This window comes from Rattus norvegicus, chromosome 6 (assembly GCF_036323735.1).
Source record: "Rattus norvegicus strain BN/NHsdMcwi chromosome 6, GRCr8, whole genome shotgun sequence".
Lineage (NCBI taxonomy): Eukaryota > Metazoa > Chordata > Mammalia > Rodentia > Muridae > Rattus > Rattus norvegicus.
The window spans coordinates 10,599,016-10,671,104 of NC_086024.1; the positions used below are offsets into that span (position 1 = coordinate 10,599,016).

The following is a 72,089-nucleotide window of genomic DNA, read 5'->3' on the forward strand; positions in this document are numbered from 1 at the left end:
TTCAACTGGAGGTCAGCATGTAGAAGAATGCAAATTGATCCATTCTTATCTCCTTTTACAAAGCTCAAGTCCAAGTGGATTAAGGATCTCCACATAAAACCAGATACACTGAAACTAATAGACGAGAAAGTATGAAGACCCTTGAACACCTGGAGACAGGGGAAAATCTTCTGAAAAGAATACTAGTGGCTTAGGCTCTAAGATCAACAGTTGACAAATTGCATAAAATTGCAAAGCTTCTTGTAATGCAAAGGACACTGTCAATAGGACCAAACAGCAATCCATAAGTTAGGAAAAGATCTTTACCAATCATACTTCCTATAGAGGGCTAATATCCAAAATATACAAAGAATTCAAAAAGATAGACTTCAGAGAACCAAATAACACTATTAATAAATGGGATACATAACTAGACAGTATTCTCAACTTTGGAATACTAAATGGCTGAGAAGCACCTAAAATATGTTAGTCATCAGGGAAATGCAAATCAAAACAACCCTGAGATTCCACCGAAAATCAGTCAGAATAGCTAAGATCAAAAAGTCAGGTAACAGCAGATGCTGGCGAGGATGTGGAGAAAGAGGAACGCCTCTCCATTGTTGGTGGAATTGCAAGATGGTACAACCACTCTGGAAATCAGTTTGGTGATTCCTCACAAAATTGGACATAGTACTACCTAAGGACCCAGCTATACCACTCCTGGACATATACCCAAAAGACACCCTAACATATAACAAGGACACATACCCCACTGTGTTCCTAACAGCTGTATTTATAATAGCTAGAAGCTAGAATGAACCCAGATGTCCTTCAACAGAGGAATGGGTACAGAAAATTTGATATATTTACACAGCGGAATAGTGCTGTTACTAAAAACAATAACTTCATGAAATTCCTAGACAAATGGATGGAATTAGAAAATATCATTCTGTGTGAGGTAACCTCGTCACAGAAGAACACACATCGTATGCACTCACTGATAATTTGATAATAGCCCCAAAGCTCAGAATACCCAAGATAGAACTCACAGACTGCATGAAGCTCAAGAAGAAGGAAGACGTAAGTGTGGATGCTTCAGTCCTTCTTAGAAGGGGGAACAAAGCACTCAAGGAAGGAGATACAAAGATTAAAGTGTGGAGCAAAAAACGAAGAAAAGGCCATCAGAGACTGCCCTATCTTGGGATCCATCCTATATACAGACGCCAAACCCAGACACTATTTTGGATGCCAAGAAGTGCTTGCTGACAGGAGCCTGACACAGTTGTCTCCTGAGAGGCTCTGCCAGAGCCTGACAAATACAGAGGTGGAAGCTTGCAGGCAATTATTGGACTGCACAAAGGGTCCTGAAATTTTTCCTTTAAGGTAAATTGAAAAAAAAAAACTAAAGTTCTTTGGAAATACAATTCCTTAAGTAATTAGTGGGTTTCTAGCAAATTATTTTTGCAAATAACCATAAACAAACATTCTACCAAAATGTAAGTTTTCATAAGTAAGTACTTTTTCCTTAAGTCATTTAAATTATCATTCACACTTATTTTATCTTTAGTGGACTGAGAATGACATATGACTTTTACACTAAGGTTATTTTCATTGACTGAAAACACCAAATGAGATTTGAAGAGGACAGAGTTAATGCCACATATTATCAATTGTATGGCTACCTCTCCAGAAGAGCCCTTTTTAATAGGTTCTATTGATGTGCCATCACTTGGATTATAAAAGAAGACACCAACTGACACAAAGCAAATTCCTAAGGTTTTCTGACCAACTCTCATAGAATTATATAGGCTGCAATTCAGTTCTGCCTCCCACATTATTTTGGAAAATAATGCCATGGAATACATGTCTGCACAATTGAGATCTACAACTGGTTGCAACGGCCTTTCATTGCTGACTTCCAGCAGTCATAAAGCATGGTAAAATATTTCCAATTATGTTAGAATTTCTCTTGTAGCTGTTATATGTATTACTCAAGTGGTTAAATATTATTAATAATGTAAATCAAAGCATATATATGTATATAGGCAAGCAACCATAGATATAAAAGAAGATTTAAAGTCTAAAAAGAATCTAAGGAAAAAGTAAAATGTCAGAAAGATTAAAAGGAATGTTCACAAAAAAGGTAAGATAGCAAAGACAATGTCAGTAAAGAAGACGCCAAATCACATACAATTCTCTATACAATGGGACAGTTCTTTACTAGTGAAAATTAAATCAATAAAATGTCCTTGAATATTTATTAATGTATATAAAGAAGTTATGTAGTTTATAAAATAATGGGCTCCATTATGACATTTCTGATATACAAAGTATACAAGTATGTACATCGATTACCCTCACACAGGCACGCACACACACAGGCACTCACACACCATTATTCTCTCTTATTTTCTCTCCTGCTGGGTACCATTCTCTTTCCCAAATACTCACCCTCTTCCTTCCCTGTCCTTTTCCCCCTAGGTTTTGCATATGAAAGAAAAGATGTCAGACCTGTCTTTTTGAGAAAGGCTTATTTCATTCACTGGGTCATCTCTAGACTAAGAAAGCACAGTGACAGAAAATCTATTTAGCAATGGACATGTGGGATGGTCTCATTTAAGTCAGAGTCTGAGAAATAAATTACTCAATGGCTTCCTTGTACATACACTTTGCAGGTATTATATTAAGGATTAGTAAAGTAAGGCTTGATCTGGCTTGCTACCTGTTTAAAAATAGTGTTTGGAACACATGTACATTAAGTGGCTTAGTTATGACACAGATTTAGTGAAGCACAGAACATATGATGTCTTACTCAGAGAGATTTTGAATCTTATGATAGACACATGGACATATTACCAAAACAGCATCACCTTGAGTTGAATATTATATTCCTTATCAAACTCATGTTGTACAAAGGCCTCTAATGTATTTCCTATATTTTTGCCAATATGGCAGTCAGTAAAATGACATCAATTCAGTAGAGAAGTGAGATACTCTTCTAGGTGTAGCAACAGTGCCTTTGACAATGATTGCCACAGAGAGTGTCAGAGTACATTACTCTGGGATAAAACAACACATGCTTGCTTCTACTTTTGTAACTCTAATGTGGAGCACTTCAGGTTGATTCCCTTATTGTTTTTATAGAGGAAAGATGCATTTGTAGATGAGCAGAAAAATTTCCGTTGCTCCTACTTGTTAACTTGTAACATTCTGTTCCTATTCTTTAGGATTCATTTTCTTTTATACCTAACAAAAGTGGAGCGTATTTGATAAAGATGTTTTCAGACCATTGCCATGTACAAAGTTTTGAATGCTAATGTAGGGATTTTTAAGGTTTGATGTAGACAAATGTGATAAAATGGGTTACTCCAAGGGGATAAAACATGAAAAGTGGGAAGCTCAAGACTCTCTTTTTCATATTAGCTCAGCTTCAATAACGGATCAATTTCCCTTTGAGTAATCCAGCAACTTTTGAAACATGTCTCGTGCACTGTGCAATCATGAAAACAGCCGCATACAGTTGGTAGAAAAACTAGACTTCCTGTTCATGATGGCTATGAGGAAACTCTTGCTTCCTGGGTCCTTCCTGTACAGAGTTTAAGTATAAGACTAGAAGAACTTGCTTTATTGTGGAGCATAATAGTACCTTTCCACCAAAATATGATTGATGTTGCTTTTATAGATCATGAAGATTATACATGTTAATTCTATATTTTATAATGTTAAATTAATCATCCTTGAGACTCAACTCAGTCATAAATTATACATCTTTTTCTTGTTAGTTTAATTAGAATTATTTTTATCTATGCTCATGAGTGAAATTACCATTCTATTTTAGGTAATCAAATATTTCATCATGTTTGGTACCAAAGTAGTCCCTGCTTAATTATATTTGTTGAGTAACCTCCCTCTTTAGTTTATAGAAACTATGTAGATTAGATGTTTCCATGAAATAAGTAACCGGATTCCTGGGCTTCCTAGAGCGTGGCTTTACTTTGAGAAACTGAAAGCTTCTTTCTTCATTGACTGTTGCTACATAAGTACAACCTGCTTAATCTGAATGTTACTTGGAGGTATAGCTTCAAGGTGAATCATTTGATACTGGGTAAGCTATTAACTTGCTTTCTCCGGAGATCACTGTAAGATCCAGAGGAACAAATAGCTTGCTGTAAGGTTGTGTCAGAAGCCACCCCTGTAAAGTCTCACCAACATGACTGCCTAAAAACAAACTGAACCAAAACAGCAATAGCTGTATTAAACTGGACAGAAGAAGTACAGCTAGCCTTAACTTTATACAAAGAACTACAGTGAACTAAGGAACTCTGAGAGAGAGCCATTTAGTTTTGAAAAGTTCTCATAGTACAGCAGATATTCAAGAACTGCGACATGTCAGTAGCCTGAGATTGATAATATTCAGATATGCTATTTGAATCCCTTAACTGTTTCTCTGTTCCCTACACCCATATAGCATTTCCTAACTTACACAGATGAGGTTTATGTGTGAAGATACATCTGACCCAAATATACTCGTTTATTGCTTTCTGCCTGCAACATCCTTCATATAGAGACGGAATGCAGTAGTGAATAGTCCTAGAAATTGTGGTGAGTGATTCTGTGACGTGAGGCCATTAGTTCCGACTTTAGAGAATGATGTGTGAAGGCATCTTGAAGCTTTTGAGTGGTTCATAGGACACAGAGAAACATCTGCTTTATTGAAAGCACTTTCCAGCTCCCTTCAGGATCTTGGGTTGTCACACAGCACAGCCTGAGTGTAGACAGGCTTAAAAACCTCCTAGCTTGAAGCCAAAAGTGAGTTCTGCCAGTCCTTCTAGCTGTAGAGAGTCCTGTCAATAAATGAGAAATGATAATTATTATTGCCCTGTTCTGAAGTAGTCTTAATCTATAACCGAATAACTCTTAGGATGAGAGAAAGTCACCATATTTTTTGAAAAGTAAGTAAGGAAAATCTTTCCTGTTTGGTTTTTTACTGTAAACTTCTTGGATTTTTCTGAATGAAAGGGCAACTGAATTAACATCCCTGGGGTTTACAATCACAAACTGTGGTTTGAGATACAAAGAAATGAAGACAGAGCATAAGCAACAGTCCCATAACTAAGTCTCATCCTTGTCCACGTGTTCTCACAGCACAATTCCAGGAATGATTAAATTCCTCACCAGTTTCAGTTTCTGGGCATTTTTTCAGGTAACACCCATTGTATATTGCCAAGTTGTATAATAGTTGACATGTCCTGTAATAAGTGGTATTTTCCTTAATCATTTTTAAAACTATCTTCATGTAGACAAGTGTTGAGAGTTGATATTCTAAGCTTTAGGGTCGTATTTGGACTAAATGTAATATACATTAAATTTGCTTTCTAGTCAGAACATCTCTGTTCTTTATAAAACAATTTAAGACTATCAAATATATTTTATAAAGGTTTGATTTATTAAAAGTAGGCCATGTAAGTGATTCTCCTGAGCATTAGAATGTAGGTGCATATTCTGTGTATATTTCATTGTAGAATCTCATTGTAAATCTCAATCTTGATCTAAAGAAGATTGCTTGCTCAATCACGGTTAAGTGTTTCCTAATTGCATTATTTAAAATAGCCACTATGACTTGATGACATTGTGTTTATTAAATATAGTGTCATAGCTCTCATCATATATATCCATTATCCATATATTATTTCATAATATCTCTCTCAAGCTTTTTCTACCTTCCTAATTGTTGTGGCCATGGAAAATGGTGTGATTTTTTTCTATTTTCATAGTCTTTTGTGTGTGTCAGTTTCTCAAGTTAGGTCACTTCTATAATGATTTTATTTATATAATTATTAACATGTAAATATATTTGTAGAACCTTCACTTATCATCACCATATTTTATTTCTAAATGGAAGATTAAATGGTAGATTGACTGATCAGAAAGCTTTTGATAAACTAAAACTAAGACATATACAGTTACAAAAAGTTTAAAAAATAGACACTTGTAACTAAATCGCTAAATCAAACCAGACTACCAGAAAATAATTATGAGAAAAGATTAAGGCTAGATTATTGCTGTTATCTGGCAATAATTCTAATTGGTGAAAGGATCCATAATTAACAGTTAATAAATTTTTTATTTTCATCCACTTCATATTTTTACCTCACAGTATACATATAATAATGCCATTTTTTCTCCAAATAAAAACTACATTAAAATTCACTATCTATTGATATGATGGATTATAAAAGAAATCAATATATCACCATTCATAAACATTTATTAAGCAGTTTGATACAGATACAATAACACACAGTTCTGCAATACAATGAAATGTTCCCTTGGGCTTCTTAGAAGCCATAAGCTTCAAACACTACAAATATCTACTAATAATTTAATGTTCTCTGTGATCACATTATTTTTAGTAATCCTCTCCCACACAGAAAAGAGTAACACATATTATAGCACTGTTTAAAGTCATGTTTTCCCTCAAAATGATTATTTTAGAATTGGATAAAGACTGAAAACAGTGAATGGAATCTTCAACTAAGGACACAGAGAACTGACCATGGATCGAGTGATTTCAGGATACCACATCCCAGACAAGGATGGCTTTGCTTAGTCTGGTGAATCTCCTCTTAAGACCTGGAACTGTGTTGTCTTTGTCCGAGTAAGTCAGTTACTCAAGTAAGCCAAGTGTCAATATTCTGTGTACACAGTGGTCCTGCCCTATTTGGAGTTGCTGAAGTATGCTCTTAGCCAAGCTTCCCTCCTGCTGCTTATCAGCCTATCAACCAGCAGTTGTTTATCTATTCAGTAATTCCTCTGTATATCCTAGCAGAAATTCCTCTTCACTATGCATTGCACCAGATACTGGCTACCTTCCAGAATCTCACTGTGAGTTATCCCAACTCACCATTTAATTAAATAATACTTCCTATGCAGCTTCTTTGAAAACCATGTACAAAGAATTGCGCCAAATGAGTTCTTACCACCTAGTAAAATATGACAGATTTGCAGACATTCCTCTTCATTCAAAGTTTGAGGCAAACTAGCTAGGCATCCCATTTCTGGTTCATCAAAAGACACTGTATCCCATAAGCCCTTTCACTAGATAACATCCACACAGCCATGAGACACCAGTTTGTGTCAGACAGGTGATTTGATTGGGACGCACAATAAACATAATTAAAATCCGTACATCGAGATATATATCATCTTGTAATTAGTGTAAATGTTCTAATGGCAGTTTTTAAAATATATTTCCGAAGTATAGAAGATAAAAGAATTCCTATCACACAGCACAGTGGGAAAGTTAAAACAAAGATGAAACAAATATTAGAAGGTAGGCAGAGTGAAAGTTGTCCATTTCTACCAGAAATGAGTCATACACTCTAAAAGTCAGCAGAGGTACCTGGTGAAAATCCAAAATAAATTAACACATGTGGTTTAGCTTCTCCCACTCTGGTCAATGTTTTCAGTGCAATACCATACATACCCAGTAACAAATATGCCCCGGGACACTGTTAATGACTTCTCTAGTACACCCAATGACTTAGAAATGTCTCCGGGTCTAGTCTAATTGCACATCTGGCTGAAGTATGAAATACTCCACTGTGCAATGTTCTAACCATTGTAGTTCCCCACTACACATCAGCAGAGAGATTTCTAATGGTGGATTTTCACATAGCAGCACTGAGCTGCTGCGATAGCTAAGTTTTCTAGTGTGGAGGGAATTCAGAAAAGTAATAAAGCCTACATTTCTTTAAGAAGGATCATCCATTTACATACTAAATAAAAAAATAAACCTCAGATTTTATTGTAGCATCTAAGCTCCTCCGTTGACAGGTCTCTGAACATTCAAGTTTTGCTTGGTTCTCTTAATATAATTTCATCTTTTAATCCATGTATCAACCTGTATGACCTGCAGACATGCTTTTGTACACACGTATACCTCTATTCCCTCAAAATTGCTTTTGGCCCAGTCATTTTTTAATAATTTTATTTTTCTTGGATATTTCATGAATTTACGTTTCAAATATTATCTCCTTTTCCCCCTGCTTCTATGAAGATGCTCCCATCTCCATCCACCCACTCCAACCTCAACGCCTCGGCCCAACTTTTAAAACTTAGAAGGGCCTTTAAACCATACTTCTAGCCTAATTTCTCTGCACACACACATGGGTCTCCTTCATCTCAGACACATCCCCTGCTTTAAAGATCTCTAAACACATAATCACTTTTGGCTGCTAATGTATTGACCTGATACTATCTAAGCTGATTTTCTCTTGTACTGGTTCTCATACCATTCCCCTCCAAGCGATTTCCGTTTGTTCTTTAAATTCAACTCTAGGCCTGTTGTCTCAGAGCAACTTGCCATATTCAGAAACGTTAACTCATTACCTAGCAATATCTGGGGCTGTGCTCTCTACAATGTACCATTCTAGAGCTCCCACAATCCTTGCAGCAAAGGTTATTTTCTATATTTTATTTATTCAGCTTCCTGGATAGAGTCAGGTGTACATTTGAATAAATATATAATTTTAAGGAACAGCAAAAGAAATTTACTTGAGATAAATGTTAGACATGTTTTACTTGAGATAAATGTTAGACATTCAAATAGAAATATAAAACGTGAGCTTGATACTTAGAGGGAAGTTGTGGGGAGCAGATCTGTAACACTGAAGATTACAGAGAAAGTCTGTGAGGAAGAACAATCTCTGAGGACACAATGACCTTGCTCATAACAGAAAACTTGGAAAAGGGAATTCAAATGAGCGGACTTTCAGTTCATAGCCGCTCAATCGTGCTTTGTTTTCTGCTAGCTGGACTAGCACCCCTCACTAATGAGCTACAAGGCAAACTGGACAGCAGCTTAGCATCCCAATGAAAGACAACCGGACACCAAAGAGAAACAGAGTGTGAGCATGTTAAAATAGCAGTGTTCATATATCCAGTGATCAAATGAAAGCAGAACTTTGAGGGAGTGCTTGTTTGCAGTAGCAGGAGAACGGCTTGAAGGAACACTGTTAAAGAAAACTTCACAGAAGAGAAGATGTTGTAAGTGAAAACTGTAATGTAATTAGGGACATAGTAGTTAAGAAAAGCGAGAGCAAAGGATTTTGAAAAGAACGACAGAGAAGGAAACGCAGGTCAGTGTTCCTCCAGCAGAGCCTCCCAAGCTGGGAATGGCTGGGATGACCTTCTCAAGGTCTCAGAATGTGGGCAAGGATCATTTCCTGGGGTGCAATGCTGAGAAGGTACAGTAGGCAGACAAAAGTGGCCCGGGCCAGTGGAACTAACAAAGTCCCATGTGCAGCTTACACTTAACCTCCTACAAGAGTGATGCACATGCCCTTGGGGACAGCAAGACTCAGTTGAGGCAGCAGGACACAGCTGGGGCAGCAAGACACAGCTTGGACAGAGACCCGAGGTAGAAGAGTTGGGGTTAGACAGAAGGAAACAAGGAGGAGAAACTGTGTGCTGAAAATATTAGGAAATAAAACCTGCTTAGGTAAGAGTCTAATTTGAACAGGTTTATTTTATTAGGAGAAAACATTTCAAATACAGTAATTAAAGAGATAGCAAACACCAGTAGTAGGCCTGGAAACTGTTTGGGCAGGTGTTAGTCCTCAAGTACTTCCTGTAAATCAGTTACATAGGAACATCCCCACACAACCATATGGTGAGTTCACTCAGCAGTGACACCCTCTGGGGCCCTTAATTAGATGCATCGGACATGGTTTATTTCTTTTTTTTTTTTTTTTGTTTGTTTTAAATATATCTGACTTTTAATTTTGGCCCACACTGTCTTTAAGAGTCAGCGGTTAATCAGAAAGAATAGTTGTCTGGCCCCCTTTTACATAAAACATACATGCTAACAAGTGTACTTATTTCTGATTGGCTTTTTTTTTTTTTTTTGTATTGTTGGCTTGTGATACTTTTCTTTTTTTTTTTTTCTTTTTTTTTTTTTTTTTTTATTAACTTGAGTATTTCTTATATACATTTTGAGTGTTATTCCCTTTCCCGGTTTCCGGGCAAACATCCCCCTCCCCCCTCCCCTTCCTTATGGGTGTTCCCCTCCCAACCCTCCCACCATTGCCACCCTCCCCCCATAGACTAGTTCACTGGGGGTTCAGTCTTAGCAGGACCCAGGGCTTCCCCTTCCACTGGTGCTCTTACTAGGATATTCATTGCTACCTATGGGGTCAGAGTCCAGGGTCAGTCCATGTATAGTCTTTAGGTAGTGGCTTAGTCCCTGGAAGCTCTGGTTGCTTGGCATTGTTGTACTTTTGGGGTCTCGAGCCCCTTCAAGCTCTTCCAGTTCTTTCTCTGATTCCTTCAATAGGGGACCTATTCTCAGTTCAGTGGTTTGCTGCTGGCATTCGCCTCTGTATTTGCTGTATTCTGGCTGTGTCTCTCAGGAGCGATCTACATCCGGCTCCTGTCGGTCTGCACTTCTTTGCTTCATCCATCTAGTCCAATTGGGTGGCTGTATATGTATGGGCCAAATGTGGGACAGGCTCTGAATGGGTGTTCCTTCAGTCTCTGTTTTAATCTTTGCCTCTCCCTTCCCTGCCAAGGGTATTCTTTTTCCTCATTTAAAGAAGGAGTGAAGCATTCACATTTTGATCATCCGTCTTGAGTTTCGTTTGTTCTAGGGATCTAGGGTAATTCAAGCATTTGGGCTAATAGCCACTTATCAATGAGTGCATACCATGTATGTCTTTCTGTGATTGGGTTAGTTCACTCAGGATGATATTTTCCAGTTCCAACCATTTGCCTACGAATTTCATAAACTCGTTGTTTTTGATAGCTGAGTAGTATTCCATTGTGTAGATGTACCACATTTTCTGTATCCATTCCTCTGTTGAAGGGCATCTGGGTTCTTTCCATTTTCTGGCTATTATAAATAAGGCTGCGATGAACATAGTGGAGCACGTGTCTCTTTTATATGTTGAGGCATCTTTTGGGTATATGCCCAAGAGAGGTATAGCTGGATCCTCAGGCAGTTCAATGTCCAATTTTCTGAGGAACCTCCAGACTGATTTCCAGAATGGTTTTACCAGTCTGCAATCCCACCAACAATGGAGGAGTGTTCCTCTTTCTCCACAACCTCGCCAGCATCTGCTGTCACCTGAGTTTTTGATCTTAGCCAATCGCACTGGTGTGAGGTGAAATCTCAGGGTTGTTTTGATTTGCATTTCCCTTATGACTAAAGATGTTGAACATTTCTTTAGGTGTTTCTCAGCCATTCGGCATTCCTCAGCTGTGAATTCTTTGTTTAGCTCTGAACCCCATTTTTTAATAGGGTTATTTGTTTCCCTGCGGTCTAACTTCTTGAGTTCTTTGTATATTTTGGATATAAGGCCTCTATCTGTTGTAGGGTTGGTAAAGATCTTTTCCCAATCTGTTGGTTGCCGTTTTGTCCTAACCACAGTGTCCTTTGCCTTACAGAAGCTTTGCAGTTTTATGAGATCCCATTTGTCAATTCTTGATCTTAGAGCATAAGCCATTGGTGTTTTGTTCAGGAAATTTTTTCCAGTGCCCATGTGTTCCAGATGCTTCCCTAGTTTTTCTTCTATTAGTTTGAGTGTGTCTGGTTTGATGTGGAGGTCCTTGATCCACTTCGACTTAAGCTTTGTACAGGGTGATAAGCATGGATCGATCTGCATTCTTCTACATGTTGCCCTCCAGTTGAACCAGCACCATTTGCTGAAAATGCTATCTTTTTTCCATTGGATGGTTTTGGCTCCTTTGTCAAAAATCAAGTGACCATAGGTGTGTGGGTTCATTTCTGGGTCTTCAATTCTATTCCATTGGTCTATCTGTCTGTCTCTGTACCAATACCATGCAGTTTTTATCACTATTGCTCTGTAATACTGCTTGAGTTCAGGGATAGTGATTCCCCCTGAAGTCCTTTTATTGTTGAGGATAGCTTTAGCTATCCTGGGTTTTTTGTTATTCCAGATGAATTTGCAAATTGTTCTGTCTAACTCTTTGAAGAATTGGATTGGTATTTTGATGGGGATTGCATTGAATCTGTAGATTGCTTTTGGTAAAATGGCCATTTTTACTATATTAATCCTGCCAATCCATGAGCATGGGAGATCTTTCCATCTTCTGAGGTCTTCTTCAATTTCTTTCTTCAGTGTCTTGAAGTTCTTATTGTACAGATCTTTTACTTGCTTGGTTAAAGTCACACCGAGGTACTTTATATTATTTGGGTCTATTATGAAGGGTGTCGTTTCCCTAATTTCTTTCTCGGCTTGTTTCTCTTTTGTATAGAGGAAGGCAACTGATTTATTTGAGTTAATTTTATACCCAGCCACTTTGCTGAAGTTGTTTATCAGCTTTAGTAGTTCTCTGGTGGAACTTTTGGGATCACTTAAATATACTATCATATCATCTGCAAATAGTGATATTTTGACCTCTTCTTTTCCGATCTGTATCCCTTTGATCTCCTTTTGTTGTCTGATTGCTCTGGCTAGAACTTCAAGAACTATATTGAATAAGTAGGGAGAGAGTGGGCAGCCTTGTCTAGTCCCTGATTTTAGTGGGATTGCTTCAAGTTTCTCTCCATTTAGTTTAATGTTAGCAACTGGTTTGCTGTATATGGCTTTTACTATGTTTAGGTATGGGCCTTGAATTCCTATTCTTTCCAGGACTTTTATCATGAAGGGGTGTTGAATTTTGTCAAATGCTTTCTCAGCATCTAATGAAATGATCATGTGGTTCTGTTCTTTCAGTTTGTTTATATAATGGATCACGTTGATGGTTTTCCGTATATTAAACCATCCCTGCATGCCTGGGATGAAGCCTACTTGATCATGGTGGATGATTGTTTTGATGTGCTCTTGAATTCGGTTTGCCAGAATTTTATTAAGTATTTTTGCGTCGATATTCATAAGGGAAATTGGTCTGAAGTTCTCTTTCTTTATTGTGTCTTTGTGTGGTTTAGGTATAAGAGTAATTGTAGATTCGTAGAAGGAATTCGGTAGTGCTCCATCTGTTTCAATTTTGTGGAATAGTTTGGATAATATTGGTATGAGGTCTTCTATGAAGGTTTGATAGAATTCTGCACTAAACCCATCTGGACCTGGGCTCTTTTTGGTTGGGAGACCTTTAATGACTGCTCCTATTTCCTTAGGAGTTATGGGGTTGTTTAACTGGTTTATCTGTTCCTGATTTAACTTTGATACCTGGTATCTGTCTAGGAAATTGTCCATTTCCTGAAGATTTTCAAATTTTGTTGAATATAGGTTTTTATAGTAAGATCTGATGATTTTTTGAATTTCCTCTGAATCTGTAGTTATGTCTCCCTTTTCATTTCTGATTTTGTTAATTTGGACGCACTCTCTGTGTCCTCTCGTTAGTCTGGCTAAGGGTTTATCTATCTTGTTGATTTTCTCAAAGAACCAACTTTTGGTTCTGTTGATTCTTTCTATGGTCCTTTTTGTTTCTACTTGGTTGATTTCAGCTCTGAGTTTGATTATTTCCTGCCTTCTACTCCTCCTGGGTGTATTTGCTTCTTTTTGTTCTAGAGCTTTTAGGTGTGCTGTCAAGCTGCTGACATATGCTCTTTCCTGTTTCTTTCTGCAGGCACTCAGCGCTATGAGTTTTCCTCTTAGCACAGCTTTCATTGTGTCCCATAAGTTTGAGTATGTTGTATCTTCATTTTCATTAAATTCTAAAAAGTTTTTAATTTCTTTCTTTATTTCTTCCTTGACCAGGTTATCATTGAGTAGAGCATTGTTCAATTTCCACGTATATGTGGGCATTCTTCCCTTATTGTTATTGAAGACCAGTTTTAGGCCGTGGTGGTCCGATAGCAGGCATGGGATTATTTCTATCTTTCTGTACCTGTTGAGGCCCGTTTTTTGACCAATTATATGGTCAATTTTGGAGAAAGTACCATGAGGAGCTGAGAAGAAGGTATATCCTTTTGCTTTAGGATAGAATGTTCTATAAATATCCGTTAAGTCCATTTGGCTCATGACTTCTCTTAGTCTGTCGACATCACTGTTTAATTTCTGTTTCCATGATCTGTCCATTGATGAGAGTGGGGTGTTGAAATCTCCCACTATTATTGTGTGAGGTGCAATGTGTGTTTTGAGCTTTAGTAAGGTTTCTTTTACGTATGTAGGTGCCCTTGTATTTGGGGCATAGATATTTAGGATTGAGAGTTCATCTTTGTGGATTTTTCCTTTGATGAATATGAAGTGTCCTTCCTTATCTTTTTTGATGACTTTTAGTTGGAAATTGATTTTATTTGATATTAGAATGGCTACTCCAGCTTGCTTCTTCTGACCATTTGCTTGGAAAGTTGTTTTCCAGCCTTTCACTCTGAGGTAGTGTCTGTCTTTGTCTCTGAGGTGTGTTTCCTGTAGGCAGCAGAATGCAGGGTCCTCGTTGCGTATCCAGTTTGTTAATCTATGTCTTTTTATTGGGGAGTTGAGGCCATTGATATTGAGAGATATTAAGGAATAGTGATTATTGTTTCCCTTTATATTCATATTTGGATGTGAGGTTATGTTTGTGTGCTTTCATTCTCTTTGTTTTGTTGCCAAGACGATTAGTTTCTTGCTTCTTCTAGGGTATAGCTTGCCTCCTTATGTTGGGCTTTACCATTTATTATCCTTTGTAGTGCTGGATTTGTAGAAAGATATTGTGTAAATTTGGTTTTGTCATGGAATATCTTGGTTTCTCCATCAATGTTAATTGAGAGTTTTGCTGGATACAGTAACCTGGGCTGGCATTTGTGTTCTCTTAGGGTCTGTATGACATCAGTCCAGGATCTTCTGGCCTTCATAGTTTCTGGCGAGAAGTCTGGTGTGATTCTGATAGGTCTCCCTTTATATGTTACTTGACCTTTTTCCCTTACTGCTTTTAATATTCTTTCTTTATTTTGTGCGTTTGGTGTTTTGACAATTATGTGACGGGAGGTGTTTCTTTTCTGGTCCAATCTATTTGGAGTTCTGTAGGCTTCTTGTATGCCTATGGGTATCTCTTTTTTTAGGTTAGGGAAGTTTTCTTCTATGATTTTGTTGAAGATATTTACTGGTCCTTTGAGCTGGGAGTCTTCACTCTCTTCTATACCTATTATCCTTAGGTTTGATCTTCTCATTGAGTCCTGGATTTCCTGTATGTTTTGGACCAGTAGCTTTTTCCGCTTTACATTATCTTTGACAGTTGAGTCAATGATTTCTATGGAATCTTCTGCTCCTGAGATTCTCTCTTCCATCTCTTGTATTCTGTTGGTGAAGCTAGTATCTACAGCTCCTTGTCTCTTCTTTTGGTTTTCTATATCCAGGGTTGTTTCCATGTGTTCTTTCTTGATTGCTTCTATTTCCATTTTTAATTCCTTCATCTGTTTGATTGTGTTTTCCTGGAATTCTTTCAGGGATTTTTGCCATTCCTCTCTGTAGGCCTCTACTTGTTTATTAATGATTTCCTGTGTTTCCCTAAGTGTGTTCATGTCTTTCTTGAAGTCCTCCAGCATCATGATCAAATATGATTTTGAAACTAGATCTTGCTTTTCTGGTGTGTTTGGATATTCCATGTTTGTTTTGGCGGGAGAATTGGGCTCCGATGATGGCATGCAGTCTTGGTTTCTGTTGCTTGGGTTCCTGCGCTTGCCTCTCGCCATCAGATTATCTCTAGTGTTACTTTGTTCTGCTATTTCTGACAGTGGCTAGACTGACCTATAAGCCTGTGTGTCAGGAGTGCTGTAGACCTGTTTTCCTCTCTTTCAGTCAGTTATGGGGACAGTGTGTTCTGCTTTCCGGCGTGTAGTTTTTCCTCTCTACAGGTCTTCAGCTGTTCCTGTGGGCCTGTGTCTTGAGTTCACCAGGCAGCTTTCTTGCAGCAGAAAATTTGGTCTTACCTGTGGTCCCGAGGCTCAGGTTCGCTCGTGGGGTGCTGCCCAGGGGCTCTCTGCAGCGGCAGCAACCAGGAAGACCTGTGCCGCCCCTTCCGGGAGCTTCAGTGCACCAGGGTTCCAGATGGTCTTTGGCTTTTTCCTCTGGCGTCCGAGATGTGTGTGCAGGGAGCAGTCTCTTCTGGTTTCCCAGGCTTGTCTGCCTCTCTGAAGGTTTAGCTCTCCCTCCCACGGGATTTGGGTGCAGAGAACTGTTTATCCGGTCTGTTTCTTTCAGGTTCCGGAGGTGTCTCAGGCGCAGAAGTCCTGCCGCTCCTGGGCCCTCCCCCACGGGAGCCCAGAGGCCTCATACAGTTTCCTCTTGGGCCAGGGATGTGGGCAGGGGTGAGCAGTGTTGGTGGTCTCTTCCGCTCTGCAGCCTCAGGAGTGCCCACCTGACCAGGCGGTTGGGTCTCTCTCTCACCGGGTCTGGGAGCAGAGAGCTGCTGCGGGCCGGGATCCGCGGGTGTGGGACTTCCGGTAAACACAGACCGTGCCTCCTAGAGAAATTCTGCTTCCGTGTCCCAAGCTCACCAGGCAGCTTTCTTGCAGCAGAAAATTTGGTCTTACCTGTGGTCCCGAGGCTCAGGTTCGCTCGTGGGGTGCTGCCCAGGGGCTCTCTGCAGCGGCAGCAACCAGGGAGACCTGTGCCGCCCCTTCCGGGAGCTTCAGTGCACCAGGGTTCCAGATGGTCTTTGGCTTTTTCCTCTGGCGTCCGAGATGTGTGTGCAGGGAGCAGTCTCTTCTGGTTTCCCAGGCTTGTCTGCCTCTCTGAAGGTTTAGCTCTCCCTCCCACGGGATTTGGGTGCAGAGAACTGTTTATCCGGTCTGTTTCTTTCAGGTTCCGGCGGTGTCTCAGGCGCAGAAGTCCTCCATGGTTTATTTCTTAAACGATCAAGATTCCTTTTCTCTGCTAAATGGTCCTAGAGGATCGTATCAAAGCCACATTGGTTAAAGTACAGGGCAGTCTTGTGAATTCAAACATTTAAATGTGGAACAATTTCAGAACTCTAAATTACCTTTAAATATTAGGCATTTAAGATATAAAATGTTAAAATAAAATTCACAAAATGCAGATATCATTATTGAGCAAAAGAGTAGGAATTCGGTTGCAAAGGTGGTATTGCTTCAAACACTCTGAATACCATTAACCCACGGGCAAAACCTATAGCTGTTTCCTTTCTATGCTCACAGTTCTTTCTCTGCATTCACATTTAATAAACTTTAGAAGTTTATGTAAAACAATCTCTCAGATGCTAATGCCATACATTAATGATAATACATTTGTGAAATTAAGAAAGAATCATGGTGGCACTATTAAACTGTACACCTTTAGACCTTGTTTCTTCATGACTGTCCTTTTTCTGATGCTATCTACCATCAGGATCCCATGATGCATCACTACTTTCCTTGGATTTGGCCATTTTGAGTCTTAAACAAATATTTTCTAGAATGTTCCTTTACTTGGACTTGACTGATGCTTCTCTCATGGTTGGACTAGAGTTCTGAGTTTACAGGATGAAGACCACGGAGATGAAGTGCCCTGGCTTCTTTCCAGAAGCTGTGTAACAGTGTGTCTTAGCTCTACAAGTGTTAAGTGGGATTATTTGGTTAGGGGGATAGTTGCCACAATTGAACACTGTGAAGGGGCTTTTAAAAGTTGTAAATTCTGGGGTTGGGGATTTAGCTCAGTGGTAGAGCGCTTGCCTAGGAAGCACAAGACCCTGGGTTCGGTCCCCAGCTCCGAAAAAAAGAACAAAAAAAAAGTTGTAAATTCTTTGTTACTCCATGCTTTTGAATCACTGACTAATTTGAACCTCTACCCAGTGCGAGGGATGCTGTACTGAATGTCCTGAATGAGGAAATGTCTCTATCAGTTGGTCGGACTTAATCAGAGTGCGTTACACAAGTCTCTTCTCCCACCTAGTTAAACAAATATATCCAGAGAAGCTCACACATACTGTCTTTTGCCACCCAAAGTGATAAAACAAGATACGGTAAGCTGATTTAATTATAACCATGATAGTTTCTTTCTCACAGTTACACAGTTTAAGAATCCAAGAACGTAGTAATGGTACAGATAGACTCTGCATCCATAGAAGCCCAACCTCCAGTTCATAGACACACCCTATACTCATGTACTACAAAAAAGAAAGGAATCATCTGGGGCACTTTTTTCATTCATAAAACCTCCACCTACCTGACTTATTAATTTATCACAAAGACCTTATTTATCCCAGAAGCCTCATGTCTAATTCCAGGTGGGCTTACACAAACTTCCACTCCACAGTGGCTATTCATTTTACTCTGAATTACCATCCAACCACTTCATATGTATATGTGTATGTGCATGTGTATGCATACACACACATACGCGCGTGCGCGCATGCATGCGCACGCGTGCACACACACACACACACACACACACACACACACACACAATTTGTCCTTGATGTTGAAATTCCCTTAGGATGCTTCATTCTTGCTTTGACCTGCCATGTATTTGGTTTTAATTTTTTCTTACATTTTAACTGTATAAAATGACACTTGGAAGGCTGAAACAGGAGGGATATGAGTTCCAGGGCAACCTGGGCTACATAGTGAGACCCTCTATCACCCTGTCCTCAGATCTAGAATTTGTATTTCTCCAAGAAGTCTTTTAATTGGCGTTCAATATTTAACAACTAATGCCTGCATTTGTTTGCCATTGTGTATCTCATGAGTTTTGATCAGACCACAATGGCAAACATATTCTTGTTATTCTTCCACCTAAAATTAGTTTTATGACTTAAAAATGTTTTAAAAATAAAATTTCCTGGCTTCACCTGGCTTTGGGGACAATATCTCAGTGTGTCTCTAAGTGGGCAGTGTGTAGTGCTCTTAGTATTGATGTTGCTATGTCCTGGTGTAATTTAGCACAGAAAATAGTTCAGGAATTATTATACATGTAATCCATCACTTCCATTTCTCAGTGGTACAGAAGGAGGCCCAGAGTGTGTAGCTCATATCCAAAGTCACACAGCAAAGAAACAGCTGTTTTTTCCTCCAGGCCACCAGCTATTCAATTGGCACATTCTCTCGATGTGTGTTCACCCATGTGCTTTGTGTCAGTGGCTCAGTCCTGACCCTTGGGAGCTTTAAAGGGCGTATGCTCAGACTCTGTGCTCAGACCTGCTGATTTCAGTGGCAAGATTGTGAAGTCATGCAAAGAGATTAGTGAACAGCTTGCGTCAAGTGCTTTTTCAAACAAATAAGCCAGTCTTATCTGGGAAAGGTCCTGCACAATGAACTTTCTTTCTTCTTACATCTAGTAATGTTTTCTTTCTTTTTATATAACTTGAGTGAAGAGCTGCACAGAGTCCAGGAAATGCGTGTTGAAGGAATGAGACTGCTAACTTTATACTAATAATTTGTTGTCCGGCTGAGCAAGCAGAGCCTTACTTCCAAGATTTTATTACCATCCATGAACAATATTAACCAGAGCTGTAGCTTTTCAGGGAATCTAAAATTCTTATTATTTTCTCTGAAAAGCCCATTAGAATTGTATGTTAGCTAACATGGTTATCAGCCTAGGTCTTGATTAAGCTCCCTCAAGCAGGAGGCTAAACAAACCATGTTAACAATGATTTCGGCTGTAGGGAAACTTAGGTTATTTTTAGGCATCTTGAGTGAAAATTGCTTTGTCCCATCACTGGGCAACGCTTTTATTACTGTTTTTACTGCTGGTAAATTGGATTGCGTGTTGTAGAAATTATGCATAACTACCCTGTTTTTAATATTTGCTACTGTAATCATTTCTGTAATTATGATTCAGAAGCACTGCTGCAAGCTGTTCTGAGGAGGGATCCTTTACTGTGTTCTAATGATGGTATCTACAGAAAATTCTATTCTCAAAGGTCCTGCTAGCTACAGCCTCCCTGGTGATGTGAGGTAGATAAGCTTCATTGGATGCTGCTAATGAGTTTGATTTATGATGGTAGTGGTTCAGTATGACACATTATTTGGGGGTTTGGATATTTAGATTTCAGCCTTGAATATATCTTTCCCATCACTTGGGAAAAAAAGAATATGTTAGAATATGAAGCCAATAAGCTTTGTAAAGCAATACTCTTCACACCACATTTTTCTTGCAAAAACTCCTCGAGTACAAGGTTAAGCCATGAACTGCATACCAAGAACAAGCTAAGTGATTCTATGTGTTGAGTAAAAGATGATTATTAACCAAGTAGTGGCTGCCACATTAGCTCTGGGTAAAATGGGTTGATTCACAGTTTTCACAGAGTGAGGTGATGTCCCCATAGCTGTTGGTTCCTACCTGAGCTTCTGATGTCCTGGTTTCTCTTCTTCCTCATGCTTGTTGTTGTCAGTGGAGGGCAATGTTCACTGCATGTAAGCACAACACTTTTGGGGAATTATCCAAGTCGTGCACACTAGCAAAACCAACAGCCTGATCCATGGGTTTTCCGGGATTTTCTGTTTCCCAAGTTTGTCCTGTATCTGCTGCCTAAATATTATGGTATCTAGATTCTTCTATATGAGTTCTGGAGGGAAATTGGTTCTTTACTTGTTGATGTTATGAAATTCAGTTATCAATAAAACTAACATGGTAAATTCTCTTGGATTTATATAATTGTATTTCACAAAATGAATCATGTCACCTTGCCCAAAATAAAACATTTCACCTGTATATATTATGAGTTGTCTCAAGCTGCAGTCTGAGACTGAAAGGCTAGCAGGTATTACTAGGGGCTCAAGACTTGGATTTATATTTTACAATTAAATGATTTATTATGCTTCAGAGGAGAATTTTTTCCATTTTTCCTTTGAGCAGTAATTGGCAAATACTAATATATATTAGTATATATGCACTAATGATGTGTATTAATAATTTGAAATTATACACGCGAAATGCTTAGCATAATAAGTTGACAGACCATCATATTTGTGATGGTTAGGTCTATTGCCATCTTGACAAGAGCTGAAACTCAAGTGATCAAGTGATACGGCCCTCTGGGTATACCTGTGGAGAGGAATAACTGAAGTGGAAGCACAATCCTCAAGGTCACACCTTCTGATTTGTTGCTGAGTTAAAAAGCAGTTAGAAGAAAACAGTTGGCTTTCCTTCACTTCCAGCCTTCCAGAGCGCAGTGAACATTGATTCTCCAGGAGTCCTCCAGATCTTCAACACTGGATTGGAACTCTGAAAGACCCAAATTTGTGGACTGAGAATCACCAGGTTTCCTGCCTCTTCAGTAGGCATGTGCCTATTTTTGGACTATTCAGTATTGATGATGTAAGCTAATCTAGTACTTCCTTTTTTAATATATATATATATATATATATATATATATATATATATATATTGCACGCGTACACATTCTATTGGCTCTGTTCGTTGAGACAACGCTACCTAATGTAGTTACTTTGCGTGGGTGTGCTTTTGTGTATATTGCTAAGAACATTTAAGACTTATTCTCCATAAATTTAAATTATGTAATGTGGCATTTTGAACACTATGAGGCCAACAAAAGGCAAACATTTTCTAAGTCCTTTGCCTTACTAGAAAATAGATTTATTATGTTTCCAAACTCAACAATGTTCCCTTCAACTCCACATTATTGCATGAGAGAGTAAAATAGTCTAAAGTATAGGAGAGGACACCAGAATAAGAGGACAGAGTAAAGGAAGCCTGTGTAGAATCACTTTCCTACATTCCTGGAGGCGTAGAGCTTCTCTTCTGTGGGTGGTAATTTTCCCTTGGACACTGGAGCGTGGATAGTTAAGAGTCCTCATAGCTCAAAGCTGGTTTTATCCAAACAGATCAGAAAAACTTTGTGTCCCTTGGGAACAGTTTTACAATCTTAGCTATTTGGTAAGCCTAACAGGTGGCTTGCTCTATGTCTGTGACAACATCTAAAAGTCCTTAGATGAGCTGAAAGAGCAATGGCCACAGTGCAGTCACCTCCTGACAAGTCCCATTGAAGCTTGAACAACTTTTGAAACTCACATCTGTCCTCCTCTCTGTCTACTTTTCTCTTTGAGTCTCTTTCATCGTATTCTGAACAGTAACCTGTGACCTGCTTTCTGATAGTTTCTGATATACATTCACCTGCATTTTCTGTTTCTTTCCTCTCCATTTCCCTTTGTATATAGCTTTTTGCTTGAGCAAATTTTTGTTTCAAATCACAGAAAAAGATGAAAGTGCATAGCATTTTTTCTCCAACTGAAGAAATATTAAGGGAAACTAAATTTTAAGTGGGTTCCTGGGGAACACCTAAATGTCTTTATCTATGGCACCTGTTCTCTCTTCTTGTAGCTTTGGAAAATGATGAAAATATTGACTGAAATAGCACAACAATAATTGGTGAAATCCTTTTATAGGCATTCATCTTCGAATTTTACTTTGTAACTCCCCTATTATAAATTGTGGCATTCTTTTGTCTTTCTTGATTCTGTGTCACTGATCAGTTTTCTGTCTGCTTATCTGTAACTAAAACTAAAAATGTTCCACGAGGTAGGTCGATGACATCACTCACACATTATCACCTAGGTAATGGAATGATTACTATAGCAACAGAGCCTTTATCTTCCAGTGCCCACAACATTTTGACAGATGGGAAAGACTGAAGATTTAAAACAGGACTTAAAAGTATTATAACTTGGTGGCCATATCATGGTAATAGCTTACAAATTAATTTCATGAAGCTTAAATTGAATATGAGGTGTATATAATGCTATTTATCTGAGGTTAATTTGGCTTTTGTGCAAAAGGATATTCTCTTCTTTGAAAACCTTAAATGATTAACTGCAGAGGTATTAATAATAATAAATTTAAAATACTGTAAAACTTTATGGCAATATAAAGAAGGCTCTTGTAGACTTGTCCTAATAAACTAATCACTTAAGCTTCTCTGATCCTAGCAGGTATAACCCGTATCTCATGAGAAAATTAAAATTATTCTCCTTGACCTTTTTCCTACATGTGTGTATGTGTCTAGTGTTCATGTGTACATATGTTGGTAGGATTGCTCCTGTGTCCTCTGTGTTCTTGTGGAAGAAAAGCAGGGATTGTTGAGGGTGTCTTCCTCTGTTACTCTACCCTTTATATGTTAGGACAGGATCTCACCCAGAAACTGCACTTCTGATGTGCTAGAATGACTGCCCAGCATGCTCCAGGGACCTGTCTCTCCTCTATACAATTTTCCAGCACACCAACTCTATAGTTACAGATAAATGTTGATATGCCTGGATTTTATGTGAGTGATAGCAATCCAAACCTAGGTCCTAATGCTTGAATGGAAAGTACTTACATACTGAGCCATCTTCTCTGAGCCATCTTCCTCTTTCATTTATGCCTGTATATGAGATTTAAGTAACTTAAATCTTCATTGTGCTTATGTCGTTGTATTTTATGTATGTGTGTGTATGTTCATTTTCAGGGTACTTGTTGCCACATAAATTTATCTCAAAGTTAAAGAAAAAAGCCAAGATGTCACTTACATATGTTCTATGCTGCCACCCACACAATAAACAAAACCATGATAATCAATTTAATTTTTCACTCTTAGTTGTCTCATTTCTGAGGAAATTACTGCTTAATAGAAGTAGGCCCAGTAAATTATCTTTTATTGAACAAACTTCAAAGCAGTTCAGGGTAAAATAACAGGACACAAATTGGAGCCAAAATAATGCCTGATGAGAACATGTTCTTGGATTTTCAATAACCAAAGCCAAACTTTACTAATAAAACCATCCTGGTTATGGAAAGAATCATTTCTCCCAATAGGTGATATATGTACATACATATACATGTGGTCATTTCCCAAGCAATACATAGTCTCAATACCCAATCAAGGCTTGAAAATACAAGTAGAATATAGTAGTTAGACAATATTTATGAGTAGAACTTACTGATCTGAAATCTTTAGTGTTCTATAGTTCATTGAAACTAATATAAAAACCTAGAAGGTGATTATTTTATTAGGTTTTTCCTGGCATAAAGCTAAGCAGAGACTCTCATCCACACACTTTGTTCTTAAACAGAAAATATTGAAATTATTTCTTTGGTCACAGTCAAAATCTGATGTCTCCTTTTGTTCTCTCAAAAGTGAAAGATTCATGAAATATCACGAAAATTCAGTTGTGTATGTATGTATTGTATCTGCATATGTGTCTCTGTATTTACATGTGTTTGAAAGACCATTTTAATTCTCTGCCAGATTTTCTAATTGAATGAGAATGTCTTTATATACTCAGGCAAGGAAATTAAAGTTCATTTCCTTCATAGAGGACAAAGTAATCCCAAAGTAGTCATAAGAACATTGGAAAAATTAATGGATCCTCAAGAGGTTACCTGTACAAATGGATAGTCTTTCACCCTGTATTGACCTTGCCACAGCAATCAGAAGCTGGAATATCGAGTTAAAGAGACAAGGTATATTTGAGCAGTTGAACCAACAGCTTAGATGCTGAGACACTGCTTCTGTTCAGCCATCATATTATAGGGGAATTAGAAAGTTAAAAGAGGGATATCTGCTTAGGATTATCTGAAAATTATTTCATTTACAATGGATATAATTTACTTGGTATAGTACCTCATACAAGAGAGGTATCAGCAAACACCGACTGTTCATATCTATTTTTCTATGTTGCCCATAGCATGGCCCAGACGTGATTAGAGTTAAGCCTGGTTTGAGTTAGAGGAGGAAATGATCAATTTAAACCCAGTCTGACGCATATATCTCAAGGGGAGAGAAACAATGAGGCTAATGAGCTAATATACATGGCAGCCCCCTAGTGAGATGCTCAAATGAGCCCCCTCAAGCTTATTTTCTCAAGGATGTATAAGACATTTGAAGTACCAGAAAGAAATCATATTTTCAACTACAATCTCTATGTAGTGATTCTCTCGTTGGAGAAGAAAGAGACTCATGTTAGTTACCACATTAAGATAAGTGAGAAGCCCCAGGACAACACAGTAAACATGTTACCTTCCTCTGCACTTTCCAGACAGCAGCCTCTTTCTGATGAGTGAAAGAAAGAATTACAGTCGACAGCATGACCACCAGATCCAGTGTAAAAATGGTCCCAACTCAGGGTTTGAGGACAGAAGTAAAAGTAGGCAAAGGAAAGCATGTTGTTCCAGAATTTGTTAGGTATGTGCAAAATATCAAGCAAGAGGCTTTGCCTACACATTTGTAAGGTGTGCCCTAAGTTTCTTCATGATTGTGCTGTCAACTCTTGTCTGTCATAATAACTGTATGCCTTACGTAAAATGCCAAGGTGGCTTTCTGCTTACTTTTATCCTCAAACAGGTCAGACCTGGATCCAAGCGGGATGTTGCAGTTCTTAGCTTACAATTAAGTTACTCTGCCAGAGATATGGCTTGTAAATTCTGAGCACTTAGTTTCCTCTGTGGAATAACACAGCCTCTGTCTCCCCACCCTCCATTAAGTGTCTCTGATCAAACACCCTACACTCAGAGTTTGCATTAAGCACTCAGTGACTGTGTTTCACCCTTAGGTGCAAATGTAGGCAACAAAAGCAGACTGCCTAAGGAGATCACTGGCATAAAAGAAGTAGCAATTTAATACTTAACAATGCACAACAGTAGGAGGAACATGAAGGCAAGAAGAGCAAATGTCCAGGCTAACCTCAGATACTCTACACTGAGTTCAAGGCCAGCCTGTGGTATGTGAGATTGTCCCAGAAAGAAAACTAAGTAATTTGATAGAAAAGTTGAAAAATAACCAATCAGCTAAAGACTAAATATAATGTTAGTAAGAAATTAAAAAGTATACTAAAATAATTGAAAATTACAGCAAAAGAAATAATACTGCAAATACAAAATATATTAGAAATAATTTAATAGACTAGTTAGAAAATGAAATTCAGTCAAGTCTTAAGAACTTAGAAATTATTTGAGCAGGAGCAACAACCAAAGATAAGGGGAGAAACAGCACAGTGCTACAAAATTATTATAGGAGAGTTTGTCTTCAAGTGAAAAAGAATATATTTTGAAAAAAAATAGAAAGTAGAGAGAATTGTAAAATGAATAAGTTAGAATATTGTTTAGAATTTTAAGACTGGAGTTTCTCCCTTGAAAGGAACTTTCTCCAGTATCATGAATAAAAATCAAACTAAACAATAAAAAATTCACTAAGATATATCATCTTGAAATTTCAGAAAACTTGAAATAAAAGAAAAAGCCTAAAATATTCTGGAGAAAGAAAAATAAGTTACAAAGGAAGAGTTACGGTCCACATCACCTGTATAATACTTGGTAGCTGGGCAACCTCGGTGATTCGCGTGGGTAAGTATTCCTAGGCTAAGGCAGGAAGATTGCTCTGAGATCCAGGCCAGCTGATCCTACAGTATGAGCTTCTGTCTTGAAGTGATAAATGGAGACAATGCACGCGTCACTCCAGATAGACTAGACGAGGTCATGGCGAAGTACAGGGGGTAAGGGTTACTGACAGGAGTGGACTTCCACCACCGCCCTCACTCCCTACTCCTCCGACCCCAGCTTTGCTGCCATAGGCGATCACTAAAGTACACTGAGGCTACAGAAAACAAGGGTACCTCAAAGGTCAATCCCTAGCACTGACTGGAACCTACTAGAACCAAAAGGACGTTGTAACAGCAGTTCACTCCCAAAGCCTTCTCACCACTTATTTCCTGATGTAATCTTCACTCTGGCCTAGGTGCCCCTGCTTTTGTTTGTATACTGCTCCTCTGGGTAACAGGACTGTTTCTTTTTCTGCACTCACTTTACAGTATGACATTCTTCACTCTACTGGCCACCCACACATAACATATTAAGTATTTTCTTCTACCTCTCATTCTTATTCCCCCTTTTTACTTCTTAATTGTAGCACACTGTTGACTTAGCAATCTCTAAAATAGATGAAACTAACCTTATCCTGATCATTCCCTCTCACACAATTTACACCCTTCATTTTTTTTTTTTACAAACTTTAACTGGTATTTAATTCTAATCCTCCCCCCACCCTACTGCCTTCCAAGCTCACACTCCACACGTTTTTGTATTGTTTATTCTCCAGCAGCTGTTGAAGTCGTAGAGATGAATGTTATTTACTGGTAAGAGATCTGTACAATGATAATATCAAGGAGTTACTGCTGCTCTCCCAGTCAGTATTCTACTTGGTAAATGATATAGTCCATTTGGATCCCAAGATGCTGGACTAAGCGATTATTTTCTAAAATACAGTCACCTCTCATACATTCAACTCCCATTTGAACATTGCAAATATTTCAACTGAAAATTTTTCTCTTTTTTGTTTTTGTTTTTCAATTAATTTTATAGAATATTTTATTTATTTACATTTCAAATGTTATCCATTTTCTGATTTCTCCTCCAGAAAGTCCCCATCCCATTCCCCCTCCCCCTGGTTCTATGAGGATGCCTCCCACCCACTCCCACCTCACTGCCCTGGTATTCCCCTACAGTGGGTCATTGAGCCTTCACAGGACCGAGGGTCTGTCCTCCCACTGATGCAAAATAAGGCCATCCTTTGCTACCTATGCAGCTGGAGCTATGGGTCTCTCTGTGTGTACTCTTTGGTTGGTGGTTTAGTCCCTGGGAGTTCAGGTGTGTCTGGTTGGTTGATATTGTTGTTCCTTCTACAGGGTTGCAAATCCGTTTGGCTCCTTCAGTCCTTCCCCTAAGTCAGGGTCCCCGTGCTCAGTCAGATGGTTGTCTGTAAGTTTCTACATCTGTATTCATCAGGCTTTGGCAGAACCTCTCAGGAGGCAACTATATCAGGTTCCTGTCAGCAAACACGTCTTGTAACCATCAGTAATAATGTCTGGATTTGGTGTCTGTATATGGGACGGCTCCCCAGGTGGGGTAAACTCTGGCTGGCATTTCCTTCAGTCTCTGCTCCACTCTCTGTCCCCATAATTTTTTAGACAAAAACCCTTCTGGGTTAAAAATTTGGAGATGGGTAGGTGGTCCCATCCTTCAACCAGGGGTCTTGCCTAACCTATGGATATGGTCTCTACAGGTTCTATCTCCCCTTTGTTGGGTATTTCAGCCAATCTCATCCCCTTTTTGGGCCTAGGAGCCTGTTGCTTTCCTGGTATTTGGGACTTTTGGGTGATTACCCCAAGTTCCCCATCCCCCATTGCTACACAGCTCTGTTCAATTTCCTGACCCTCTGTACATCATCCCCATCTCCTCCCATACTTGATCATGGTTCCCTTTCTTCTCCCCCTCCTTTCTTCTTCCCAAGTCCCTCCCAGTCTCTACTTCCTGTGAGTGTGTCTTTTATACAAGCAAATAAATAACAACAAACCCAAAGAATATATCATCAGATGTATATATTCTACTGAAGCAAAACTAGAAACACAAGAAACCAAGACACCATACTCTCCAAAAATTGTTACCTCTATAATGATAGCATCTGGTGAAAGTTTGTTAGATGAAATTTAGAGAATGCAAAAAGATGAGTACAAGTGTGTTCAAAGACACAAAAAGCATAAGCAGGAAACACAGTGAAGGGCTTTAAAAAGGATTTAACAAGGTTAGAGAAATGTTGAAGGAAAATGAATCTGAAATGCTGGAGATGAAAAAAAACATAGTAAGTCAAATAAAATCTTTTATGGAAAGACAGCAATTTATAGGTTAAGGGGAGAACAGAATATTTGTGAAGCAGAGGCAGAAGAACTGAAACAATCTAACAGAGACAAAAAAAGTATATCAAAGGTTCACCTAAGGTTGGGCCCTGTATGTTGTAACATTCAACAGCTGGGAAATAAGGGGCCACTGGTACAATAGTGGCATGACTGGTATGGTGGAAACCAGCTGCTTGCTGATTGGATAAGAAGCCTGCTCCAGAGGAGGGAATTGATGATAGATGCTTTAAACTAGATCAAAAGCCTCTGGGGAGATCACAGGCCCCAAGCTACTTTTGCTTTGTTAAATGGTCTTGTTGTTACCAAACTGGCTTCTAAAGACTTATATTTGTGTCCATAGGTTTGTGCTGTTTTCAACTTTGGTCATAGAATCTTCTTTTGGAATTGGACAGCAGTCAGTGTAGAGACTCATGCTAGAGTAAAAGTGCTTATAATGAACAGTGACAGGGTGCTGAGTCCTAAATGGAATATTTGCATCAATCCCTGTCACCCAAGTTTCAGCAAAGTTCTCAGAAACAGCAAGGACAATGAAAAAGCCAGGGGATAAGAGTGCTGAGCTCAACCAATTCCAACATGGATTAGGAGGGCTCAGGCAGTCTCACCCCTACTTTAGGAGCTGTTGCCTGCTGGTAGGGAAATGGTACATTTTTTCTTACCACCAGTGGCGTGACCACTGACAGTGTCCTCATTTTCCAGTAGATGATCCTATGCGCATATGCATCAGGAAATCACCAATTGGACATAGAGGCTTATTTATTATTAAAAGGTTATGAATTTAAAAGGATGTGGATTTGGGAGGTAGAAAGCAGCCCTGCATTGGAAAAAAGCTGGAGGGGGCTGTGATCAAAATATGTTGTATGTGTGTATGACATTCTCAAGTAACAAACACTTTCAGTAGAATAAAATAAAATAATGCTATTTTCTAATATGTAAATAATCATCATTATTCTACCCTTGCTTTTTAGAAATGAGGTTTAAACACTTAAAGGGATCTACAAAAAGGAAGTAGTATAGGACTCAAGAATTCAAGTTTTCTGAAGTTGGGAGGGGGCTGTAGGGAGCAGATAGACAGACAGACAGAGAGAGGAGAGAGACAGAGACAGACAGAAAGACAGAGAAGAGAGACAGAGACAGAGACAGACAGACAGAGAGAGGAGAGAATCTCATGAGCTCATGGATGGTAAAGATAAAAGGAAGAGGTAGACTAATTAGAGAACAAATAGAAACAGTGAATAGAGAATGAGAAACTCTTGAAGAACAAGAGTTTGTTCTAAAAGAACAAAGAAAAAGAGATGAACTGAAAATTTCATGTTCTATAGTCTTATTGATGATTAATGTTTGCTATATCACGGAAACTAAGATAACTGTTTTAAAAGAGTGCAGTGGTAACATATAACGTGGTTCTGGGAATTTGTGTGTGAGGTGTTTGGGGGCCTGCCATAGACTGACAGTAATAGACCTGACTAAAGTATAATCAAACTGAGAGGAAAATTAAGGTTTTGTGAGCACTGAAAATAGAAGAACTGAGAACTCATTAATAATTTCAAGTCTAATTTGATACTGATACCTATGGATAGAAGAATAGAACTGCAGAGAAAAATCACAAGCCAATATCCCTCATGCATATTAACACAAAATGCCCAAACAAAATATTCACCATTGAAACTAGGGATACATTTGAATCTCAGAATGCACAACCTCCATGTTGGTTTTATCTTGAGAACATAGAATTGCCTTTAGATTGTAAAAATGACAATCATCATATAAACAGATTAAAAGTGAAAACCCAAATTGCCATATCAATAGCATAAAAATCATACAACAGAATTCAACATCAATTCATGATTTAAAATCTTTACGTAATTATTAACAGAGAATTTCTTTTCCTGATGAAATGTTTCTAAAGATCTTAAACCAAACCACAATAATAAAGGCATTCATCTCAGTCACAAACCCAAGGCAAAGAACTCTGCTCTCACGCTTTCCACGCTATCATGAGAAATGCTTCCTTCCCTGTATAGTTTTTCAAAAGATATAATCAAAAGTACATACTCTGGAGTGAAAGAAACCAAATGTCATTATTTGCAGATTTTATTATCATAACCTACATAGAACCATAAGAGAATCTGCAGGCAAATGATCAGAATTAATGAGCAACCAGCAGGTATATAAGACACATATAAAAATAAATTGCATTTCTGTACAGAAGCAGCAACAGTGAATGGATTTGAAGTAGATGTCTGCCATTGGTAGCAGATATTAAAGAATCCCAAGATAAAGTATAAACAAAGAGGCTCATGATTTTATGGAGAAAAATCATAAAAACTTATTACTATTTGAAAGATATTAAAGATGGCCTACATAAAAAATAGCATGTTCATTATCAGTTTCAATCTATAGTATAGAAAATCCCATTAAAATTATCTGTATGTATAAAGAGAAATCGAAGAGATCACCACAGGGATTTTAATGAAATTTGAAAGGCTGTTTTTACAATTAATTTAAGGAAAAATATCAAAACATTGTTGAAGAAGTAAAAAGATGACTGGCACCATAATAAATCTTATAAATGAGATTTAATTAATACAGAATATTGGTATAGGAACATATTAATAAACAATTAGAGTAGAAAGTCTACAAAGGCATACAGTAAGAAACTGGATATTTGAAATAATTGAAATGGTAGGTCAGTTGGAGAATAATTTTTAAGTTTTTCTTAAATGAAACACTTAGTAAAAGCAAAATGAAATCTCCAATGCTTGATTCACACAATGTCTAATATAAGTTTAAATAATTACATACTCTAAAGGTAAATAGTAGACTATAAAGAAAGAAAATACCTTTGTCTCTTAAGGAATAGAAAAATATTTTGATGGTTTATGAAATATAAACCATAAATAAAAATTATAAATACAAGTATATTAACATTATTTTTGTTTATTCAAATACATTATTTAATAAGCACAGGAGAGAAACTAACAATAGGAAATATTCATAATCTCTAATCATCAATTGACTACAAATCCTACACATCAATAAGAAAAAAAGCTTGAAGAAATAATTTATATATATGAAATGAATTAAATAGTATTTATTCATCTGTAGAAAGTATAAATGTGACAGACCATACACACACACACACACACACACACACACACACACACACACACACACCCCTATTAGGAAGAGAATGAATTCCTTAACCTTTCAGGGTACAACTCTAACATGCAAAGTTCAATGTTATTTCTATACAGTAAGAGTGTATGTCCTTATAAAGGAGATGAGAAGAAAAATTTCACTGAAAATAGATATTAAATATTTATGAATGAGTCTAGCACAATAGGTAAGAGGTTTCCAGTGAATATTAAAAGATCAATAAACAAGTGGATATAGCATACATTACTAAGAAGATCCCCATGTTCAAGGACTGGAAGAAAGGAGGCAGAGTGAGAACAACCTTCTCGTGCGGTGCTCTCCAGGTCAGGGAAGGGCTGTGAGCAACAACGGCACTCCTTACCTCCTTACGGAGCTGCAAAGACAATCTTGAATTTGTGGGAAACCATTAAAAGGCCTTGACTAACCAAAGAGCAAAGACTGGAGGCACCATATTACATGACTTCAGTATATCGCACGGTTTCAGTGACAACTCCTTTCACACATAAAAAGAACTCAAGCATTAAAAGAGACACAGCGACCATTTCTAGCAGTAATGTTTGGCAGAAGCTCCAAACACGCAACAATGAATGGAGAACAGACATCGCCTCTAGTAATTCATGTTAGGAAAACTGAACATCCCAATGCATCCTAACTCATAACAAATACAAGAATAACTCAACATCAATTTGTAGTATAAATATAAAACATAAAACTGTATGGAACAGACACTTGTGGCATTGTTCTGGGCATACGATCATTGCTTCCTGGGTGTAAGATCGAAGGCAACAAAAGCAGAAATGTATGAATAACATTGCAAAAACCTGAAACATTCCTGAAAGTTTAGGGAAAAAAATCAGTAAGGAGAAAGATTCATAAGCTCTAGGCCAGAAAGGGGGTATCAAATGTCAAAATACAGAAGGAATTTAATTTAATATCAAGAGTAACTGTTTAAAAATAGACAAAGTATCCACACAAGCATTAGAAGAGAAAAACTGGTCAACATGTGAATTATTATCAATGGCCAAGCATCCCTCAAGGAAGTGTGCCCAGCAGGAGCCCCGAGTAAACTCTGATGACATGCCCGGTGTCCCACCCTCTCTGCTTGCTCCTCCAAGGCTGGCTGACTTCAGCAGGATGATGTTCCACTCAGCTTCTACTTTCTCCTTTAGGACTCAGCTTGTTCCCTGGCAGCTTTATTTTCTTTATTACCATTAAGTGTGAAATAACAAGGGACATTACCATACGACCATCAGGTAAAAATATGGGATCAGGTAAAAATATCTAAAATATCAGGCTAAAATGGAGAAGAAAAACATTAATAGAAAAATAGGATGTTGACATGGATTCAAAGTGCCTTTCCACAGAATTCCTTATTAACCAATCATTGAGGACATTCAGAGAGATCATCCCTCCCCCTATAGAGACACCTGGCAGCACTGATTTAACCAGGCGGCATAGGCTAATATCGCCAATGAGGACAAAAAAAATGTGTCATGTTCTGCAACAGTGCACAGGTGAAAAATGAAAACATCAGCTCTAGATTACGCATTTGGGAATTTCAAGTGCACTGTAAAACTAATTAGTCTATCACGGGCTTAAATTTTTCAAAACCTTCTTTAATAAGAGTTCTTCAATTCTTCAACCTCCATTCTAGTTCTGTGGCCAACAGTAGGGGAGAAGGTTAACAGGAAATAGGAGATGTGGACATGTTTAGCAGGAGCGCCTTGGGGAGATTCCACATACGAATCAGCAGCAGCAACCCAGTCCAATCGGCAAACACCAACATTTGTCAGTAGCAGCAGGTCAATCCAGAAGAAACCACCAGGCTCTGCCTGGCCCAAGTCCATTGAAACAGCAAGAAGGCGCTGGAGTACCACAAGTCATTTGGCAAGTTTTTCTCTAGGAATTTACCAGAGAAGACTAGCAAAACATTGCAAGATAAACCAATGCAAGAGCACCCCCTCACTGTCTGTGAAAAATATATTTATATTCTTTCTAAAGACCATGCACCTCACAAGAGTCTACTCCAGCAAATCATCATATGCCCTCTCATAAGACAGCTTACAGGAAAACAGGTTTGTCTGTTCTCAGCAAAAAAAAAAAAAGACCTCTCATAACTCAGTTTCCAGAAAAATATCGCATGGCACAACTGAGTCTCCAAAGAAACCAGAAATTTCCACTTCAGCCTATAGATGCTTTTTAAAGCTTCAGTTTTAACTGTGTGTGTACATACATGATATGCACACATTCTAGGCATATATGTAGAGATGATAGGTGAACTCATCAGATTTGATTCTATCCCATTGCGGTAAAATCAAAAATGGATTGTCAGCTACTGGTATCTGTGTTTTCCCACTCTGCGTGTATCCGGGGAGCTGCATGCTCAGGCTGTCTCTCTGCCAGACACTTTCTCACAATGTCCCCTTGGCAAGTTATTACCACACCTGACATACACATCTGGTTCCACAGGCTGTTCTAGCCCCAGACATTCTATAGCTGCGCTCTCCAGGCTTTCTCTCTGCCCACTGGGAACTTTGCTCACATTCCCTGTACTCTGGTAAAAATCAAAGTTCTAGAAACTTGTAATTTATCAATCAGATTTATATGTTAAGTCCCCAATCTACAATATACCCACATAATAATTTCACTGCCAATTAATAAAGCTATAATCCACCCACCTAGACAAGGTAAAATTAACCTAGTCCACCTAGATATGGATCATGCACCATCTTGATTTCCCCAGCTTATCCTCCTCCTTTCTCCTTCTTCAACATTTCCCCACCCACCCTACCTTCTCATCTAAGGATAGGTTCCGCCTTACCCTGGACCTGCCTTGCTACATAGTAACATCATCCTACACTGTCCTAAGCACTAAGAAGGTCCCAGAAATAAGACTTGGGTCATCAAGATGTGGCATCAATTCCTTTACCTGCTGAGTCACCTAAAAAATTATCATCATTATTTGCTATGGCATTATCCACATAAAGTAACAGAGTCTGAGCAGGATTTGTTTATTCATTTAGTAACATGCATTTATATACATATGTGTATATAACAACAAACAATTGAGAAAAAAGACCACGGAATTGAAACAGAGCAGTGGCCAGGGGGAGGTGTGGGATGATGTACAGTTGAGGCAGGTACAAGATAGAATGAGGCCTGTCACTCGATGAGAAGAAAGGATGTCAGGATGGGCGGGAGAATGAGGGAAGAGGAGACTGGAACTGGAGGAGACAGCAGAGAAGCTGCAGAGAGGACATGGTGGCTGACGTTAAGATTCTGTGTATTTACAGGTTGTTATGAATGTTCTTAAGGGATGGATGTGTACAGGGCTTTGTATATCTAGGTAGGTAATTATATCTTATCAATTGGGTAAGAGGTTGTTGTGTTGTGTGTTCTTTCTTGTGGAGAATTGAGTTTGGGAGAGAGTGTGGTGGCAGAGAGACTGGGCCGCCACACAGTTGGGATGTGTGCTTCTGGCAAGATATCTACCAGGTATCTTGGGGCCCTGTAGTGCCGGACTTAGCAGGGTAAAAGAAAGCCATTTTAATATAATTTTACAACAACAGATGGTGAACCAATGTGTTGGGCAAGAATCCACTAGTAATCCTAAGAGTTGAGGAAAGTTTTAATTTCTAAGTAAAAGAAGGCCATAAACTATAATTTTACAACAACAGGGAGGTTATTAGATTTGGAAGTAGGAAAGGAGAAAAAGGAAGTGATTCAATTATACTGTAATCTATAACATAAAAGGTCTTTTTTAAATAACAAAAAATATGAACACCATAAAAAGACTGCAGAATTGTTTGCCTGGTTAAGAGAATGGATGATTCATAAATACTAGTTACTGTAAGTGGTCCTAGGTTTGGCTCCTACACTGAAATTTGAAAGAAAAGATTGAAGATAAAACACAATATTGGAGAAAAGTGGTAGAATTTGAGACTGAGACTAGCTAATAGCATTATCATGGTTAATTCTGTGACTTTGATGGTGTCTGTACTTTTGTACCTTTCCTTACCTTGTCCACAGAAACTATGGGAAAAAGTGTAAATATTTTTGAAAATTATGTAGCGTCTACTCATAATCTACATGAGTATATTTGTCAATTTGTCATAAGTTACTTTTGCTATGCCATTGCTGTCTTATTAATCTACCAAAATGAAGTAGCTCAATCCTAGGTATAATATCAAAAATGATATTATATGTATTATAATATAATGCCATAAACTTTTAAAAGTGCAACAAAGAAAAAAACTTAAATTGTTTTACTTCTAATGACTACCCCTATCCTTCATATTTGTACATGCAGACAGCTTAGCTGCGATTTCCTGGAATCGTGGAGAAAATTCCTTTCCTTATGAGAAAAAGAAAGATGGGGTTGGAGGCAGGGTAGTATAACAAAAGCAGGGCTCATAGAGAACAAAAAGACAGAACTGTTCACCCGAGGCTAAGTTCCAAGACAGGAATTCTTCATGGTGTACTGTTTGGGTCATTTATCACTAATAGAAAACAAAAACAAAAACAAAAACACTGCATGGTCACACCTAAGTATAAGCCAGCCTAAGAATAACCTACATGATCTGGACAAAGTTTACATGAACCAGTTACGTTAGCTAGGTGCTAGCATGCCAAGCCAGCTTCAAGCATTCTGCTATGTACCTGTGAAGGGGAGGAGGTGAGGCAATGGCGGAAGGAGTGTGTCCACAATCTTCACTTGTTTGTATCCCTAAATTAATGTGCAAACAACTTAGGTTTCTACAGTTTGGTAGCATCTAGACTACCAAACAATCTGAATAATTGACCTCCTCTGCCACACTCCGGAGCTGCTTTAGCCACATGTACAGGTACCTGCTCCACTTTCTTTTGTTCTTAATTATTTCTTTTTTATCTTTATTAACTTGAGTATTTCTTATTTACATTTCGATTGTTATTCCCTTTCCCGGTTTCCTGGCCAACATCTCCCTAACCTCTCCCCCTCCCATTCTATATGGGTGTTCCCCTCCCCCCATTACCGCCCTCCCCGCAACAATCACGTTCACTGGGGGTCCAGCCTTGGCAGTACCAAGGGCTTCCCCTTCCACTGGTGCTCTTACTAGGATATTCATTGCTACCTATGAGGTCAGAGTCCAGGGTCAGTCCATGGATAGTCTTTAGGTAGTGGCTTAGTCCCTGGAAGCTCTGGTTGCTTGGCATTGTTGTTCATATGGGGTCTCAAGCTCCTTCAAGCTCTTCCAGTTCTTTCTCTGATTCCTTCAACGGGGTCCCGTTCTCAGTTCAGTGGTTTGCTGCTGGCATTCGCCTCTGTATTTGCTGTATTCTGGCTGTGTCTCTCAGGAGAGATCTACATCCGGTTCCTGTCGGCCTGCACTTCTTTGCTTCATCCATCTTTTTCTTAACTCTTTGCCAAGGCTTATTTAAGAAATTGCAGGTGTGAGAATGGGTCCATGGAAGAGTTTGAAGGAAAGGGGAAATGATGTAGTTATTATAAGCTCCAAAGAAAATACTGGCAAGGCATTCAGCCTGGTTTTGCTGACCATCGTATTGGCTTTGGTTATAAGAAATCTCTTTCAGTTACTTCAGAAAAATCACCGTGTAGTAACTGACAAACCTGATAGAGCTTAAATGTCCTGTGTAAAAGGAACGGATGGTTCTTACTTGATGTGGTTCATAGAATGCACCTACTTGCTTCTTAAAAGCATAAATCTAGGAAAGAAAGCTCGGGATTGAAAAGTCATCACAATTCGGAGGCTCGACAAGCAGCTCTTAGCCAAACGGAGCTGAGGACCACTGCTGCTTCTAGAGTTTACGTGAAGACCCAGAAACATCTTTGCTTTTTGTTGTCACGGAAATTTTTTACGAGCAAGAAAATTTCATGTTATCAGTTGAAAAATTAACTTTTAATGCACGTTTCAGCTCCCTCTAGGTTACCTTTTCATAGGAAATAGGTTTTCTACGCAACGCAGACCAAGAAATTGATTAATTTGTCTCTTGTGAAATAAATTGCTGCCTATATTTATCCTTCACTGTTAAAAAGAATCTCGTGACTAAAAGGGCCTGAATATTCCTCGCATCATCACATGAGCAGAATGATGGAGAAAGGCTGATGAAGGAGAAATACGCTGGAAGTTTGCATTGTGGGCGACATTTCCCATAATTTTTGTAATCATACAAGTGTTTTTGCCTAAATAGGTTATGTTAGCAGACCGTCCTATATATATTGTACACACATACTCTATACAACTATAGTATTTTATTACAAGTGAAACAAATTTCCTCCCCAAGAATATTGTCGTAAATTTAAATTAAAAGTCACACTGTTCACTTTAAGTTAAGCGATACTTGTTGGACAGGTTTAAAATAACTAATCAGGAAAGGTGACCCTGACATTTAGAGTCAGGGCTATTATAAAGGTAATTACTTCTACTGTATAGAAATCTTAGCATAAAAAGATGCAGGTACTTTACAGCATAGATGCGTGTAGTGATTTGAATAAGAATGGCTCCAGAGGCTCCTTTAAATGCTTAGGAGATGGCACCAGGAGGTGTGGTCTTGTTGGAGTGGGTGTGGACCTTTTGGAGGAAGTATGTAACTGGGGTGGGCTTTAGGATTTCAAGTGTTCAAGCCAAGCCCAGTGTCTGTCTCAAGCCCTGCTCCTTGCAGATCTGGAGGTGGAACTCTCAGCTTCTCCCTAGGCCCGTGTTTGCCTGTGTACTGTCATGTTTCCCACTGCGATATCAATGAACTAAATATCTGAACTGTAAGCAAGTCGCAGGTAAATGTTTTCCTTTATAAAAAATTATTGCGGTCATTGTGTCTCTTCACAACAATAGAAAATTTAAGACATCATATAACTGAATATACACGAAAGATTAAAAAAAGTCCGAGTAACTAGATGACGTTCCTTACGTTTTATGTAACATTCTGTATTCACTGTGGTATTCGTAGAGGCCTGTAGAAACTACATTTAAAATGGAATGGGGACAGTAGAATGTCAAAGTGAAGAGGAGTTCAAGAATAAATAGTATTTATTCACTGTTTTTTAAAATAACTTTCTGTAATTATGCAATAAATGGAATTTTAGACAATGCAAAGAAGATAAGAGCTTTAATTCAAAATTATCAAATACATCATTTTCTGTGATTGATTAAATTTTTTGAGATCCTTAGGATCATGTGTCACAAAGTGAGAGTGACTGTTATAAAAAAAAAAGAAGAAAGAAAGAAAAAGGAAAAAAAAGATGTGGTTGAGAGTGGCAGAAGCCACTGACCAGTTCTCTCGAGCGCTGTGTTTGATGTAGAGGATACTCCTACATGCTTCAGCACAAAGGGAAGGGGAAAGGTCAAATATTTCAGTTTTTTTCAGGAAATATGACTGGCCCTTAGCCAGTGAGAAATAATCCCCTGCCCTCTGGAGTCACATGACCCTTTATCTCTGCTCTTCCTCCAGTACCCATCACTCTGTGTGATGGGATAATGCTCTGATCTGCGCGGTCTACTTTCAGCCTTTGATGGAAAGGACTAGCTCCTGTCATTCATATATCCTCCCTGGCCCTATCAGCTGGCCATGCAGAAAAAAATAAATGTCAGTTACAGAAACTGGGAGCCTCTTTATAAAACGTACTAAACTGAGCTCAAACTACTACCACACACTATGCATAAATGCAGACGATCACTTCCAGACCCCTTTCTGCTGTCTGCATGCCCTCTGTTCCCCGAGAGCAGCTCTCTTAAGAATCAGCTGTCAGGATCACAGAAACCTCTCATGGACTTTTACGTCCCTGAGACACGTACTTTTCAGGGTCTGCAAATAAATCCAGTTAACAAAATTAGAGATTCTGATTGGGCGATGCTTGATGGGAGGATATTCATAACTCAAGTAGAGAGAAGGCGGGGGCTCAGAGCTGTGGGCGAGCTCGGAGTGCCAGCAAGCAACCTCCCCAGAGCTTACTAATGAGTCTTCAGGAAAGAAAACTGGGAGAGCAATGGTCTACAAGACAGAATTCGCTTTTTCACAGCCTTCCTAGGGAGAAAAAGAGAAAAAAAGCTGTGACTTTTTTTTTTAATAGTGCTTAACTGATGAAGGCGTTGCAGTAGTTAGGGGTTGCAGGAATTAAGGAAGAAGTAGTGTGTACAGCAGGCATGCTTCTATGTGAACAATGCAGAATGGCGAGGTGTGTGTGCTATTTATAAAATGTCATGTTGTAGCAGGAACAGACATCATAAAGTATGACGTTGAGTGGCATTTAGTCATGAAAATTCATCCCCTAAAGTGTAAATTAGTGAATTGCCCTTTTGAAGTTTGGGTTCTAAAACCCACATTTGTGCCACTTCCTCTTCCCCACTTTTTCTGATGGGAAGGGCAGATGTTCCTCATGGACTTTGAAAACAACAGATCTCAGGGTTACTCTTTCCACACACACTCTTTTTTGTTGTTTCATTTTACGTTTTGTTTCCTTATGAGATTGACCTTCATTTTGTTATCCCCCAACGTCTGAGATTTTATTATCTCTCTTCTTATATTTGAAGTAACGGCAGTTTTTCTTACTATACATCATACCTTCCCCTTGGAAGGAGAGGAAAAAAAAAAAAACAACCATTAAGCATTTCTTACTCGAATCGATTCTTTGTATTATGGCTTTGATATTTATCAATGAAGTTTACCATAAGTCATCATTTCCTGTGTACTTGTGATGAATCCCAGTCCCTTTGAAGAAGGGGGTCTATGCTTTCTGACTCCCCTGTTTGTGGACATTAGAATCCTCTTGACTTCATTCTACTGTTAAGGCAAAAACCTGGTTCTCTCCAGGAGGGTTGCTAATAGTATTCTCAGAAGTTTTTAATATTCCATGTAATACTAACAATTAAACTTTGATGGAGGATTAATACGGACTGTGGACCTTTTGATTTGTGTGTGTGTGTGTGGTAGGGGACCAGTGCTTAAGCTCTGACAAGATCCTCAGCACTGTAGAAGCCAGGCCTGGTGACGACCTCTATAACGTCAGCACTGAGCTGAAAGCAGAAGGGTTGGAGGTTCCACTTCAGTCTTGATTATAAAGTAAATTCAGGGCAAGACTGGGCTATGCATAATATCCTGTCTCAATAAAGTAATGTAAGGGTACTAAATAAGAAAGGAGGAGATAAGGAAAACTCAAGTAAGTTCCAAGAAGTTTAATTAATAGGTTCTTCAGAATCAGCGTAGGTTTTTATGGTGTATTGGTAATCAATTAATTAATGAATTTCTTCTGTGTTTAATTGCAGAATTGAATTGCTGCTACATGCCAGCCACTGAGTTAACCATGAATACATATATGGAGTTGTATTGCCAGAGTTAAATTTTATTTGCAGGACATTGAAGCAACAAGTTTCTTATTCCTTTAAAACTTTGCTTCTCATCTGTAAACTGATCCTTAACTCAATAATTACATGATGTAACTTGAGATCACACCCAACAAAGCCATGGTATTAATCATGAGAGTGCTGTTTAGAAATGTTTACTAAATGTTGATAAATCATAGTTGTCACTGTTGTCATTGTTGCTTTCAACTCTCTGTGGGTATAAAACTTATTTCTCTAAATGGTGTGTTAGCAGGTTACGTCACTCAAACAGAATTCTAAAATCGACTGATCATTGACCATTTTGTAGTGATAACTATAATTATAGCCTCATTTATATACATGTTTTATTATATATGGTGGATACTGCTATGAGTAATTATATCAATGAAGTCCAATCAAAATAAAGAAAGCAAATAACACTTATCAAAAGCTCTCTATAACTGAAGAATTAGCTACCAATACATGTTTTCTTCATAATATTTTTATTTTAACATTACAGATAGGATTAATTTTTTTAGTTTTATTGAATATTTTTCTTATTTACATTTCGAATGTTATCCCCTTAAACAGTTTCCCCTCAGGAAACACCCTATCCCATCCTCCCTCCCCTTGCTTCCATGAAGGTGTTCCCCCACCCACCCACTCCTGCCTCCCTGCCCTGGCATTCCCCTACATTGGCACATTGAGCTTTCCGCAGATCAAGCAATGGCCTCTCCTCCCACTGATGTCTGACAAGTCCATCCTCTGCTACATATGCGACTACAGCCATGGTTCTCTCCATATGTATTCTTTGGTTGGTGGTTTAGTTCCAGGGAGCTCCAGGGGTTGGAGGGCTGGTTCTGGTTGGTTGAAATTGTTGTTCTTCCTGTAGGTTGCAAACCCATTCAGCTACTTCAGTCATTCCTCTAACTCCTCTATTGAGGAACCCATATTCTGTCCAATGATTGGCTCCGAGCATCTGTCTCTGTATTTGTCAGGCTCTGGCAGAGCTATATCAGACTCTTGTCAGCAAGCACTTCTTGGCATCTGAAAAGTGTCTGGGTTTGGTGTTTGTATAAGGGATGGATCTCCAGATGGGGCAGTCTCTGGATGGCCTATTCTACAGTCTCTGTTCCACACTTTGTCTCCATATTTCCTCCCTTGAGTATATTGTATATTCCTCCGTTCAGAATGACTGAAGCATCCACACTTTGGTCTCTCTTCCTTCTTGAGCTTCATGTGGTTTGTGAATTGTGTCTTGGGTATTCTGAGCATTTGGGCTAATATTCACTTATCAGTAAGTGCATACCCTGCGTGTTCTTTTGTGCCTGGGTTACCTCGTTCAGGATGATATTTTTTAATTCCATCTTTTTTCCATGAAGTCATTGGTTTTAATAGCTGAATAGTACTCTGTTGTGTAAACGTACCACATTTTCTGTATCCATTCCTTCGTTGAAGGACATCTGTGTTTTTCCAGCTTTGACAGACTCAAAGGCAAGGAAGAAAGAGCAGACTGCCATATGTGTGACATGGGATGGGAATAAGGTGTCCAAAGTGACTGCTGGGAGCTGCAAATTTGACTTTCCTTGGTTGTTGTCAAGTTAATTCAAGATGGTCAAAAAACAAGGAAGATGACGGTTATTGATAAAGTCCTGACTACATTTAACCAATTTTTAAAAGGTTACTGTTCCATTTTTAGGATTGTTGCTTGATATGCCAGTCTGCCTAATAGCACATTGGCTTCCCAGGCTGGGTTTTGAGATATGTTGCTAAAGGCTGTGGGTCAGGCTGTACTATTAGACGTGGTCAAGCCACATTCTACTTGCACGCCCAGTCACTGCAGGGCCTATGATGTAGAGCTGCTAGTCCCGGGAAGCCTAAGACCTAGATCACATTTATATGCCAGCTTGTCATAGAAATCATAACATTTATCAACATTTAGAATGTGTATAATTAAGAAGTTAATATATAAACATACCTTTAACTAACTGCTTGACCCTTATGATCATTGAGTGATTAAAATAGAGAAACTCAAGGATATAATGTTCAAGATCTGTAAAACTGTGGTGGCTGCAGTGACATCAGCATTTTGTACCAATATATATGCAATTTACATTTAGACAATTGAGTTCTCTCTAGTACATCTTCATGAAAGAACAAGTATGCTCCTTAAAAGCCATGTAGATTATTAAGCCTTTTTTTTTTTCCTGAAATGTGGCCTTAAAATCCATTACAGGGAAGGAAGTGTCTTTCTCCATTCATTCACAGTGAGCTTGGTATATGGGACCAAACTCTCTTTGCTTTCACTGAAGACTGATTTGGTGTGAGCAGAGATCTTAAATGTTTTTAGACAGATTAGTCTTACCTTTTGTTTCTGTGATTGCCTTGCAAGTGTTTGCCACAGTCAAACTTTAGCCCAGTGGTTCTCAACCTTCATGTTGCTGTGACCCTGTAATACAGTTCTTCTTGCTGTGGTCACCTCAAACTATGAAATTATTTTTGTTGCTACTTCATAATTATAATTTCCCTTCTGTTATAGATTGTAATGTAAATATCTGTGTTTTCCAATGAGGGATATTCTACTCTCAAATGTGTCATAATCTACAGATTGAGAACATCTGCTTTATCCTAAAAACAGAAAGAAGTTACATGAAATTGTACCTGTGACTAGAATCTAGTCTAGTGTGACTTCGAATATCTCAGTTGCTACTCATATCTGGAAAAATATAAACACTTCTATTAAAACTTTCATAGAGTAATTTAGTATGAAACATTATTGCAATGATAATACGTAATAAAGAGGAAAAATAGATGAAATATTTCACCAACTGCATCATTAGTGGGTTAAAAATGAATGGTTGTCTTTTTAATGTGTTGATGAGGCAGAAGTGACTGAGGAAGTCAGGGCTCCTGAGATGGGATGTCTATGTGTGTGTTAGCAGTTAGGGCTGGGCAACAATGCAGCTGGTCACACGGGTGCATAGGAAAAGAAATTACATCCAAAGAGATTTCAGGAAGAATGCCATTGGTTTGAATATGGTAAGTGAAAGAGTTAATTTCTCTCCCTAAAGCAAATATTTCCTAACAGCATACAGAAATTTGTGCAATGAAGTAAAAGTTATTCTAGACTGATAATAATAAAAAAACCTCATAATTTCATGGAAAAATTCCAACTATTAGAAGCATGCTGGTGGTTAGGATTTAATATTTATGACTACACAACCCAGGTCTTTGGAAATACTGTATATATTTAACATGATTCCCCAGTCCGGGCACCAGATTGAAATTAATTCCATGCAACTTCTGATTATTTTGTTTATAGCATCAGCCTTTACACTGCATTCTGTCAGCATGTACTGAAAAACCTTCCTATGTTTCTGCCAGTCACAGACAGGTCTAGTTTCTGAGTGACACATCAGTATATATGCAGACAGAAACATTATTTTCTTGGCAATGCAGAACCCTGAAGCATGCACCATATCAGGAAAGTATGAAGAATTATTGCTAATTATCTTCACCTATCAGACATTAGATTTCAGAAGGTGCCTCATTTTGCTGCATATGTAGCAGAGGATGGCCTTGTTGGGCATCAATGGGAGGAGAGGCCCTTGGTCCTGCCAAGTGTTGATGCCCTAGTTCAGGGGAATATCAGGGCAGGGAGGCGGGAAGCTGTGGGTGGGTGGGTGGGTGGGGGAACACTCTCATAGAAAGCAGGAGGAAGGGGATGAGATAGGGGCTTTATGGATGGGAAACGTGGAAAGGGAATAACATTTGAAATATAAATAAAAAGATATTTAAATTAAAAAAGAATGTAAAAAAAAAAGAAAAAAAGAATTAAAAAAATGGGTTGGGGATTTAGCTCAGTGGCAGAGCATTTGCCTAGCAAGCACAAGGTCCTGGGTTCGGTCCTCAGCTCCAAAAATGAAGAAAAAAAAGAATTAAAAAAAAAGAATGTATGACCTAAATGTGGATTGAACACTTTGGTGGAAAGACACTTCAGGAAAATGTTTAACCCTAAACTAAGATATACAATAATAATTTAGTCAAGACACTGTTGGCTTAGTTTGAATACTCCAACCCATTAAAGGAAAAATGTGTCAGAAGAAAGCAAAGAATCACCTGAAATTCTTTCATCCATAAACTAAGTTTCTTAGCTTTGGGTGATATTTATATACACGTGAGTCAGAAAAATGGATAAATGAGAGTAAACATACATATATATTAAAAATAAATGAATATATATAATTAATATAATATACTGTATAATAATATAAAATAAATGAATATATATATATATATACATATATATGTATACCATTGTCAAGCACAGTCTATGAATGGAGTCAATAAACGATATGCTGAGTGCTTATGAGAAAACTCCAAGAAAACAAGACAAGAGTCTTGTAACCTCAGTTTCTTCAAAAACATGAATAGTTCTTGGCCTGTGCTTTTGTGCCCTCCCAGGTGTATGTAACAGGTAGGAGTAAGTTCACTTTACGCTCCTCATTACAACTGGTTATTTGCTGATGTGCCTCTTGGTAAAGCCTGTTTTTCCCACGTGTGACGCACCCTTGCCATTGAACACCTCACTCACGTGATTGGCCTTAACCCTCAGAATATAAGCTGATGCTCTGCATCAAGTTGGTTGTTGTATGAGACTTCTGTCTGCCTCGGTTTTAGGCTCCATTTTCCCAAGTTCAACCAGCTCTAGCACAGTAAACATAATACACAAGAAAATATTATTGTTTGCAATTTTATTTTGCAACTATTCTAATTTTACTTTACCTTAAGAGCAGCAACAACAAAAAAGGAATTACAGGAACTTCTCACCTTCAAATGAAAGGTAATTCACTGAAAGAACCTCACATGTCTTACAGATCCTCCAAAAGCATAGATCTTAAAAATTGAAACGTAGTAATTATTATTCTACAATACCTGCATTAGTTTAAGTCCGTGTCTCAGCCTGTGCTGTGAAAACCCACACATGTGAGTTCTTACAGGACATCATTGGCTTTTCCCTACACTTCTCACTTCTGTTGTTACATTATAATTACACCGGGATGGCAATGGCATTTTAAATTATCTTCTGCTCCTATAAATACACTCATAATCACAGTTTTCTATCTCACTTCTATATTCAATTAAGGTCATTTTTTTAAAGATAGGGGGATTTCCCAGACATTTATCTCTGTGCCTGCTCCTATCATACCATACGGTCTGACAGATATGTCTCCTGCACTTTCCCTCCTTGATGAAGTTTCTCCAGTCTAAATGGAAGCGTCTTTCCCTTGAAGGTTACATCATGCTGTCTCTGCTTTGATGCACTGTTACTTTGTAATGGTTTTCAGGCCTGATCACCACTCACTCCCATGGTCACAAGGTCCCCCTGTCCTAACAAAGCCCATCTTTAGAACAGATTTCATCATTTCCTGTAGCCAGATTTACGGAAGTGATAGTACCACTGAGTTCTATTTTAGGGAGACTTATGGGAGTTTTTCTGGTTTGCAGGTTTGCATTTTATATTTAAACAAGAACTTACTTGATGTGACTATTCCAAGAGAAATTTATTTCTTTAGTAAGTCTGTGATGCTGAGTTAGTATCTTCTGCTGTGGATAGATTGCTGGGGTTGGAGACTGACGTGAAAATGATGCTCTGCTTTATCTGACTTATTTATTGTACTAACGGTTCTGGTTCATCTTGATCTCTGTTCACATTTGAAGTTCAATGGGTTCTCTTGTCTTTGGCTGGCACTGGAGTCACTCTGTTTTTAATCAGACATATGCACCATTCCAATCACATCTTTATCTCATAAGTGCTTTCTTCTTTTGTTTTCTCAGGGAAAGTAGCTGTGGGGCTTGCTTTGTCTTAAATTTTTTTATCTCAGGAATATTATAATTTCTTCTTATTTATAATGTACATTTTCCTCAGCAAGAGGGAGATCATGCATGGTACTCTAAGCCTTGCCAAGTATCCAGGGCTATAAAGTTATGGATCTTGGTGAGTGCCACACACCAAAACCAGCATAATCCCTAACTGCATTCTCCTATGTACTTACCCTTACACCCACAAGCAAGTATAGTTGTAACCCTTCATCTTTTTGCAACAGACAGAAACCATAAATGATCAAGTAGAGGGTGGTGGAGTTCAGCCACAAGTGCTACATCTACCGTGTAACTCCTGCACCTAAGGCTTAGAAACCATTGTAGTGGAGCAGACAGAGATTATAAATGCCCGAGAGAGGGAAATGCTACTATGATATTGTGTTTCCTAGAAATGTCAGAGAGGCTGTACCCAGGATGTCTCACCAACATCCTGACTGCCTAAACATGACCTGAACAAAGAAGACATCAATGGCTATGTTAATTAGAAGAGGAAAAGCTCATGAGGCCCCAACGTGCATAAAGAACTATAGAAAACGAGATAGCTATAGAAAACGATGCTGAGAGTGGGAGAAATGGTCTTCCCAGGGAAGAGCACAATTGATTACCCAGTACCAAAAGATCGGCCCTGCAAGCACATATGAACAAATAATGTCATACAGACCGACAGCCGGTACTTTTATGTTTAGGAACACACACAAACATATGTAACAATAATTAAAGTAAAGAGGTCATGAATTTGACCAACAGTGTGGTGAGGAATGTAGAAGGATTTGGAGGAAAGAAAGAAAAATGATGTCCAGTTTTTTTAAATTATGTTACAAAAGAAATAAGAAATAAGGAAAAGAAATAGAGTAGGAAAACTAAAACAAACCCAGATCACTATTAGTTCTCATTTGTTTTTAATGAGTTATATAAAAGTGTTAGCTTAATATACATTCTTTAAAATTTCTCAAATTACATCTTTCAAACATGGTGTCTGGGGCATTTCTTTAAAAACATCTGGATAAGAACTCAGTATTGTGTCTTCCATGTAAATGTCTAGAATTATATATATATATATATATACATATATACATATATACATATATATATCTTGGAGCAGAATTTTAATCAATATTAAGAAAGTAAGTTTAAATTTTCTGAAAATCATCCACATTTACGAAGTTGTATGAATTACATATTTCTATTTTAATATGATTATTCTTTTTCTGTTTATTTTCTAGATGCATGTTATTAATATCTGTATATGTCAATATATGTCCTATATCACATATATATATACACACACACATATATATGTGCATATATTTGAGAGAGAGAAATGGTGATATTAGCATATGTACCTAGAACAATTGTAGCTCTTCTCATTTATATGTTTGCCAGAAGCAGGCACGGGAAACGTTTCTTAGAACTGTTGGTTAGAAGAGTCCAGGAGACTCCCCAAACAATATAGGCTATGGCTGCTGTCCTTAGTTGCCTTCCAGAACCAGAAGAGTATTACTGAGTATGTCACACACTTCAGACAAAGGATGTAATTGACTTGGAGGCCTCCTTCTGGACATTTTGCTTGTGTAGTATTTGATAATGCTAAGAGGCATAGCTGCCAAGAGAGAAAAGCAATTGATAGTTCTTCTAAATTGATAGTTCTTATAAATAAAAATGAAACTAAAATGTACAAATGTTGTCACACCCTTGAAGGAATGCTGAGGTCATTACTGTCTTAAATACAAGTCATTACATGACTTAAATGCAAGAAGAAACTCAAGAAAACACATGAGGGAAAACTGACTCTGAAGTGGCAGTACATCCAAGTCCCCAGGATCAGCACTTCTCATGTAGATGAAGCAAAGAAGCTGTTCTAGCATTGAAAGACTGGGTCCCAGGAGATGAGGGCAGGTAGAATGGGTCCACAGCCTAGGGTGTGCTTCTGTTTCATTGTAACTGTGTTGAGAAGCAGATTAATATGTTCTGAGACCAAAACACCTCTAGTGTGCTCTAATATGCTGCATGGCTACCGTCAGACCCTAATGACAGTGTAAGAGTTCCTAAACATCATATGTTTGTCAAATTTTGTATCTTGAATGTAAGCATCTTCATCTGTGGCAAGGGCTTCATTATCATAACTTACAGTAATTTCTGAAGGCTACACAAAATGATCCCAGTAATGCTCTCAGCACAACACCCAAGACAGGGAGTGTTCAATGAGTATAATTCAGTGCTTATTTTTATTGGCCTGGATACATACTCAGTTCTGTTGTTAGGTAAATTTATTGAAAGTCTCAAGGGAAGGGAACACCAGTGTCTAGAAATGAAGACATTTTTAAGAAGGGGAAGATTGGGGCAGAGACGGATTATAAGAAATAAACTGAAGTACAAGTGAGGAAGGGAAGATTATTTGGGATGGGGAGAAGAAAAGGAACAGCAAGTGCAGTCAGTTGGGGAGGGGACACTGTATACTACACTACAGTATACTATACTCTGTATAGTAACTAAAAACTTTAATTTAAAAAGAAATACTCTGTTGAAATAATCCTTTTAAAAATAGATGAGGGCAATGGTCAAATTAAAACTTTGCTTTTAAAAATGACTTTGGGATGTTTCCCAACTAATTTTACTTTTGTTGCTTTTCCTCCTCCATCTCCCTCCCTGTCTTTTAATAAACCATAACAGTGCACAGCCCAAGCAGGGCAATATGTGATCTTTGACACCACTACTGTAGAACATTTAGTCGTCTTGTCTAATTTGCCGCAGAAGTGTTAAAACCAGTAATATGTGTGAAGCAATTAACAAAAAAAAATGTGATTATGCACCCCCAAGTAGTTCTACAGTCAGATATGGAATACTAGTTTATTTAGATCTATTTTGCTCACTTTTATTCATTTGACTTTGTACCAAGACAAGTTTGATGGCATGAAGTCACTGTTGAAGACTCACAAACACGGCAGTGTCTGCACAGTCACTACCAACGCCAGCTCTATTTACTGCATTGCATGTTAAATCCTACTGTTTATTTTATATTTAAATCTGTACATCAGCCAAGAGTAATACATTTAGAGAACACGTAGTAACAATGAATAATTTAGTAGGATGAAAGCCTTTCCTCATTTTCATATGAAGGCCAATTAGAAAAAATTGGGATTTCTTTTTAGCTGTGCTTGTACATTATTATAATACTGTCTGGAGCCAAGCTGGGCTCTTAGGTTGCTTAGAGATGCTTGATTCAAAATTAAAGTAGTGGAAATAATTTCATGCTTTTAAAAATTCAGCTTTGATGGCTTCGGCTCAGATTCAGGTTGGGCAATAGGACACAGGTGCCATTAAGCAAACTGATATCCCCAAAGCTGCTTATAAGTGGCTGGGAAAGGTTTTCATAGCATGTGTCCTCTGTCCATCTGTCCCCATCACACAGCCACAGTAGGCAGCCATTCACGAAGTCAGAGATGTTCTCAGCCAGTGAACCTATTGCTGTCCTCCAGCTCAAGGGATCCACCTTGGAAAATGAACAAGTGAAAAAGGAAGCCAGAATGGGCGTGCGTATGCTAACCAGAGTGTCTTCCATTTCAGGCTGGCATTGTGTTTATCAATTTATACTTGAGAAAATCAGAAGCACAAGTCCACATATACATGAACATACTGATGTCTATCTATGCCTCAGTGGGCCTTCTCTTAAAGGTCACATTTACACAGCTGTAAGTTCATGAGAGAATCCAGAGAGGAGTTCTCATTCTGCTCGTTCCAATATAGGAAAGACGTCCTTTGTTGAAATCTGCCTGGACACTGCTTACGGGGAAGAAGAGTGATGATAGTGAGTTGTCAGCTGGTTTCTGTTGGACTACAGCAAGAAACATGTGTGGGAATATACATTTGCATTGCCTATGTGCGTGCTTTATGCATAGTTATCATTCTGTAAAAGAAGAAAAGTTATGGAAATTAGCATTTCCTATTGATATAAGATGTGGGCCATGGCAATGACTTCTCTCAGATCCTTGTGCAGAGAAGCATGAAATCTTCAGGATGGATGCTTGAAAGGTAAATGAAATAAATGGGCATTGAAATCTAGATGGAGCTGAAGAAATGGAATCTTTCCATTTTCTTTCTTTCTGAGTGAGCTCCTGTTTGAATCAGTTATCAACAAACTTTGCATGTATCACTTCAGACTGAGGTGGACACATTATGATACTTAGTCATCACTAAAACTCTTATCAACTAGAGAAAGGCCATAGATGCAAAGAGAAATTAACTTTTTCTTACATTTTCTTACAGGAATAATAGTGACTAATCTCTCTATCAGTATTCAAGGAATCTGCGGAAATTCACACTGAACAGAATTGTCAATGACTACAACCAAGAAAGCATGCTACAAGATGTGGAACCTGGATCTATCAATTTTTTAAAGATTATTTCTCAATAAATTTGTTTTCATTCACTTTATATCTCAATCACAGCCCCCCTCCCTCCTCTCTTCCAGCCCCACCCACATGTACCACCACTTCCCTCATTACCTCCTTCCCTTCTACTCAAAGAATGGGTAAACTCCCATGGGTAATAATTTGTCCTGGCACATCAAACCCCAGCAGGACTAAGAGGATCCTCTTCCACTGAGGCCAGTCAAGGTAGCCCAGCTACAAGAAAGTGATCCAAAGGCAGACAGCATCATCAGAGACAGCACCCCGCCATTGCTATGCAACTCACATGAAGACCAAGCTGCACATCAGCTGCAAGGTGTAGGGAACCTATGTCCAGTTCATGCATGTTCTTTGGTTGGTTGTTTAGTCTCTGTGAACCCCCATGGACAAAGGTTATTTGACTCTCTAGGTCTTCTTGTGGTGTCTCTGACTTCCTGAATCCTTTCCTCAACTCTTCTACAAGTCTCCCTGAGCTCAGCCTAATGTGTGGCTGTGGGTCTCTGCATCTGTTTCGATCAGCAGCTGGACGAAGCCCCTCAGAAGACAGTTATGCTAGGCTCCTTTCTGCATTCACACAAATATTAACAGTGTCAGGCCTTAGCTCTCTCCCATAAATCTTAATAAGCCAGACCTCCTCTGCACAAGATATATGAGTCTGTACAAGGCAAAAGAGGTTTAGTGGAATGAATGTTGACTGTTAGATGTAAATATTCTTGAGTATCATTTGAGAGTTCTTTTCTGCAATGATAAAATAGAACTGTATTGCTTTTGTTGGGCAAGCCTTGCCAGCTTCCATGTAGACTCTGCCACTGAATTACAGGCACCTTCCTGAGATAATTTGTAATGACTGATTTAACAAGATTGATATACAACACCAAATGTATGAAAGCTGCAATTGCCTGCATGCGACAACGTGTATTTCCCCCACACAGGATGAGGTTCATTTGGCAATTAACCCACTATTTTATCAATATGTGTCATATCATGGTTCACAGACTTTCCATATTAAAACACTAAAACCTTTATGGAAAATGCTTATCAAATTTTGAAAGCAAACCTGCAAAGATAAAAACAAGGACAAAACAAAACAAACCTCCTGAAGGTCATTTGATCTTTAATGCCTAACTTTATGATAAGAACAAGTTTCTGTCTCCCATTTCCCTTCAAACTGAATCAGTACATGCCATCTGGCTCACCTTTCATGTTTTATTGATGTCTTTCATTGTTGATGTCAAAAGTACAAGGACTTTTTAAATTTAAGATTATACCTCTTTATGTAATGATGAGGCTAAATGGCTCTGATTATTTAATTGCGAGGAATGGTGTGCAACTCCCATGCCCTCTTCATAAATTGGGTGAGGAAAATACTTCAAACAAGTGGAAAACATCAATTAATCCTATTTTTATATTTATCTTATTGAAACTTAGTCCAGGAAGTTTGCTGCTTGAATGCCCCCTCTGAATTAGTCAAATGGGAAAAGTTTACCCTCAGTATGGTTTGTTATTTTTCAAATGTTACAATAAACAAATGCAAAGTTGACACAATATAAGAAATAGAAAAGAATCCTTTAAGACGTTTACTTAAAAATAGTTCATTTAATACTCTTGCATGATTTTCTCTTTTGAAAACATGTTTCATTAAATCTAGGACACAAGTTACCTTGAAGAAACTGAGGGATTTATCCTCAAGTTGGGACATCAGTTTGAAATTGTTGGAAAACTAGCTTCTGAGAGTTGGCCATTGTTTAACGTGAATACCAACATTTCTTTATTATTGTTTTTATCCTTGGCAGGCTTTGTTCTTTTCCTTTTTTATTGGATTTATTTATTAACATTTCAAATGTTATCCTCTTTCCTGGTTTCCTCTCCATAAACCCCCTATCCTATCCTACCTCCCCCTTTTTCTATGAGGGTGTTCCCGCATCCATCCACCCACCCCTTCTTGCCTTCCCGCTCTGACATTCCCCTACACTGTGGGGTTGAGCCTTGACAGAACCCAGGGCTTCTCCTCCCACTGGTGCCCAACAAGGCCATCTTCTGATATGGCTGGAGCCATGGGTCTGTCCATGTGTACTCTTTGGATGGTGGTTTAATCCCTTTGAGCTCTGGTTGGTTCGTATTATTGTTCTTATGGGGTTGCAAACATCTTCAGCTGCTCCAGTTCTTTCTCTAACTCCTCCAATGGGGACCCTGTTCTCAGTTCAATGCTTGGCTGCAAGCATCCACCTCTGTGTTTGTCATGCTCTGGCAGAGCTTCTCAGGAAACAGCTATATCAGACTCCTATCAGCATGCACTTCTTGGCATCAGCAATATTGTCTGGGTTTGGTGGCTGTATGTATATGGGCTGGATCCCACAGTTGGGGCAGTCTCTGAATGTCCTTTCCTTCAGTCTCTGCTCCAAACTTTGTCTCTAAATTTCCTCCTATGAATATTTTTGTTCCCCCTTCTAAGAAGGACTGAAGCACCTGCACTTTGGTTGTCCTTCTTCTTGAGCTTCATGTGATCTGTGGATTGTATCTTGGGTAGTCGGAGTTTCAGGTCTTCGTAGAGTTGGTCCTATCTGCTGATGGAAGCTACTATTCAGTTAGGACTAAGTTCGAGCCAAATCATCAAGTACCAAGAAAAAGTTACTTAAAATATGTAAGAAAGACTAGACACTTAAAAATATGCTAAGGGATATTACCTTTACAAAATTACTCACAGCTCCAGAGTTTTATTAAATTATTGTGTGTGTGTGTGTGTGTGTGTGTGTCTGTGTGTGTGTGTGTCTGTGTGTGTGTGTGTGAGTCCAGACTTAACTGTGTTCAGAACAGTGTCTAGCTTAAGTAAAAAACATCCAAGACCTATTAATTTAAAAAAGAAAGAACAATATCTACCCAAAGCTTTGACACACACTATCCTACCATGTGTTTTTCAAGTCAGGGCAGGGAGCCTAATTATTAATTAGATGAATGGTACTCGAGTTAGTCACCAAAACACCTGCTTCCCCTGATCATGTGATGACTTGGGCAGTGGCATCCTTTCCAGATATGCAACTTTACAGATTTTGCTTATACATTTTAAACATGCAAATCTATGTGCATATAAAATGTTTGTAGAACAATCGAAACAAAAAAGTCACTTGACTTTAACATGGCTTTATTCTTCTTTTTTTTCTATTTAAAAACATTTTTATTTATTTTTTTTATTAACTTGAGTATTTCTTATATACATTTCAAGTGTTATTCCCTTTCCCGGTTTCCGGGCAAACATTCCCCTCCCCCCTCCCCTTCCTTATGGGTGTTCCCCTCCCAACCATCCCCCCATTGCCGCCCTCCCCCCATAGTCTAGTTCACTGGGGGTTCAGTCTTAGCAGGACCCAGGGCTTCCCCTTCCACTGGTGCTCTTACAGGGTATTCATTGCTACCTATGAGGTCAGAGTCCAGGGTCAGTCCATGTACAGTCTTTAGGTAGTTGCTTAGTCCCTGGAAGCTCTGGTTGCTTGACATTGTTGTAATTTTGGGGTCTCGAGCCCCTTCAAGCTCTTCCAGTTCTTTCTCTGATTCCTTCAACGGGGGACCTATTCTCAGTTCAGTGGTTTGCTGCTGGCATTCGCCTCTGTATTTGCTGTATTCTGGCTGTGTGTCTCAGGAGCGATCTACATCCGGCTCCTGTTGGTCTGCACTTCTTTGCTTCATCCATCTTGTCTAATTGGGTGGCTGTATATGTATGGGCCACATGTGGGACAGGCTCTGAATGGGTGTTCCTTCAGTCTCTGTTTTAATCTTTGCCTCTCCCTTCCCTGCCAAGGGTATTCTTTTTCCTCATTTAAAGAAGGAGTGAAGCATTCACATTTTGATCATCCGTCTTGAGTTTCGTTTGTTCTAGGGATCTAGGGTAATTCAAGCATTTGGGCTAATAGCCACTTATCAATGAGTGCATACCATGTATGTCTTTCTGTGATTGGGTTAGCTCACTCAGGATGATATTTTCCAGTTCCAACCATTTGCCTACGAATTTCATAAACTCGTTGTTTTTGATAGCTGAGTAATATTCCATTGTGTAGATGTACCACATTTTCTGTATCCATGCCTCTGTTGAAGGGCATCTGGGTTCTTTCCAGTTTCTGGCTATTATAAATAAGGCTGCGATGAACATAGTGGAGCACGTGTCTCTTTTATATGTTGAGGCATCTTTTGGGTATATGCCCAAGAGAGGTATAGCTGGATCCTCAGGCAGTTCAATGTCCAATTTTCTGAGGAACCTCCAGACTTATTTCCAGAATGGTTTTACCAGTCTGCAATCCCACCAACAATGGAGGAGGGTTCCTCTTTCTCCACATCCTCGCCAGCATCTGCTGTCACCTGAGTTTTTGATCTTAGCCATTCTCACTGCTGTGAGGTGAAATCTCAGGGTTGTTTTGATTTGCATTTCCCTTATGACTAAAGATGTTGAACATTTCTTTAGGTGTTTCTCAGCCATTCGGCATTCCTCAGCTGTGAATTCTTTGTTTAGCTCTGAACCCCATTTTTTAATAGGGTTATTTGTTTCCCTGCAGTCTAACTTCTTGAGTTCTTTGTATATTTTGGATATAAGGCCTCTATCTGTTGTAGGATTGGTAAAGATCTTTTCCCAATCTGTTGGTTGCCGTTTTGTCCTAACCACAGTGTCCTTTGCCTTACAGAAGCTTTGCAGTTTTATGAGATCCCATTTGTCGATTCTTGATCTTAGAGCATAAGCCATTGGTGTTTTGTTCAGAAAATTTTTTCCAGTGCCCATGTGTTCCAGATGCTTCCCTAGTTTTTCTTCTATTAGTTTGAGTGTGTCTGGTTTGATGTGGAGGTCCTTGATCCACTTGGACTTAAGCTTTGTACAGGGTGATAAGGATGGATCAATCTGCATTCTTCTACATGTTGCCCTCCAGTTGAACCAGCACCATTTGCTGAAAATGCTATCTTTTTTCCATTGGATGGTTTTGGATCCTTTGTCAAAAATCAAGTGACCATAGGTGTGTGGGTTCATTTCTGGGTCTTCAATTCTATTCCATTGGTCTATCTGTCTGTCTCTGTACCAATACCATGCAGTTTTTATCACTATTGCTCTGTAATACTGCTTGAGTTCAGGGATAGTGATTCCCCCTGAAGTCCTTTTATTGTTGAGGATAGCTTTAGCTATCCTGGGTATTTTGTTATTCCAGATGAATTTGCAAATTGTTCTGTCTAACTCTTTGAAGAATTGGATTGGTATTTTGATGGGGATTGCATTGAATCTGTAGATTGCTTTTGGTAAAATGGCCATTTTTACTATATTAATCCTGCCAATCCATGAGCATGGGAGATCTTTCCATCTTCTGAGGTCTTCAATTTCTTTCCTCACTGTCTTGAAGTTCTTATTGTACAGATCTTTTACTTGCTTGGTTAAAGTCACACCGAGGTACTTTATATTATTTGGGTCTATTATGAAGGGTGTCGTTTCCCTAATTTCTTTCTCGGCTTGTTTCTCTTTTGTATAGAGGAAGGCAACTGATTTATTTGAGTTAATTTTATACCCAGCCACTTTGCTGAAGTTGTTTATCAGCTATAGTAGTTCTCTGGTGGAACTTTTGGGATCATTTAAATATACTATCATGTCATCTGCAAATAGTGATATTTTGACCTCTTCTTTTCCGATCTGTATCCCCTTGATCTCCTTTTGTTGTCTGATTGCTCTGGCTAGAACTTCAAGAACTATATTGAATAAGTAGGGAGAAAGTGGGCAGCCTTGTCTAGTCCCTGATTTTAGTGGGATTGCTTCAACTTTCTCTCCATTTAGTTTAATGTTAGCAACTGGTTTGCTGTATATGGCTTTTACTATGTTTAGGTATGGGCCTTGAATTCCTATTCTTTCCAGGACTTTTATCATGAAGGGGTGTTGAATTTTGTCAAATGCTTTCTCAGCATCTAATGAAATGATCATGTGGTTCTGTTCTTTCAGTTTGTTTATATAATGAATCACGTTGATGGTTTTCCATATATTAAACCATCCCTGCATGCCTGGGATGAAGCCTACTTGATCATGGTGGATGATTGTTTTGATGTGCTCCTGAATTTGGTTTGCCAGAATTTTATTGAGTATTTTTGCGTCGATATTCATAAGGGAAATTGGTCTGAAGTTCTCTTTCTTTGTTGTGTCTTTGTGTGGTTTAGGTATAAGAGTAATTGTGGCTTCGTAGAAGGAATTCGGTAGTGCTCCATCTGTTTCAATTTTGTGGAATAGTTTGGATAATATTGGTATGAGGTCTTCTATGAAGGTTTGATAGAATTCTGCACTAAACCCGTCTGGACCTGGGCTCTTTTTGGTTGGGAGACCTTTAATGACTGCTTCTATTTCCTTAGGAGTTATGGGGTTGTTTAACTGGTTTATCTGTTCCTGATTTAACTTCGATACCTGGTATCTGTCAAGGAAATTGTCCATTTCCTGAAGATTTTCAAGTTTTGTTGAATATAGGTTTTTATAGTAAGATCTGATGATTTTTTGAATTTCCTCTGAATCTGTAGTTATGTCTCCCTTTTCATTTCTGATTTTGTTAATTTGGACACACTCTCTGTGTCCTCTCGTTAGTCTGGCTAAGGGTTTATCTATCTTGTTGATTTTCTCAAAGAACCAACTTTTGGTTCTGTTGATTCTTTCTATGGTCCTTTTTGTTTCTACTTGGTTGATTTCCGCTCTGAGGTTGATTATTTCCTGCCTTCTACTCCTCCTGGGTGTATTTGCTTCTTTTTGTTCTAGAGCTTTTAGGTGTGCTGTCAAGCTGCTGACATATGCTCTTTCCTGTTTCTTTCTGCAGGCACTCAGCGCTATGAGTTTTCCTCTTAGCACAGCTTTCATTGTGTCCCATATGTTTGGGTATGTTGTACCTTCATTTTCATTAAATTCTAAAAAGTCTTTAATTTCTTTCTTTATTTCTTCCTTGACCAGGTTATCATTGAGTAGAGCATTGTTCAATTTCCACGTATATGTGGGCATTCTTCCCTTATTGTTATTGAAGACCAGTTTTAGGCCGTGGTGGTCCAATAGCACGCATGGGATTATTTCTATCTTTCTGTACCTGTTGAGGCCCGTTTTTTGACCAATTATATGGTCAATTTTGGAGAAAGTACCATGAGGAGCTGAGAAGAAGGTATATCCTTTTGCTTTAGGATAGAATGTTCTATAAATATCCGTTAAGTCCATTTGGCTCATGACTTCTCTTAGTCTGTCGACATCACTGTTTAATTTCTGTTTCCATGATCTGTCCATTGATGAGAGTGGGGTGTTGAAATCTCCCACTATTATTGTGTGAGGTGCAATGTGTGTTTTGAGCTTTAGTAAGGTTTCTTTTACGTATGTAGGTGCCCTTGTATTTGGGGCATAGATATTTAGGATTGAGAGTTCATCTTGGTGGATTTTTCCTTTGATGAATATGAAGTGTCCTTCCTTATCTTTTTTGATGACTTTTAGTTGGAAATTGATTTTATTTGATATTAGAATGGCTACTCCAGCTTGCTTCTTCTGACCATTTGCTTGGAAAGTTGTTTTCCAGCCTTTCACTCTGAGGTAGTGTCTGTCTTTGTCTCTGAGGTGTGTTTCCTGTAGGCAGCAGAATGCAGGGTCCTCGTTGCGTATCCAGTTTGTTAATCTATGTCTTTTTATTGGGGAGTTGAGGCCATTGATATTGAGAGATATTAAGGAATAGTGATTATTGTTTCCCTTTATATTCATATTTGGATGTGAGGTTATGTTTGTGTGCTTTCATTCTCTTTGTTTTGTTGCCAAGACGATTAGTTTCTTGCTTCTTCTAGGGTATAGCTTGCCTCCTTATGTTGGGCTTTACCATTTATTATCCTTTGTAGTGCTGGATTTGTAGAAAGATATTGTGTAAATTTGGTTTTGTCATGGAATATCTTGGTTTCTCCATCAATGTTAATTGAGAGTTTTGCTGGATACAGTAACCTGGGCTGGCATTTGTGTTCTCTTAGGGTCTGTATGACATCAGTCCAGGATCTTCTGGCCTTCATAGTTTCTGGCGAGAAGTCTGGTGTGATTCTGATAGGTCTGCCTTTATATGTTACTTGACCTTTTTCCCTTACTGCTTTTAATATTCTTCCTTTATTTTGTGCATTTGGCGTTTTGACAATTATGTGACTGGAGGTGTTTCTTTTCTGGTCCAATCTATTTGGAGTTCTGTAGGCTTCTTGTATGTCTATGGGTATCTCTTTTTTTAGGTTAGGGAAGTTTTCTTGTATGATTTTGTTGAAGATATTTACTGGTCCTTTGAGCTGGGAGTCTTCACTCTCTTCTATACCTATTATCCTTAGGTTTGATCTTCTCATTGAGTCCTGGATTTCCTGTATGTTTTGGACCAGTAGCTTTTTCTGCTTTACATTATCTTTGACAGTTGAGTCAATGATTTCTATGGAATCTTCTGCTCCTGAGATTCTCTCTTCCATCTCTTGTATTCTGTTGGTGAAGCTTGTATCTACAGCTCCTTGTCTCTTCTTTTGGTTTTCTATATCCAGGGTTTTTTTCATGTGTTCTTTCTTGATTGCTTCTATTTCCATTTTTAATTCCTTCAACTGTTTGATTGTGTTTTCCTGGAATTCTTTCAGGGATTTTTGTGTCTCCTCTCTATGGGCTTCTACTTGTTTATTTATGTTTTCCTGGAATTCTTTCAGGGATTTTTGTGTCTCCTCTCTATGGGCTTCTACTTGTTTATTTATGTTTTCCTGTAATTCTTTCAGGCATTTTTGCGATTCCTCTCTGTAGGCTTCTACTTGTTCTCTAAGGGAGTTCTTCACGTCTTTCTTGAAGTCCTCCAGCATCATGATCAAAAATGATTTTGAAACTAGATCTTGCTTTTCTGGTGTGTTTGGATATTCCATGTTTGTTTTGATGGGAGAATTGGGCTCCGATGGTGCCATGTAGTCTTGGTTTCTGTTGCTTGGGTTCCTGCGCTTGCCTCTCGCCATCAGATTATCTCTAGTGTTACTTTGTTCTGCTATTTCTGACAGTGGCTAGACTGTCCTATAAGCCTGTGTGTCAGGAGTGCTGTAGACCTGTTTTCCTCTCTTTCAGTCAGTTATGGGGACAGAGTGTTCCGCTTTCGGGCGTGTAGTTTTTCCTCTCTACAGGTCTTCAGCTGTTCCTGTGGGCCTGTGTCTTGAGTTCACCAGGCAGCTTTCTTGCAGCAGAAAAGTTGTTCTTACCTGTGGTCCCGAGGCTCAAGTTCGCTCGTGGGGTGCTGCCCACGGGCTCTCTGCAGCGGCAGCAACCAGGAAGACCTGTGCTGCCCCTTCCGGGAGCTTCAGTGCACCAGGGTTCCAGATGGTCTTTGGCTTTGTCCTCTGGCGTCCGAGATGTGTGTGCAGAGAGCAGTCTCTTCTGGTTTCCCAGGCTTGTCTGCCTCTCTGAAGGTTTAGCTCTCCCTCCCACGGGATTTGGGTCGGCTTTATTCTTCTTAAACAGTGCTGTGTCATTTTGTTGTTTTGATCAGTGACTTGAGGCTGTGTCATTACCTACAGAAGTATGACTTTAGAGTCCCCTTGTGTGCGCATGTTGTCTTCTCTCTCACAGCAAGAGTGGGTCAACATTGGGCACCTTGCCTAGCAGCTCATTTGTATTGATCTACATATTTTTCCATAGATGTCCATATGGAGTCTTTTCTTAATGCTTTAGTCTATTCAAAGTTTTTTCTCTCCCTGGGAAGACTCCACTGGGCCTGCTTTATCTTGCAGTCTTGTTATTTTCAACAACAAACACATCTTGATCTCTTGGTTCTGTTTAAGTACTGATTTTTACAACACTGAAGAGGGCTACTTACTGAGAAGGATAGATCATTTTTTTAAAGCCCCTTTCCTGGAAATAATTTTCTATCATATGAGTTTAGAAACTTGATCTTTTCTTGTATATTCATCTATTAAAAGTATTTCTTTTTAAAAATATTTTTAAGATATATTTATTTTATGTATATGAGTTCAGACGCACCAGAAGATGGCATCAGATTTCATTACAGATGGTTCTGAGCCACCAAGTGGTTGTTGGGAATTGAACTTAGGGCCTCTGGAAGAGCAGTCAGTGCTCTTAACCACTGAGCCATCTCTCCAGCCCCTAAAAGTATTTCTTATAGAAGTTTGAGCTATTTAAACTCCATAGTGTCTAACTCATTAACAATTTAGAGCACAGGCTTACATTCATAGTCTCAATTCTCATGACCTACCTCTTGATTTAAAAGTATCTGAAGCCAATAATGGTATAGTAATGGCATGCAAGAAAATGCACTTGCTTTTTTGTAAATTTTTCATTAATTTGTCTATTGATAGCAAACTAATTAAATCTAGGGCCGTGTGTGTGTGTGTGTGTGTGTGTGTGTGTGTGTGTGTGTTTGTGTGTGTGTGTGTGTGTGTGTAAGTAAAAGAGGATCATTTGTAGGGAGGATTCAGCAGAGGATGGATGGTATTGGTGATAGAAGTATAATTGCAATGACATGTAAGTGTGAATATGTCATAATGAAGCCTATTATATATGCCAGCTAAACATGATCTTAAAATGTTCCTGTGGAATTTATGCTCTTACATAAAGAGAAAGTAGCTCCTACTTACAGTGAGGCTCAGATTGATCAGAGGGGCTCAATCTGTTCCTTATTAAGTGACCATCATATTTTTATCCACTAACAGTAACTGTCTAAAATCAATAATCTTAGGGGAAGTTGAAATGATATTTTCTAAATGGATTATTCTTTCCCTATAATATAAAACACTGTGTATTAGTTTAATCTGATTACAAAGAACTATAAGTGAATGGCATGATAAATTGTACACTTTTTTTTTCAATATTTTGACTAAGGGATTGATATCTAGTTCATTTCCCCTGAGTCCTGGGAGGCTTCGCTTTCCTTTTGCTATCACATCCCCTTGCTTTGTCAGTTCATTTGTTGTTTTATTTTATTAGCATAAGAACATGTAATTTTAAACATGTTCAATGTGTTACATTCAATTGTGTTCATTATTCTTTTTCACCGAGAAAAATACAGATTTACTCTGTATTTGTGACTGTGCTTCTGTGGTGACTATCTTTGGCAGTGATGCTGCTCTTCTTCTCAAAACTACATTATAAATCCATGCTGTATATTTTCTTTAAAATTTATCAGATTTTATTTTGCAAGTTATTATTCACTCACTGTGAAAGAAGCTTATTTATATCATGAATATAAATTTGACTTAGTTTATTGGTGCAATAGTTTTTAAATGATTTCTATTTAAAGTGTATTTATTTATTCACTTTATAATCCAGTATTGATTCTTCCTCTTCTCCTACTGCCCTCTTAGCATGCACATGGAGTCATTTATTCTCCAAGGAACACTGTCGTATTTATAAGGTGCTTAAACACCTCCATTTGGGTTCCCAAGGTGCACATTCCCATGGTGTGACCACTGCTTCAAGAGCTTTTCAAAAATAAGTTTAGTTTTAAGATTTTATTTTATGGTTAACTGTACATATATGTTTGTTTCTGTTTGTTTTTAATGTATGTTCCCATAGGAACCTGTATATATCTTAGATCTTTAGAACTGGGTATAGGAAGTTGTGTTCTGCCAGACATGGATGCTGGGAACTGAATGCAGATCCTGTCCTGGAATAGTACTAGTGCTGTGGGCAGCATACAGTGGAGCTTTGGCCCATGGGAGGTGTGGCCTTATTAGAGGGTGTAGCTTTGTTTGAGGAAGTTTGTCACTATAGAGGTCGACTTTGAGGTCTGCTACTGCTCAAGCTCCATCTAGTAGAGAGAGCCTCTCCTGGATGCCTGTAGAAGACAGTCCCCTTCTGCTGCCTATGGATCATGATATAGAATTGTTGGTTCTTCCAACACCATGTCTGCCTACACACTGCCATACTTCCTAACATAATCATAATGGACTGAACCTCAAACCTGTAAGCCAGCTCCAATTACATGTTCGCCTTTATAAGAGTTGCCTTGGTCATAATGTCTCTTCACAGAAATGACACCCTAACTAAGGCACACATCAAGGACTTGGGAACCTGACTGGGGCTGCGAGGGAGTAAAGAAATGTCAGACACAAGCACACATACTAGAAACTAGGATAAGGTGAGCTCTGCATACTGTGATGAAACGCATCTACTATGCTCCTCCATGAAATCCTGAAACCACATCTTGTGTACTTCGCCATTTTCAATGGGGAGTCTCAGTGTGTGAATGCCCTTGGCTATAAATATGTGGAAGGGGGAAGCTGCTGCTGTTAGTTTTGTACACACTGCCAACAGTCACATTCCAACCAGAAGACAGCCCTGCCTGTTCCCAGACTGACCTATATATAGAAGGCTTTGTCATTGCCATGGGTCTGAGGCATGGGATCCTTGATATGACTATGGGGATCATTGCTATGACTATGCCAGGTCAATCAGTGCGGATTTATTTAGACTTCATCCATATCGGATACAGGAACTTGGCTCCCCATGTAGGAGCTTTATGTCTGAGCAATATCTTCAAGCCCCAGAAATTAATTTTTTGAGAAAGAAAAAATATATTGAGAGTTTCTGAATATATTTCAGATTAAATATACATTAAATGTTTTGGTTTTACGATAACGTTTTCTCAAAATATCACTTTTATGCCTTAACAAAATTACTTTCTTATATTAATTATTAAATAGTTTCCAAATTACCCTGCTTTTACTCCTTTTGTTTGGACTACTGACTGAAGCTAAAAACTTGTTTTCATTCTTAGTTTTGCTTGGAGATTTTCACTAAAGCAGTTCCCATGTTTCTCTTATTTTGTATAATTTTTATTTAAAGCTTTTTATGTTCTATTAAAATTAAGCATATAAGTTTTAGGTACACATTCAAATGCATCTTACTTTCAATGAAAGAAATATTTTGCACTTGTTTCATGTCCTTTTTTTATAATGTACATAGAATATAATGGTTTTATATATATATATATATATATAATGGTTATATATATAATGGAGATATCCATTAGATATAGAAAATATAGAATATATTGAATATATATTGTATATAATGTTGATACTTCACCTGTATATAATGTTGATAAAAATGATAAAAACCTTCATTTTTATATAGTATTATTGCCAGGAATGGTAGCACATGCTTGTAATCCTGGTACTTGGAAAGTTAAGATCAGAAAGTTATAAATTCAAATCCAGCTTATATACTGCTAATTACCCTTTCCAAGTGTTGAGGTACCATCCATCATTTGTGAAATTGTTGTCTATTTTAGTAATATTTCATATGACTTCTCTTATTAAGATTAAAAGTGTTGATCTGAGTACTGATTTTATCTAGTCAATGTGACTTAGGAAAGATACTTCAATAAATTCACTATGATACATAAGATTAGTGAATCTGAAAGAGATAATGGTTTATTTTGGCTCACAAATTCACTGATTTGGATCCATGACCATTTGGCCCAGTTGTTTAAGTTTGTGACACCACAGTATGTCTTAACAGTAGGAGTTCATAGCAAAAGAAAGCCATGTGCCTCATGGCATCCAGGAAGCAAAGACAGAGATAGAAGTTCTAAAGTCACAATATTCTATTCAGGATCATTCTTTCAACAAACTAACTTGCTTTTAGTAGACCAACCATCTAAAAATTGAATCAATTCCCAATAACATGAAAGGCTATCAGCCAAACCTTTTACATGAAAGACTTTGGGGGAACATTTCAGATTAAAATTCAAGCCATAACATTCTACTCATGACCATCAAAGGCTCATGTGTTCTTTGCAGCATAAAATCCTGTATTCCATCTTCAAGACTACCAACAGTCCTAAGAGGTCAGTATTTATCAAAGGCCAAGTTTAAGTCTCTTGGTAAAATAGTAACTACTTTGTAAGCCAGTATGTGAAACAAATACCATGAAGGGATGAGTCAGACTAGATTTCTTTGTGTGAGAGACTGGCTGCTTCCACACAAGAATGCCAGCCCTGTATCATTGTCACACAGTGTGGGATATAATGTGGGTCTTCTTTGAGTCAAAAAGTCATATATCGGTTGTGAAGCTGCTCTGTGAAGACATGATAAGAATTATTTTGGTTACTTAAAATATTGAGGTTCAAGGCTTTGATTTTGAGTTGGCCAATTGAAGTCTCTTGCATTCCGGCTTCTATTAAATGGCCAACAGAGCAAAACGGTTTCCAGTCCTTCCAAAGGTGCATCATCCATTGTGTCATTGATTGTTTTTCCTCATTGTCATTTCTAATACACTAATAAAGATTGATATTGACACCATAGTCCTTGAAATAAAACTGTTTTTCATCACTCTTCTAAGAAGCAAAGATTTTATGAGTGACCCTAAATGGAAATATTAATTTTCCTCTAGCTTTCTTTTAATTTTATCTTTCAATTTCCATAGCATCTTGTACTGCAAAAATTTTCTGAGTCTGACATGATGTAATTAGGAAATGCATCATCCTGGAAATCATTTCTTAATAAGCTTCAGGCAGGGAAATACTTTATACAAAATAAGAGGAAGACATACTGGTTGACTGAATCTAATCTCATTTTCTATGAAAGGTTTTATTTCTGCTTTATTCTGTGTCCTCTCCTTCCCTTTTTCTTGTTACTTGGAAGGGAGATAGGAAGCAATTAATGGCTGTCTTGCCCTATAATGACTGTCTTTCCCTAGAAAAATCTTCTCTTTTTGCAAGAATGTGTCTTAGGGAGGAAGAAGAAAAGCACTGCTTATGTTCAACAATAATAAAACAAATCCTCCAGTCCCTATTGTGCTCATGGCTACATTGATGACAAGCAGTAAATCTGATCAGAAAGAGAGCAAAGAAAGATGCTGATGAAGTACTTGAGGACCAGGTAAGTTGTGACCATTTCTCTTTGCAAAAACAAAATGATTTTCCCATGTGTTTCAATATTATCCATGTACATATGGTATTCAAAATGAATGAAAAATACCTGATAATTCAGGTATGAGAAATATCAATATTGATTGCACTGACTGAATAAATATGATTGGAGGAAACTAGAGCTTATATATTTTTATTCACATATAATTTTATGTTTTCCTGACCATATGCTCTTTTGAAAAATAACTAAAAGGCTTAGCGTTACATTACTCTGTTGAGAAACTGGGTAGACTTTCTGTTTTATTAATTAAAATACAATATTTAGAATCTATCAAGAGAAAGAACTAGCCACATGTGATTAAAACCAATCAGAAAATTATTTTATTATACCCTATTTTAAGTAAGAAAATGCAATTTTACAGCACAAAATTAGGAATTCAGTTAATATTAGGAAAGAGTTACTTTTAAAAGCTCTGTAAGTTATTGACAGTTTATAGCAGGGTATTTTTAAGCCATTTTGGTGACATTGTGCTTTGCATATGAAATCCATCTATATATCCTTTTGATGGTATAAGTGTTAGAAAAATTGTTTATCAACAATTAATGTATTTAATGTCACTATATAAATATTGGGTCCATTACATATATCTTAATCTAATGACGGTTAACAAGCATTGATACTACACCTGCATTTTTCTTCCTTTATGATCATTGAACGTGTCTTCCCTAAGAGTAGCTTTTGGCATTTCTCTGGCCAACGATGTTATTTGGCTGTCCTTAGCTATAAGGCTAGTCACATTGATTTTATGTATAATATTTTTAGAATCAGAATTTCACATCTTTCATGACAGTTGTCAGATAATAAAACTGCCATTGTTGGGAGTTAGGTCAATGCCTCTTACAACACAAACACTCTGAACATCACATTAAGCTACGAGCCGTTCCTCACTGTGAACTTGAAGCAACAGTAGTCATATGAATCTGGAGGGAGTTTGAGACAAGCCTAAACCATCAGTTTACTAAGCACATGGTCCGACGACAGCAAAGTTCTTTTGAAACTCAGCTTCTCCAAACATCTGCTAGTTGTCTCTGTCTTGCAGCCATCTATAAGTGAGTTTGTATAAGACAGTGATACCCAGTTATGTCTCCAGTGTGTGGAGATCCACCAGGCCTGCATCACCTTTCTCCTATTTGATTCAGGTCTTACTTGGTATTTGTTATGCAAGGAACCACCACCAAAGGTGACATGAATATTCCTAAGAACTACTTTGAAAGTGGAGAAGCAGTCTAACAGTTTGCTCATGTAAAAGATATAGGATTTTCTGTTACTTGTTTAAAAACCAAACCAAAAAAAAAAAAAAAAAAAAAAAAAAAACTTAGCTCCTATATGATTAGCTTTGCTCTGGTTTGAAATGTTTGAATCCTTCTAAAGTTTGTTTCTAGTATCTAATGAAATCAAACAGAGCATTCTTCCATCCAAAGCTGATTTCCTGGACCCCTGACCACTGGTGGCTTTTTATTTTTATAATACTATTTGGTAGAAACTTGTCCAGGGGCTGTGTGACTTAAGGAATTCTTCCAGCGCGTGCAAGTCTAAGTTGTTGGTACTTTGTTCATCTCTGCATTTCCACGGATCAGTTCTCATCTTCATGCTAGATTGGGATTGTTTGAGTCCACTTGCAAGAAATAGGAGGCAAGCGGGCACTTTCAAAAGCTGAACTATTCCTTTGATTAGAGCAACGAAAGGGCCAGAGACTCTCCGCAGGGACAGGAATGGACAGTGCATTGGTCGCAGGGACTTCAGGTTGTGTAGGAGGGAAAATGTTGGGAAACTCCCGAGGGAGGTTCTGTCAGTCAGTGTTTCTGTCTGGAGTTTCTCAGTACACCTGAGGCTTTTAGGTCATTAACCCTTTATGCTCAGCATCCGTGGGAAGAGCTTTGCGTCTCCAGAGTTCCCATCCTCTGCCCTGAGAATTGTATCTGCTTTATGCTACTCAAGTACTGACCCAGCTGCCTCAATCAGGACAGCACCAGATTATTTGGACTTCTTTCCTGATCTGAAACCTTGAAATTCTTTGTAATCTACAGGAACTAACATTTATTTCTTCTCCTTAAAAATCACTTATCAGTGTAGCCTATTGTCCAAAGTCAGAAAAACATTGTTTCATATACTTTACTTTTGTAATATGTTAAGGTAGTAAGAAAATCCTAGTCTTTATTTCTGATAAAAATCAAAGTAAAAATTTACCATTTGCTTTCTAATGATATATTGGTATATTGGATCTATAACTATTTTCCCAGCCATATTTATTAATATTTATCTTATTACTTATTATCTTTGATATCACAGAAATATTCTTCTTGAAAATTATATATAATCCCCAATTTCTTCTAGTTTCTAATTTTTCATTTTTAAATACAGTCAGGCTTAATGCAATCTTAATAATTAATTATAAAATAGAAATTGAGACAAGGTCTTAATATTTTTATGTGGTAACAAAGTTGTTCTTCATCCATATTTGAATAATTTACTATTTTCTCCTTTCAATTAAGACATTTTTATTTATTTTCTCTAGCTATCTTTACATCTCCTAAATGGGCTTATAATTTTTCAGACAAAATGTATATGCAAAATTTATTTTTAGCATTACACCATAGCTTTATGTTGATGTTTTATTCTATCTCCCATTTTGTTGATTTTCTAGGTAATTCTCATTATCCCTTATAATTAATTTTTTCAATAATTTGAAATAACTTTGATCTTTCTGTTACTCGGTATTGCTGGACATTTTATATTGATAAATATAATATTACAAAGTTACATGCTAATTAATATTGTTTTAAATATTATATTGATTAAAACTTAGAATTCTGTCAATTAGAATAAACTCATGTGGAGCTCATTATCTAGGACCATTGCATTTAGTAAGGGAAAAGTATAATAAAATAAGAGTCTGTTAATCAGCATCTCCCAGTCTCCATCTGCCTCAGATAGCCACCCCTCACTCTCTCACTTCTTGCAATGAACAGAAGCTTCACTTTAACGTCTTACCCAATTATGAACCCCATGTGTTACAATAATAACCTAGATGGAAAGATATGCCTATTGGTAAAATAGTGACCCAAATGTTTGGGAATAAGTATTCACTTAAAAAAATAGATTTAAGACCTATTCCACAGAAGGAAATGTATACCTAGTACTGTAAAACTAGCCAAGGACCCATGGTGGAGGAGTTCATAGAGCCCATGGGTGAACCTACAACTATTGTTTTGCTGAAGGGACATGATATCAAAATGTGCTCTATTTCTATGCCCATGTTAGTTCAACTCTTGGACCTCATAAAAGAAGCTTCTTCATGAAAACATGGAACTTCACACGTGGTCCAAGCAAGAGTAACCACCTCCTGCAAAAGACCAGGGAACACTACGGAAGCAGCATTGAAATGGCTGTAAAAGCCAGAGGCTGGGCAGATTAGAGATAAGCAGTGTGTTTCCATCATGGAAGGGAGGCAGCACTCTTGCCCTCACAGGATGAGGCCTGCACATGATCAAGCCAGCCAACATCCAAGCAGAAAGCACAGGGAAGAATCCTATAGATGCCACCTATAGCTGAGGAGCAATGGAGAGTTGGTGGTTTCTAGGGTGGGAAGCCAGTTTTCGTAGCATTTTCTTCCCTGGTGGGTTGGGCACACTCCAGTGCATGGTCATGCAGCTGAGTTAATACGCAGCAGAAATGGACTTTAAAAAAAGGAGAGAGAACAAGAAATTGAGATGTGTTTGAGGCATAACATGGATCTGCAAAATGTGAGGAGAAGGAGGGAGTTTTAATACGATCAGAAGACACTGGTATAGTTATACAAATTTCAAAAACTAAGATATTACATGTATTTTAAAATATTTTCCTCCATGAAATTTGTAGCCTGCCTTTTCTTTTTATTACATTAGTTTATTTGTGTACGTGTGTGTGTGTGTGTGTGTGTGTGTGTGAGAGAGAGAGAGAGAGACAGACAGACAGAGGAGAGAGAGAGAGAGAGAGAGAGAGAGAGAGAGAGAGAGAGAGAGAGAGAGAGAGAGAGAGCAAAGGAGCATAGGTGTTAAAGCCAGAGGAGAGCTTGGAGGTGTTTCTTTTCTTACCATGTGAGTTCGGAGGATTGAGCACAGGCAGTGGACTGGGTGGAAGGCACATTTACCCATTAAGTCATCTTTCTGGCCCCAATTTGTTTACTAAGAAATCTAACTGACAAGTACTTTAACCAGGCCATTACTTTCCCCTCCACAGGTATCCTCCCACTAAAAGACTACATCACAAAGCAAGTGCTTAACTCTTTCTTTCCTATCCTATGTTTTACTTAGTATTCATTAAATTTGGTTGAGTTCATGGTGGTGTGGCTGCAGACTCATTGCGTAATGAAATGTTTGAACAGTATTAATTTTTCTCCAAAGAAACTTTTAGCCATATAGTTCATATATACACATAGTAATTATAACAGCAATTAAAATCAGTATATTTTTTCATTGTTCTATTTTATAAATGTTAGGTTAAAGGTTGGAGTTTTGCTTCGTGTTTAATGGCTAAAATATATTTTGTGTTTCATTTCCAATGTCACTTCCTCATATTGTTATTAGAGCCTTTAAGACTACACTACTTCTACATTACAGGTTTTATTGAGGATTCTTTGTGACTTTATATATGAGCAATTTTATGAATAATTTGTAGGAGCTGTTTAAAGGATTTTCTCTGTAGGATACAGTTTAATATACAATGCGATATTAACTTTAATAAAATAACATTCAGATTCTGTGCCTTACTTCATTAGTTCTCTACTGTAGCTATGCATTTCAGCCTCCTGGGAGGTTTTTATAGACTAATAACACCTAGGAAACATTGGGACTATATGTTTGAGTGTGGTCTGGGTAGCTGCACACTTGGAGCCAAGAACTGTTGCTGATCTGGGGGAGCACAGTTTCAGTTCATGTTTAATGTGTTTCTTATGTTTGTTTGATTGGTTGCTTAGTGGGTTGGTTTGATTTAGTTTTGGCCAACAACAAAGGCAAAGTAACTTGTTTTTTGTCTTTATATTTATTCTTTGTGAAGTTCACATCATGCACCCCAGTCCTATTCATCTCCCCATTCTTTCAAATCCATCATCTGCCCTTGCAACCTCTTGCCCAAAATAGAATAAAATAAATAAAAAAAAATCTTGTTCCAGGAGCTGTAGTGCATCACAGTGTACATAGTATACCCCTTTGTCCCTCCATCTTTACTTGAAAATGTTCATAGCAATAAGTCATTGGTCTGTTTTGTAACCTCTGCCTTCTGTTACACTATTTATCTATACTAGACCCCACAGGGACCTTTCTGATATCCTGTTGCCCTGTGCCATGTAACCCTCCAGTTTGGGATCTGCAGGATCGACTCCTTCACATGCGCTTGCAGATCACAGAGGGAGCAGATGTTGGAGTAGGCAAACTCAGAACCCTGGATCTGGGCTGGTGACGTAGCTGAGTAGGTCAGCCTGCCAGCCTTCCCTTACCTGCACCATCAGGGCAAGCGCTCTAGCACTGCCCCAGCTAGCTCACCCAGTGCTACAGACGGTAAGGGTCAAGGTCTTCTCTCCTCATCTCATGTGTTCAAGGGCTGGCTCACCCTCACCATAGCATCAGGACTAGCTCTACTGTGATGTCCAGGTAAGGTCATCTAAGCTCTTCCAAGTGCTGGGGCCAGTAAGGAGCATGGCTAGTTCCCTCATTTTCATGAGTTCAAGGCCAGTTCACTCACCTGCCACAGCCTATGAGGGGTAGGAAGGGGGGACATCTCTTCCTGCCCCATCACAGCAGATAAGGGATGGGTCAGTTCTCTCTCACTCATTCCCTTGGGCTGGCTTACCTACAACCCTGTCACCAGGGTCACCTCTACTATGCTGCTGGGGTGAGGTATGGGACAAGCTCAGAA

At 38.3% G+C, this 72,089-nt stretch overlaps 1 long non-coding RNA gene across 6 annotated transcripts; it reads left to right on the top strand.

Moving 5' to 3' along the window:
- The first annotated feature begins 22,425 nt into the window (after positions 1–22,425).
- LOC108351174 (uncharacterized) lies at positions 22,426–51,322 on the top strand. Of its 6 annotated transcripts, none has more exons than XR_010052434.1 (5): positions 22,426–22,562; positions 24,896–25,041; positions 26,072–26,198; positions 50,461–50,925; positions 51,160–51,322. It is a non-coding gene; the product is annotated as an uncharacterized LOC108351174 (long non-coding RNA). The 6 variants fall into 6 exon arrangements; XR_005505624.2 differs by having other exon boundaries at positions 50,461–50,701; XR_005505622.2 differs by lacking the exon at positions 50,461–50,925.
- The last annotated feature ends 20,767 nt before the right edge of the window (positions 51,323–72,089 follow it).